This window comes from Thamnophis sirtalis, unplaced genomic scaffold (genome assembly GCF_051295495.1).
Source record: "Thamnophis sirtalis isolate CommonGarterSnake01/CBP01778 unplaced genomic scaffold, rThaSir2_p1.2 scaffold_2, whole genome shotgun sequence".
In the NCBI taxonomy this organism is placed as follows: Eukaryota; Metazoa; Chordata; class Lepidosauria; order Squamata; family Natricidae; genus Thamnophis; species Thamnophis sirtalis.
In genome coordinates this window covers 99,887,855-99,957,312 of record NW_028261382.1, presented here as the reverse complement: position 1 = coordinate 99,957,312, position 69,458 = coordinate 99,887,855, and the positions used below count along the sequence as shown (strand labels likewise).

At 46.9% G+C, this 69,458-nt stretch overlaps 3 protein-coding genes across 4 annotated transcripts in view; 2 read left to right on the top strand and 1 right to left on the bottom strand.

The window, feature by feature from the left end:
- BTG4 (BTG anti-proliferation factor 4) overlaps nt 1–2,897 on the bottom strand; it is a 4,170-nt gene extending 1,273 nt beyond the window's left edge. The window contains exons 1-3 of the mRNA XM_087703798.1: nt 2,645–2,897; nt 1,722–1,859; nt 443–650 (exon numbers count right to left, since the gene is read on the bottom strand). Of these exons, the coding sequence (XP_087559924.1) occupies nt 443–650; nt 1,722–1,859; nt 2,645–2,817 (519 nt within the window). The 5' untranslated portion in view covers nt 2,818–2,897. The remainder of the gene's footprint in view (nt 1–442; nt 651–1,721; nt 1,860–2,644) is intronic.
- A 19,308-nt stretch (nt 2,898–22,205) lies between these two features.
- Nucleotides 22,206–34,345, top strand: HOATZ (HOATZ cilia and flagella associated protein). The gene is made up of 6 exons (XM_087703797.1): nt 22,206–22,441; nt 23,774–23,815; nt 24,940–25,004; nt 29,961–30,020; nt 32,427–32,476; nt 34,147–34,345. The coding sequence occupies exons 1-6, from the start codon at nt 22,219–22,221 to the stop codon at nt 34,205–34,207; spliced, it is 501 nt and encodes a 166-aa protein (XP_087559923.1). The 5' UTR covers nt 22,206–22,218; the 3' UTR covers nt 34,208–34,345.
- A 7,382-nt stretch (nt 34,346–41,727) lies between these two features.
- On the top strand, nt 41,728–53,250 carry LAYN (layilin). 2 transcript variants are annotated; one of them, XM_087706530.1, is made up of 7 exons: nt 41,728–41,909; nt 45,066–45,360; nt 45,900–46,057; nt 46,451–46,492; nt 47,818–47,904; nt 49,179–49,278; nt 52,306–53,250. In XM_087706530.1, exons 1-7 carry the CDS (start codon nt 41,789–41,791, stop codon nt 52,655–52,657), a joined length of 1,155 nt encoding a protein of 384 aa, XP_087562656.1. In that variant the 5' UTR covers nt 41,728–41,788; the 3' UTR covers nt 52,658–53,250. The 2 variants fall into 2 exon arrangements, with proteins under 2 accessions (XP_087562656.1, XP_087562655.1); XM_087706529.1 differs by lacking the exons at nt 41,728–41,909; nt 47,818–47,904 and having other exon boundaries at nt 45,098–45,360.
- The last annotated feature ends 16,208 nt before the right edge of the window (nt 53,251–69,458 follow it).

Genomic DNA, 69,458 nt, shown 5'->3' with positions numbered 1-69,458 from the left:
GAATAGAATAGAATAGAATAGAATAGAATAGAATAAAGGAAGAAGGAAGGAAGGAAGGAAGGAATATGAGAATAGAAGGAAGGAAGGAAGGAAGGAAGGAAGGAAGGAAGGAAGGAAGGAAGGAAGGAAAGAAGGAAAGAAGGAAAGAAGGAAAGAAGAAGAAGGAAAGAAGGAATAGGATAATAGAAGGAAGGAAGGAAGGAAGGAAGGAAGGAAGGAAGGAAGGAAGGAAGGAAGGAAGGAAGGAAGGAAGGAAGGAAGGAAGGAAGGAAGGGGAGAGAGGGAGTTGGGTCTATCTCAACCTTGGCAAGTTTGAAGGCACTTCGATGGCTGGGGAATTCTGGGAGTTGACGTCCACCCATCTCTAAAGGGCCAAGGGTGAGAACTCCTGGAGTCAAAGCCCCCCCTCCCCCCCCAGCCTCCGGCAGCTCCTTCCTCTCACCTGATAGATGCTGTTGGGGTTGCTAACCGTAGGGATGCTTTTGGGCTCCCTGGTGCTGCCGTCCTCCTCAGAAGAAGTCCCAGAGTGATAATCGGAGGTGGAGGAGGACGCCTTCTCCACCGCCTGCCAGATGCCCTGAGACACGTTGTGGTCGCTCTCTTGGCCTGTGAAGTGAGCCACGGTGAACGCCGGGTTTTTCTCGCCGTATCTAAAGGGAGGGTTGGGTTAAGCAGGGCAGAAAACAGAGCCTCAAGCAAGGAATTAACTTGGTTCTTCCAGCAAAGTTTTCCAAACGTCTTCCTCCAAACCACTTCTGTTTTTCATTTACTACTTGTTCCTCTTTCCTTCCCTCCTCCCTCCTTTTCCTCCCTCCCTTGCTCTCTTCCTTCTACCACCCTACTTTCCCATTTTCCTTCCTTCCTTCATGCCTTCTCCCCTCAATTCCTCCCTCCTTCTTGCTCCTTCTTCCTTCCCTCCCTCAGCTTTCCCCTTCTTTCCTTCCTTCCTTCATGCCTTCTTCCCTCAATTCCTCCCTCCTTCTTACTACATTCTTCCTTCCTTCTTCCTTCCTTCTTCCTTCCTTCCCTCCCTTAGCTTTCCCCTTCCTTCATGCCTTCTTCCCTCCATTCCTCCCTTCTTCTTACTACATTCTTCCCTCCCTCAGCTTTCCCCTTCTTTCCTTCCTTCCTTCATGCCTTCTTCCCTCAATTCCTCCCTCCTTCTTACTGCCTTCCTTCTTCCTTCTCTCCCTCAGCCTTCCTTCCTTTGTGCCTTCTTGTTTTCATCCCTCTCTCCTTCTTACTGCCTTCCTTCCTTATTCCTTCCCTCAGCTTTCCCCTTCCTTCCTTCCTTCCTTCCTTCCTTCCTTCCTTCCTTCCTTCCTTTCTTTCTTTCTTTCTTTCTTTCTTCCTTCCTTCCTTCCTTCCTTCCTTCCCATCTCTCTGTCACCCATACGACACATACGACTCTGGGAAACACACCATAAAATAAAACACACATCTAGGACATGCTAAGCCCCGGATCAAATGCTTGGCTGGCTCAACACCCGAAGCCGAAACTAGGAGAAAACCCAGCAGAATCTTTGGAGCCGGGCAGAGTCAGCTTCAAGGAGGCCATTGCATCTCCTCTTGGGCTGTGCCCATTTGTCAGGCTAATGTTTGGCTTAATGCCTCACACCACCACAGTTGGTTCAGCAAACCAAGGCTAACCACGCCCTGACTTGGCCCGGGTGCCCAAAGACCAATCCCAGGAGGGCAGAGAAAGGGCACGGCGGACTCACCTGCAGCAGACGTCAAAGGGGTCGACCCAGATGGTCATCTCTCGGGGTAAACCCAGGCTCTGAAAGTCCACGTTGCTCGCGGCGCATGCTTGGTCCAAGAGAGGGTCCTTTGCCTGCAAGGGGTTCAGCCTGATGCACCTGAAAAGAGCTGGGCGGATTAAAACGCTCCCTCCCTCCGCCAGTGGGAACAGGAATGTTTCCTTCTGAGTTAACCCCAGCGGAGAAGGAGAGGCCAGGCAAAGGAGCCAGGGAACTTGTAAAAGGCACCTGGGCCAAGGAAGTCCCGAGCTGAGATCCAGACTGACCCAGTTCCCATCCATATTCTGTTGTGGCCCGCCAGCCGCCAGTGGTTCTGGTGGCAGACTCAGACAGCAAGGCAGTTGAGGAAGAACCTGGGCGAGTCCTGGAGTCTGGGGAAGGCTCTGATGAGGGCTCTGGGTCGGAGGCACAGAGGGGGCCAGAGCACACGGGGAACAGGCTCCAGCTGTTCCTCTGCTTCACTGCTGTCTGACTCCGAAGGCAATTGAGAACTGGCATACGGCCTGGCCCCCTCTCTGCCTCCGACACAGAGCCCTCATCAGAGCCTTCCCCAGACTCCAGGACTGGCCCATCTTCCTCCCCAACCCTCCTCACTGTCCGACTCTGCTGCCAGCTCTGCTGGAGGGCCACAATGGACCCCAAACCATCTTCTAACCGGGGCAATGCTACTGCTGCCACCTCACCAGCAAGTTATCCAACAGTTGGGCCTGGCGTTGACTTCAAACAGCTCCCTTCATATTTTGGGGAGGAAAACTCCAGACTGCGATTGGCTGAGAATTTTGCTGGGCGGGCAGGAGATGCCAGGTGGGGTTGTTTTAGGGAGAGGCAGCCCCCTCCCTTTTTTTGCAAGAGAACTAGACCAAGAGGGTCTCCCCTTCTCTTACCGGAAGCCTTGTCCTTTGGTGGGATTGTCGAGATACCAGTGGTTTTTGTACCTCTCGAAGAGAAGCGTGGTCAGTGTGGACGCAAACTTCTCCATCTGCTGCTTGCTGAGCTTGCTGTGTCTTTTGGCCAGGCGGGTGATGAAGAAGACGGTGGCCGCTATTTCATCCTTCATGCCGTCCCTTCTGTAGGAGGGTCTCCACTGCAGGAGCACGACTGGGAGGGGGGTTGGAGTAGAGGACTCGCTGTCAGCTCTGTTCCTGTAACCAACAAGACTGGTCAGGTCTCACAATTATCTTGGCTTGGTCTGCCAAAGGCTTTGGGGAAGGGGTGTTTGGTGCTCTCTGAGCTGGGCAATTTCCTTGCAGATGTCACATTACCCAACTCGGTAACACAATCAGTGCTGAAAGGAGCTGGTGGCTTTTTTGCAGATGTTTCATTACCCAACTAGGGAATGTCATCAGTACTAGTACTGATAACGCTACCTAGTTTCAGGGGTGAAATCCAGCAGGTTCTGACAGATTCTGGAGAACCGGTAGTGGGAATTTTGAGTAGTCTGGAGAACCGGCAAATGCCACCTCTGGTTAGCCCCCAGAGTGGAGTCAGAATGGAGATTTTGCAGTATCCTTCCCTTGCCCCGCCCACAGAACTGGTAGTAAAAAAAAAATGAATTTCACCACTGCTTAGTTTGAGTAATGAAATGTTTGCAAGAAAACAAGCTTAGAGTGGGTGAAGGGAGAAGATGAGGTGTATAAGGAAGAGTGGTGAGGGGAGAGAGGAGGAGGAGAAAGGAAAGGGAAGCAGAGGAGAAAATGATGGAGCGAAGACAGGATGTAGAAGAGTGGGAAGCAGAGGAGAGAAGAAAGATAGGAAGAGAGGGACAGGAGAGGAGGGTGAAGGGAGAAGATGAGGTGTATAAGGAGGAGTGCTAAGGGGAGAGAGGAGAAGGAGAAAGGGAGGGGAAGTAGAGTAGAAAATGATGGGGGGAAGAAAGGATGTAGAAAGGGGGAGGAGAGAGGAGGAAGAAAGTGTCGGATAAGGTATAAATATGGTGTATGGAGAGCAGAAGAGCCAATAACTGGGTTTTTCTCTCTTTTTCTTCTTTGGTAGTTGATGGTAAGATGAATTGATGTAATTACTTAATAATACAACATGATATTGACTATGTAATAGTAAACATGTGATTATATGTTATGAAAATGGAAAATAAAAACTTTCTATGGATATGGAAGCATAAATACCACCAACATAGAATGGAGTTTGCTCAGAAGCAGAAATACACCAATGAGAGGAAGAGTGGGAAACAGAAGGGAGAAGAAAGATGGGAAGAGAGGGATAGGAGAGAGGGTAAGTGGGGGGAAGATGAGGAGGATAAGGAGGAGTGGAATGTAGAGAGAGGAGAAGGAGAAAGGAAGGGGAAGTAGAGTAGGAAAGGATGATGGAGGGAAGAAAGGAGGTAGGAGAGAGGTAGAAGAAAGAGGTGTAGGGAGAGCAGAGGAGCCAATAATGGGTTTTTATCTTTCTGGGCGTTGATGACAAGAGGAACCGATGTAATTACTACTTAATACAATAGGATATTGGCTATGTAATAGTATACATGTGATTGTATGTTATGAAAATGGAAAATAAAAAAGTGTTTTTGAAAAAAAAAAGAAAACAAGAAAACAAGCTTAGAGAGCACCAAGGAGCCCCCCCCCCCGCCCTCAAGCTATAGTTTGCTTATTCAATTGGAGTCTAAACCAACATTGACTAGACTCAGAGATTAAGCTATAAATGATGGCTGCAGCCATTCAGGAGAAGATTTCAAAGAACCCAAGTCAACGACAACACACACCATCTGAGGGTGAAATGTGAAACTTCTTGGCTACAAGCACACAAACCAAGAAGAGAGTTTTTTTTTTTAAAAAATAGGAAACATCCAGGTCTTCCCATCACTGTCCTTACTTTGTGCTAGCATGTTCAGAATCTTTCAACCTTGTCTCTGCCACGAAGCTTTGGATGGGAACAGTTTTCCTGTTCCCTGCTTTTGGTAGTCAAAGGAAGCCAGCATTATTCCCAACCAGTTGCTCTCCAGTTACCATTATTAAACCTTGCTAGCTAGAATAACAAGCCCCATCCTCCCCAGCCAATACTACCATGGAGTAGACAGACATAGCATGTAAGATACTTCACCTCCGGCCAAAGGAGAATGAAAAATTTATTACCAACTCCATGTTTGGCCTAAACCACAGATTCTCAACTGTAGCAGCTTGGAGACAGGTGGGCTTCAACTCCCAAAATTCCCCAGCTAGGCATCTTCAAGTCGCCGCTAACAGACAAAAGCACTCTCAAATATTCAGTATTGCACGGCAATGCTCTGCAAACCTGGTTTGTACATTCCGTTAAGCCAGCGTTAGTTTTAACCATCATTGGTTGAAACAGTTGGCAAAGAGCTGAGTTTTACTCTGGAAGTTAAATGAAGGTGGATTAGTGGAAGGAGGTTAAAGCAGCCTTACACGAATCCACATTGCAGCTGATACATAAGAGGGAAAAAACAATATTACGCACAGACTGAGATAATTTAGAATTACCTTCAGAAAAAAATAATCTTAGCTGCGCTAATCGAATTTGCACAGATTGGCTGAGAATTCAGGGATCCTGACTGAGAAACAGACAAAACCAGGTTTGGCTTGAGGTTATCCAGCAACCATCTGCACGTGTCTTTCTCTCAAGCTTTGCAAGGCTTCTCCTTGTCCTTAAGCAAACGCTCCTTCTGTTGGCTGAATAGCTTTCTTGCTCGCCTTTGAGGTTTATATCAGGAGAGGTGGAGCCTTTGCAGCCCTAACAGGTGTGTTCCGTAGGGCGAGGGAGGAGCAGCTAAACCAAGGTAGTCCCCAAATTAAATGTTGTCTCTTTTCCCCTGCAGCCCTTGGGCTTGGGTCTGACATCAGTGGGGTTTCCATCACTGGAGGCGTGGAAGAAAAGGCGGCACCAATGTAAACAAGGGAAACCCCTCCAAACTTGATGGCAGGAAATTCGACTTCAGCAACAGAGTGACAACGCCTGGAATGCACTACCTGACTCCGTTGTTACATCCTCAACCCCCCCCCCAGCTTCAACCTTCAACTGTCTAGCGTGGACCTCACCCCGTTCCTAAGGGGTCTGTAAAGGGGGCTTGCATAAGCCCACCAGCGTGCCTTCTGTCCCTGTCCTGCTCTCCCCATTTATATGTATTCATTTTATTTCGTTCATGTCCATGTTTATATTTATACCTGCTGCCTTGTACATGTTTGACAAACTAACTAAATAAAAAAATTAAAATGAATTAATGTCTGTCTGAAATGGCCTCGGGGGTCTCCTGCTTCAGAAGCAGGTTGGACTAGAAGACCTCCAAGGTCCCTTCCAACTCTGACTGTGTTATTCCAGCCCCGTTCCTGAGAAAGATAAGATGAAGAGGCAACTGAACCTTTCCCCCGCCCCCAAGTCTAAGCCTCTTATATTTAGCCAAAGGAAGGGTTCAAAACTGCTTTAAGAAATGTACATTATAGCAGTAGTTCCCCAGCTTTAAGATGTGTGGACTTCAACTCCCAGAATTCCCTATCCACAAAAGGGGAGGGGGGAGCACCCAGACAGCCCAATTTCAGGAATCCAGTAGCATCTTTTCCATATGATACATTTCACAGTTCAAAAAAAAAGTCTTTTGTCTTGAATTAGATATCGGCTACAAGCAGATAACATGAAACTGGGGCCTTTATTTATTTATTAGAAGATTTACAAGTGCTCAGAGGCAAGGGAAGAAGAAAGAGGTAAGGAGAGGAGGGTGGAAAGGAGAGAAAGAGAAGGAGAGTGGGTAGGAAGAGGAAGAGAGAGAGCAGGAGTAGGGAAGAAGAAAGGGAAGAAGGAAGGAGAAGGAGAGGAGGAAGGAAGTAGAGAAGGGAGGGAAGAAGGAAGGGAAAGGAGAGGAGGGTGGAAGGGAGAGAAAGAGAAGGAGAGATAGTAGGAAGGGAAGAGGAAGAGTGGAGGAGACGCGAGGGAAGAAGAAAGAGGTAAAGAGAGGTGGGTGGAAGGGAGAGAAAGAGAAGGAGAGAGGGTAGGAAGGGGAAGAGAGAGGGTAGGAGTAGGGGAGAGGTAAGGGAAGAAAGAAGGGGAAGGAGAGAAGGAAGGAAGTAGAGAAGAAAGGGAGGGAGAAAAGAAAGGGAAAATAAGGTGGTGTTACAACAGGCACTAGGGATGGTAAACAAAGCAACTCAAACTGTATATTATAACCTTTTAAATGGAATAACAAAAATATAAGAATGGCAAAGAAAAAGAATAACTATGTGAATGTATACCTAAAACTGTATGTAAGAGAATAAATGACAGTAAGGATATAAAGCACAATATAGGTAAACAATATTTGGTTATAAATAGCTAAGTATAAATAAATATAGAATTGTACATAAAAATGGATAACGAATAAGGAGACCATGAACGCAAGATAGAAATGTATAGAAAGGGAAAACGCTAACTGCAAAGAAACCGATACGGAACTGCTGTATGATATATGATGGAACTTCTTGTTCCTATGTTGTTTTTAAGTCATGTGTTTGTTTCTGTTGATGTGCTTATGTGTTTAAAATAAAAAATTAAAGAAAAGAAGATTTACAAGTGCTCAACTTACAACCATTCACTCAGTGACTGCTTACAACAGCACTGGAAAAAAATCACCTACAACCCATCCTCTCACTTACAACCGGTGGGAATCATCCCAGATCACGTGATCTCCATCCCAGCCAACTAAGTAAGTAAGGAAGCGAGCCAAGTCAAAAGGGAGGGCAGGATTTGCTTCACAACTATGTGATACACTTAATTGTGGTGATTTGCTTCGTGGCTCCCTTAACAACTGCCATACTTAGCCATGGAAATTGTGGCCCCAGCTGTGGTCGTAATTCAAGGACTGCCTGTAAAAGGCTGCCCAGCCATGGGACTTCTTCTGGCCGAATTGTCCATGTAACCCTCAAGAGTTGGCACCGGAAGGACTTCGCCTTGACCTCTCCAAATGGATCTTCTTGCTTCTCTAAAAGAATTCTCAGCCCTCTCTGCACCCTGGGGGACAGGCCACATTCTTTGAAAATTACAGGGGAAGGGAAGGGAAAGGGAGGAAAAGAAAGGCCTCCAGGAGGGAGGGAGGGAGGGAGGGAGGGAGGAAAGGATGTCCCAAAGGTATTTTTTCAACCATGTCCTGGATGACTGAGAATCTCCATAGACAAGGAAGGAAGGAAGGAAGGAAGGAAGGAAGGAAGGAAGGAAGGAAGGAAGGAAGGAAGGAAGGAAGGAAGGGGAGAAGGAAGGAAGCAAGGAAGGAAAAGGAAAGGAGGAAGGAAGGAAAGGAAAGGAGGAAGGAAGGAAGGAAGGAAGGAAGGAAGGAAGGAAGGGGAGAAGGAAGGGGAGAAGGAAGGGGAGAAGGAAGGAAGCAAGGAAGGAAAAGGAAAGGAGGAAGAAAGGAAAGGAGGAAGGAAGGAAGGAAGGGGAGAAGGAAGGGGAGAAGGAAGGAAGGAAAGGAAAGGAAAGGAAAGGAAGAAGCAAGGAAGAAAGGAAGAAAGGAAGAAAGGAAGAAAGGAAGGAAAAGGAAAGGAGGAAGGAAGGAAAGGAAAGGAAAGGAAAGGAGGAAGGAAGGAAGGAAGGAAGGAAGGAAGGAAGGAAGGAAGGAAGGAAGGAAGGAAGGAAAGGAAAGGAAGAAGCAAGGAAGCAAGCAAGGAAAAGGAAAGGAAAGGAAAGAGGGAAGGAAGGAAGGAAGGAAGGGAGGGAGGGAGGAAGGAAGGAAGGAAGGAAGGAAGGAAGGAAGGAAGGAAGGAAGGAAGGAAGGAAGGAAGGAAGGGCTCCACCTTTTCCAGATTTTGGATGGAGTGCCGATCTCAGTCCCAGCATTCCTTAATGGATTAATTTCTGGGTCTCCCTCTTCTGCAGGGCAAGTCCAGGCAGGACTTTAAGCCAAGCCAGGCATCTGTTCTCTAGCAACCGCAGGCTTGGCTTGGAGCAAACATTGCCCTCCTGAACACAGGAAGATGGTGGCTGGGACTTTCTTTGGACTTCCCTTAGACCAGGAGAAAGTCTAAGCTAAGGTCCTAACCTGGGACTCTCCTTCCTATCGTCTCCACCTTCAGCAACATGGCACGGAGATCGTCTCCAGAGATGGGGAACAAGAGTGGGATGGGCCAGAAGAAGACCTTCTTGGGGTTGGGGTTGGGAAGGAAGATGAGACAAGAGCAGAAGAGAAGATGGTCCTTTTGGGCAGGTAAGATGGGCAGCAGGAGGAGAGGTCATGGCATGGCTTGGCTGGAATCTGAAACACAGTTCAGGTGGGATCTCAGTGGTTTAATATGTAAGTATGTGTCTCTTTTCATCTTCTGCGCAGTTCATAAACAAGACAACTTCTAAATATTTTTTTTTATTTGTACTCTACCCAAAGTCTCTTGGTGAGGAAGGCGGGCAGTTCCTAAATTTCATAAATAAATTGATAAATAAAGAAGAGGGAGTCGAGCTGTTCTCCAAAGCACCTGAGGGTAGAATAAGAAGCAATGGGTGAAAACTAATCAAGGAGGGAAGCAACTTAGAACTAAGGAAAAATTTCCTGACAGTGAGAACAATTAATCAGTGGAACAGAAGTTGCCTCCAGAAGTTGTGAATGCTCCAACATTGAAAGTTTTTAAGAAGATGTTGGATCACCATTTCTCTGAAGTGGTGTAGGGTTAGTGGGTGGGGAAGGGGGTTGGGATAGATGACCTTCAATGTCCCTTCCAACTCTGCTATTCTATTCTACTCAATTCTCTATTCCCTACTCTATTCTACGCTACGCTACTTTACTCTATTCTAAATTGTTCTTTTTGGCTGTGCCATTCAAGGACAACTTTTGATGGTAGCATTGGAGCATTAATGATAAACCATATCCATCTGGGGACCAGGGTTTTATAACTTTACTAGTCTCCTTTTCCCAAGCAATAAATTGTTGGCTCTTAACACAACAATTGCCTGGATTCCAGACATTCAAAGCTTGCTTCCTTTTCGGTGGTTAACCCTAATGGAAACTGCATTTAAAATACTTTCCATATTTAAACCCTAATAAGTTCTGCGTCAGGGATGTGGTGGCTCAGCGGCTAAGACACTGAGCTTGTCGATCAGAAAGGTTGGGAGTTCAGCAGTTCGAATCCCTAGCGCCGCGTAACGGAGTGAGCTCCCGTGACTCGTCCCAGCTTCTGCCAACTGAGCAGTTCGAAAGCACGTCAAAAATGCAAGTAGAAAAATAGGAACCACCTTTGGTGGGAAGGGAACAATGTTCTGTGCCCCTTCGGCATTTAGTCATGCCGACCACATGACCACGGAGACGTCTTCGGACAGCGCTGGCTCTTCGGCTTTGAAATGGAGATCAGCACCACCCCCTAAAGTCGGGAATGACTGGCACATATGTGCAAGGGGAACCTTTACCTTTAAGTTCTGTGTCAAATTTTAAGATGCTTGTTCTTGGCAAATACGGAATCACTTCCTGATCTGCTCTTCACCGTTTTCCTGCCTTAAAAATATTTCATTTGACCTATCAAGGAACGTATGCCACATTTCTACTGTATGCTGTATGCTACTATTCCGATTATATATTTACACACTGATCGGATGGATTATATAGCCAGGTGGATATATATGTTTGCTTGTTTGTTTATATTTTATAGAGCCGACCGTCTCACTTGTGTGACAAGCGAAAGACTTTACCTGGCTGTGAAGTTTTTGCACTTGGATATTCTGTAAAACTGCACAGAATTAGTCAACCTAATTTATTCTGCTTCAGAGTTTCTCAACCTCCACCACTTTAAGATGTGTGGACTTTGACTCCCAGAATCCCCCAGCCAGCATACTTTAAGAGGGAGGGACTTTCAATTCCCAGAATCCCCCAGACAGCAGTAACCGGCTGAGGAATTCTGGGAGTTGAAGTTCATATATCTCAAAATGGCGGAGGCTGAGAAACACTGTTCTAACTTGTCTCCTTGCACTAAATCTCTTCCTGGCATTTTGCCTCTCGCAGTGTGAAATATACATGAGCAGGACTCTTGGAGTTAAGGGAGACTCGCATTTGGTGCCTTCGGTTCTTTGAAAAAAAAAAGGTAACTATAAATGCAATTCCATCCATCAATCTGAATCCCCCAGGTTCAATGTTAAATCCTTTAGCTTTCAGCACTGCCAAGCCATCATTCTTCATTCAATGGTAGTCTAGACAGTTGTCTGAGTGGAAGGCACCTGAGAGATACGGCCAGCCTCTTCTCCGCTGGCATCGTATCTTCACTCTGCTAATACCGGTCCTTGACTTATGAACACAATGGGGACCAGACTTTCCGTTGCTAAGCGAGACAGTGGTTAAGCAAGCCACACCCAATTTCGCAACCTTTTTTGCCAGCGTTGATAAGCAAATCACGGCGTAAATCACGTGGTCATTAAGCAAATCCAACATTCCCCGCCCCCCCCCCCCCCGTGGACTGCTGATTGGAAGCCAGTTGGGAAGATTGCAAATGGCGACCACGTAACACTGGGATGTTACACCCATGGTAAACATATGCTGGTTTCAATATATCAAAAGGAAACAGTAGGCTTCCTCCCATATTTGGGCATACCAGGGGTTGTGACACTAAATGCATACCTATTTCCCTGGCTCAGCTGATAAAAGAGGAGAACCTTGTGGCTTAGTGGTTAACACATCTGCCTAATATGTAATACAGCCCAGGTTCGAATCCCAGTAAGGGTGTGGCTAGCTGATGAGAGCTAAATAGCTTGAAATAGATCTATACTAGTCTGGCAGGGGAAGATACTGCAAAATCCCCATTCCCTCCCCACTCCTGGGGGAAGGGATACTGCAAAATCCTCATTCCCTCCTCACTCTGAGGCCAGACAGAGGTGGCATTTGCTGTTTCTCCGGACTACTCAAAATTTCCACTACCGGTTCTCCAGAATCTGTCAGAACCTGCTGGATTTCACCCCTGATGTGAAGTATTAGGCATGTTGACCCTTTGGTATAGCCTTCAGTAATAATATCTAATAGGAAGCCAAGGATTTGCGTTGTGATCAGGTGGCCACAGGGATTCCACAAAGGTTGTAAGTGGGAGGACTGGTCAGACGCCTCTTTTCTGAGGTCCGTTTTTTAACCAGTCGGTAAACAAATGGTGTCCAGACGAAGCCACCTGTAATAGTTGTCAGGTGGATTTCAAAAGTCCTGAAATCCTTCTTCCTGCTCCTGGTGTGTTTGACAAGTCCATGGAAACGTTGCCTCATTCTGTCGCCGCTGGGAGAAGTCAACCTGCCCCCTTTCAAGAGGGCTGAGCTTCGCTTGATTTGCAAGCCACACCTGAACCATCCATGGTTACAAGAGTGGACACAAATCCTAGGATTGAGGCTTTGGGGCCCACCTCAAGAGCAGAGACGCAAGAGTGGAGATTGCTTGGAGCTGCCTGTAATCTCGAGTCTTTCTCTTAAACCAGGTTTAGAATCCGTGGCTGAAGTGATCAAGAATGCTGGTTTAGGGATCCATCCTAGAGGTCCTCCTTAAAAAGTTCTGGGATCTCTCTGCTGCTTCCAGAAGAAGCCAAGAGGACGCAAAGATTATCCATTGGGGAAGAAAATGGAAAAGCGCCACTGGTTCATTTTATTTTTTTATTCCTTTCCAGCTCAAGTTTTGAGCCAGCCTGTCACATTTCGTTACCCAGCTGGCTGATAAACTACCAGCATTATATCAAGGTAAGCTTCTTATGGGCCAATTCTAAACTTCCATTTATGGTCTTGTTCCAGAAGTTTGTGTTTGAAGGAATCGCGTCAATCTGTACACCAGACGCTTATGAAGAATGCACAATGGGGTGGGGTTTTTTTGAGCTCTGTTCTAAATGCCAGTGCCGTTTTCTGTCGCTTCAGAAGCATTTGACTAAGGAACGAAGTTGGCCTGGCACAGGACACCATGCTTGGGAGAGGGGAGATGGTGAATTCCCCGTGTTGGGAGGTACAAGGTGGGCTTGGAGAATGGAAGCCACCGTCCTTGAGCTCTTGACCTGCTTGGAGGATAAGCTGAGATTAAATTTGGGGTGAAGCTCAGCTGGATGGAAATGGCTGAGTGATAGAGCAATTGCAGATCAGTTTAGCTTCATTGTCTAGTTTAATGAAAATAGCAATAGCAATAGCAGTAGACTTATATACCGCTTCATAGGCCTTTCAGGCCTCTCTAAGCGGTTTACAGAGAGTCAGCATATTGCCCCCAACAATCTGGGTCCTCATTTTACCCACCTCGGAAGGATGGAAGGCTGAGTCAACCCTGAGCCGGTGAGATTTGAACCGCTGACCTGCTGATCTAGCAGTAGCCTGCAGTGCTGCATTTAACCACTGCGCCACCTTGGCTCAAAAGAAGGAGTAGGGGTGACATGATAGCACTGTTCCGTTAGGGGCTGACACAAAGAGGAGGGGGTGTACCTCTTCTCCAAAGCACCTGAAGGCAGGAGAAGAAGAAATGGGTGGAAACAAATCAAGGAGAGAAACATCCTGGAACTAAGGAGAAATTGAGTGATAGTGAGGATAATTAAGAGAGGAAGTGAGGATAATTAATTTGTGGAGCTGGTTTCCTCCAGAAGTTGTAGGTGCTCCAACACGGGAGGTTTTTGAGAAGAGATTGGACAACCCTTTGTCTGAAGTGGTGTAGGGTTTCCTGCCTAAGCAGGGGGTTGGACTAGAAGACCTCCAGGGTCCCCTTCCAACTCTTGTTATTCTATTCTAATCTAATCAGCAAACCCTGCCAGCTTGAAGGGAAAACTTGCTAACTGCAGACGCAACAGATTAGAACAGATAAACAGTAACAAGAGTTGGAAGGTACCTCGGAGGTCATCTAGTCCAGTGTTTTTCAACCACTGTGCCGCGGCACACTAGTGTGCCGTGACATAGTGTAAGGTGTGCCGTGGGAAAAACATTTATATATAGTCAATATAGGCACAGAGTTAAATTTTTTTAACATTTTCTAATGGTGGTGTGCCTCGTGATTTTTTTCATGAAAAAAGTGTGCCTTTGCACAAAAAAGGTTGAAAAACACTGATCTAGTCCAACCCCCTGCTCACACAGGAGACCTGTACAAGGGATTCGAACCGCCAACCTTTCTGATCGACAAGCTCAGTGTCTTAGCCACTGAGCCACATAGTCAGTATAACTAGGTTGTTTTAACTCTCTGTAGAAAAACACTGTAATTTTTAGAGGTGGAGTTGCTTTTCCCTTCCTTAAATCTATACTTAGTCCCTGGCACTGTTCACTTACAGGGGACAAAATTTAAGAAACAGATTGATTCAAGGACAGACTAGACTGGGGTTTAGATTGGTCTTGGGTTTCGGGGTGTCTTAGGAAGAGCAGAGCCTTTGAGAGTGGTTTTACGGATCATGCTTAGCAAAACTAGCATGCTTGATTAAGTGGGCATTTCATATTAAACATATTTATAATGAGTGTTGCAGCCGAGGTGGGTTCCTACCAGTTCGCACCTATTCGGTAGAACCGGTTCGTCAAATCTACCGAACCGGTTAGAAGAGGTTCCACCGGTGGACCCGGAAAGCAGGCCACACCTACAGAAGAGCTTCCAAAAATTTTTGAAACCAATTACTGTGTTGCAGAAATGAGTAAAGAGTTGAGGTATTCAGCTGGTCCCCCACCTTCTGAAGACTCATGAGACAGGGCCTGCAGACTTTCAAGTCTATTTGGGGCACTCATGAGGTCTAGAAACTTCAAAATACAAAGGGGATCAACGTGCCAGGTTGTTATCACAAGACGTTGAAGTCCAGGGATGTGACAATTTTTACTGTCACGAATTGCAAAGGAACAACTGCTGAGCCCTGGGTGTGTGTTTCTGTGGGGGTTTCCCCCCCCCCCCCAGGTTGCCTCCTCCAGATAATCACGCTTGGTTTGTAGGCAGTGTAGTTAGCTGATTGTGTGTCTCACCAGCAATCACTAGCTTCACTGTCAACAAAACAATCCGAAGGATTCTTCAATCTCCAGGAAGCTTCCCAGAAGCCGGTTTCCAGATGGAGCCCAAGAAATTACGCCTTTTATTCAGATCTCCTGGTCCGTGTTGGAGGTCACCAACTCAACAGCGAGGAAGACAACCAGTCAAAAGGAAATGCTGGAGCAGAGAAGTCGTGGAGACACGCCCAACTTCCGCATAGCTTGGTGATGTCCGCGCCGTGAGGACAGCTGGGGAAATTTTCATGGTTCTCTTGCAGCAGATTTCTGGCAGGGCTGGTGGGATCTTCTGGTTGACATTCAAGGCCTAAAAGGAAGGCTGGCATGAAGAGCAGGTGTTGCCCTCAAGGCCCTATCAAAAATGGAGAACAGGTCCCATGCCTACAAGACCTTCCAACAGTTGCCCATGGGAGGGTCTCCTTCCCTGATGGGGAATTGGGTGATGGTCCTGCTTATGGTACCAGATGGTGAAGTTCAGAAAACAGACTCTAGAGCAGAATTGGTTAGTTTAAGTTTAATGAAATTTATATGCCGGCCGATCCCAAAGGACTCCGGGCGGATTTCAAAAAAGAAAAAAAAAGAAAGGAAAAGAAAGTAAGAAAAAGATAGTTTAAAATTCACAAAACACATGCATTCGTTCTAATCGGGGCTGGACCTCAACAATGAGGTCAACAGCCCCAGGCCTGCCGGAACAGCCAGGTTTTAACAGCTTTCCTGAAGGCCATGAGAGTGGGCAAGGTCCGGATCTCTGAGGGTAGCTGATTCCAAAGAGTCGGAGCAGCCACAGAGAAGGCTCTCCTCCGGGGGCCCGCCAGCCGACACTGTCCGGCTGACAGTATCCGAAGGAGGCCCAATCTGTGGGATCTTACCGGCCGTTGGGAGGTATGTGGCAGTAGGCGGTCTCGCAGGTACGCTGGCCCTAAGCCATGTAGGGCTTTAAAGGTGATAACCAACACCTTGAATTGCGTCCGGAGACCAATTGGCAGCCAGTGCAGCTCGTGGAGGACAGGTGTAACGTGGGTGTACCTCGGTGCACCCAATATCGCTCGCGCGGCCACATTCTGGACTAGCTGTAGTCTCCGAACGCTTTTCAAGGGTAGTCTCTTGTCCTCTACGCATTGGACTGCGATTTGATCTGGGTATGCATGAAATGAGTCTATTAAGACAGAAAATCCAGATTTAATCCGTTTGGAAACCGCCGAGGGAGCCTGGATGAACTCTAAAGACAAAGAAGCTAGGCCCAAGCCTGATCCTCCGCCTTGTCACTAGGCAGTGTAGTTAGCTGATTGACCAAGGTAACAGTCGCTAACAACACAGCCAAGTGAAAAGGTGGCCTCTCCCTGCAGTTCTCCTGAATGGACTAGTCGACGTCTACAGGTTGAAGAGTAGAAGCCACCCTGTGTAGAGAAGTGTTCTTCAACCACAGAGGCTTTAAGAGGGATGGACCTCAGCCTAGCTGGCTGGGGAATTCTAGGAATTGAAGTCCAGCAACCTTCAAGTCTCCAAAGTTGAGAAACTTTGTACCACGCAGATCAGCTCATCCCATCTTGAGGTTCTCCAGAGCACGGATCTCCAACATTAAGACTTGTGGACTTCAACTCCCAGAATTCCCCAGCCAGCAGAGTTTTACCTCAGGACAACCCAAGTCCTTCTTAGGCCAAAACTTTGTCCCACTTATTCTTAAATAATTGACTCTGATTTCCATGTGAACAGCTACTTGGACTTTCCTCTGCGTGTGCTAGGAGGATCTGTCCCAAAAGCATCTCATGCAAACTCCTGAAGCTCTAATTCAGTGTTTCTCAACCCTGGCAACTTGAAGATGTCCGGACTTCAACTCCCAGAATTCCCCAGCCAGCATTCGCTGGCTGGGGAATTCTGGGAGTTGAAGTCCAGACATCTTCAAGTTGCATTCGCTGGCTGGGGAATTCTGGGAGTTGAAGTCCAGACATCTTCAAGTTGCATTCGCTGGCTGGGGAATTCTGGGAGTTGAAGTCCAGACATCTTCAAGTTGCATTCGCTGGCTGGGGAATTCTGGGAGTTGAAGTCCGGACATCTTCAAGTTGCCAAGGTTGAGAAACACTGCTCGAATTAGATCCTTCCTGAGCTTGGGAGCTTCGTGCTTGTCCAAGTTTAATTTTTTTGAGAAAACGGAGGCTCGGGCTGTGCTCTGGGGACAGCGTGGCTCTTTTGTATGAAAGCTACCATGTCCACTTTCCTGGTTGGTGGGAATGCAGGAAGTGTGGAAAAAAGATGGAGGAGGGTGGAGGTCAGAATGGATTGCAATAAGCTATGGCCGTCCTTTTAACACAAGGGTCTCCAACCTTGGCAACTTGAAGATGTCTGGACTTCAACTCTGGGAGCTGAAGCCCACAAGTCTTAGTGGCCAAGGTTGCTGGCCGAGGAATTCTGGGAGTTGAAGTCCACAAGTCTTAGTGGCCAAGGTTGCTGGCCGAGGAATTCTGGGAGTTGAAGTCCATAATTCTTAGTGGCCAAGGTTGGAGACCCCTTCTCCAAAGCTTTTGAGGCTGCTCTTCTCAACATTGTCTAACCAACATAGCAACTGGAGGACCCCAGGTTAAGGAAAGCTGGAAAGGCTTGAGGGATACATCCCTAAGGGTAAGTTTTATCTCACTCCTCATCAACAGTCACTTTACTTAATAGGAAATCCCTCTTCTGATTTATTAACTTTTCATTCATTTAGACTGCAGTTCCCTGCCCAGATGGGTGGTAATTAAATTTCTTTTTGATCAATGTGGGTCATTTACCGGCAACGCTACGGTTTGACAAGAAGTGCTGACAGCCCATAATATTCCGCTGACGGTCAGTTCCTAGAGGAACTTGATATGAGCCCAAAAGACAGGAGACTAATGAAAAAAATGACTAATTCTGCTTTCCTTTCCCCATTAGGCAGCGAAAATTAAGGCTATACGGATGGAAAGAAGAAAAGATTTTTTAAAATGTTTAGGAAAAAGGGGTTTGGTTAAAATAAACAGTTTTCTATGCACCTTAAGATGATTTCTCATTGACATTGTCTTTATTGATTAGTCCTTGGGCCATATCAAAATGCAAAGTTCCAGAAATGAATTATTACTAAAATTTGATAAAAGCAACATAAAAGAGAATTTGATGAAACACAATTTAAAATGCGATTGGGATAAAATACGATTTAAAACAGAAGCGGAATAAAATACAGCCTAAAATGAAGTTGGAATAGAATACAGTAATTTAAGATATAGATAACATGTGATAAAGTTATATTTCGGTGTCACCCCTTACAATCTACCCCCCGTCAATCCCATGTATGCAGATCTCAACCGAACCATTTTGCTTAACGTCCTGTGCTGCGTTAAATGTTATTTTCCAGTTCAGGCCGCACATAAGGGAAGTTGTTTTGATATGGGGGGGTCCCAATGGGTCCTTCGTTTGTTATATGGACCCGGATACCTATCTCTCACCCCCTTCTACAAGCAACAATCAAACCAGGATGTGATCCAGGTCTTCTGCCGTTCCGCAAATGCAGAGACGCTCATTGTAAGGTATAGAATGGAATAACAAGTCTTCTCTTCAACACCTCCATCTCTTGTTCCTCTGACATCTCTCTCTAATAAATGCCAACATTAAAAGTCTCCGGTTTGACGTCTTTTCTAAGGAACTATTGTCATCTGGTTTCCTAGAACTTGTGAGGACAGGTGAAAGGGGAACAATATTTTACAGATGGTTGCTAAGTTTATGACTGCTCACTTAGCGACCATTGGATGGACATCCTTCCCCAAAAAAGGAGCATGCGACCTGCGTTTGAGATTCCAAGGACCACCTTCCCCCCAGCCCACAGTCGCACGATTGCATTTTGAGCGAGCAGCAACCAGCCCGCATTCACGGCCACTTGGAGGGTTCCCAAAGTCACGTGACCATCATTTATGACGTGTTGGGTCAAAAAAAAAACCCGATGGTTTCTGGCCAAAAAAAGACCCCAGGGCAGACCTGCAAACAGACTCCGATAGCGAGGGACCCTCTAAGTCGGCTCTGAAAGATGTGGAGGACCCTGGACAGGGTTCAGACTCCAAGCAGAGGCCAGAGAGGCTGGTTGGCCACCAGGAGGCACCTGAGGCATGGAGCAGCGGTGAAAGCCAAAGGGAGTTTGTCCCTGATGTCAGGCCCTGGAGCAGTGGGGAGGGGCTAAGGGAGTTGGTCCCGGACGCCAGGCAAAGATGGGCATTTCACGCCAACAGCAACTATGGAGATACAGAAGATAATTGGGGCCAGGTGGTTGTGATTAGGCTCCTCTCAAGAGAGTATATAAGAGGAGACTTTGGGAGGAGGCTGTTTGCAGGACACAACTATTATACTAAAGCTGGAGAAGCTCTCGTGTGTATTTCTTATCTCTGGAAGTCTGGGTTGCTGCCAAAGTCCTGTCGGTGTGTTAATTTACTGTGAATAAATTGTCTAGCAGTAATCTTGTGTCGGCGTGACTCACCGTACGGAGGGGGGAGGGGTCAGAACAAACAGTGATACCCATTTTCATTGGGGCACTTGGTACCGTGTCCAACAAAACGCGTAAAGAAATTGCAGCTTCCTGCAATAACACCAGCGGAACTGCAAAAAATCTGTGCTACTAGGAACATCATATATTTTAAGAAGCTACCTAGGAGGCTGGCAGCAATCCGTATCAACCACTAGCACCAGTCAGTGGTATTTGCAACACATCTTTAAATGATCACTTGACTGAGTTTCATGTTTATTGAATAAAAGAAATAATAACAACAACAACAAAGCCTGAATACATTCAGCCTCCCACTCTCTATTGCTACAGAGGAAATAGAGTAGGGGTCTCCAAACGTGGCAACTCTAAGCCTGGCGGCTGGGGACTTCTGGGAGTTGAAGTCTAAAGTTGCCGAGGTTGGAGAGCCTTGAACTAGAGCGATGTTGCGCAACCTTAGCCATGTGAAGACAGGTAGCAATAGCAATAGCAGTAGACTTATATACCGCTTCATAGGGCTTTCAGCCCCCTCTAAGCGGTTTACAGAGAGTCAGCATATTGCCCCCAACAATCTGAGTCCTCATTTTACCCACCTCGGAAGGATGGAAGGCTGAGTCAACCCTGAGCCGGTGAGATTTGAACCGCTGACCTGCTGATCTAGCAGTAGCCTGCAGTGCTGCATTTAACCACTGCGCCACCTTGGCTCTTCCATCCCCAGAACTTGACTTCAATCCCCAGAACTCCCCAGCCAGCAAGGTTTCTCCACCTTGGCAGCTTCCATACTTGGCTGGGGAATTCTGGGAGTTGACGTCCACCTGGCTTAGATACCAAGGTTGCAAAAGACTCACCTTGGCTGCTTAGTTGACAGGCGAGAGAAGGCTGCTAACCTGGGATGCAAGAGATCACGGACGAACTCTGCCAAGCAAAATCCCACAATATTAAAAAATAATAATAATAATGTGGAGACTCTAGAAAGAGTGCAGAGAAGAGCAACAAAGAGGATTAGGGGACTGGAGGCTAAAACATAGGAAGAAGAACGGTTGCAGGAACTGGGTAGGTCTAGTTGAATGAAAAGAAGGACTAGGTTTCTACAAAGAAGGTAGGGTCAACCATACCTTCGTACCTCCATAGCACCTGAAAGGCAGGAGAAGAGGCAATGGATGGAAACTAACCAAGGAGAGAAGCAACTTAGAACTAAGGAGAAACTTCCTGACAGTGAGAACAATCAACCAATGGAACAGCTTGCCTTGTGGGTTCTCCATCACGGGAGGCTTTCAAGAAGAGACTAGAGACTAGATCTTCTAGCCCAGTGTTTCTCAACCTTGGCAACTTGAAGATGTCTGGACTTCAAGTCCCAGAATTCCCCAGCCAGCATTCGCTGGCTGGGGAATTCTGGGAGTTGAAGTCCAGACATCTTCAAGTTGCCAAGGTTGAGAAACACTGTTCTAGCCCAATCCCCTGCCTGGGGTCCTCCTGGTAGAAGTACCCCTGCTCAGGCAAGGGGTTGGACTAGAAGATCTCCAAGGTCTTCTAGTTGTTACTATCGACTAACAGTTGGAAGGGACTTTAGAGGTCTTCTAGTCCCAACCCCATGCTGGAGTAGGAAACTCGTTCTCATTTCAGATAAATGGTTGTTTGAGCTCTTCTTAAAAAGCTCTAGTGATGGAGAAGGAAGGAAGGAAGGGAGGGAGGGAGGGAGGGAGGGAGGAAGGAAGGAAGGAAGGAAGGAAGGAAGGTAGGTAGGAAGGATAACAGAGTTGGAAGGTCTTGGAGGTCTTCTAGTCCATCCCTCTGCTCAAGTAGGAGACCCTCTACCATTTCAGACTGTCCAATCTCCTCTTTAAAATCTCCAGTGATGGAGAAGGAAGAAAGGAAGGAAGGAAGGAAGGAAGGAAGGAAGGAAGGAAGGATAACAGAGTTGGAAGGGACCTTGGAGGTCTTCTAGTCCATCCCTCTTCTCAAGTAGGAGACCCTCTACCATTTCAGACAGTCCAATCTCCTCTTTAAAACCTCCAGTGATGGAGAAGGAAGGAAGGAAGGAAGGAAGGAAGGAAGGAAGGAAGGAAGGAAGGAAGGAAGGAAGGAAGGAAGGAAGGAAGGAAGGAAGGATAACAGAGTTGGAAGGGGACCTTGGAGGTCTTCTAGTCCATCCCTCTGCTCAAGTAGGAGACCCTCTACCATTTCAGACTGTCCAATCTCCTCTTTAAAACCTCCAGTGATGAAGGAAGGAAGGAAGGAAGGAAGGAAGGAAGGAAGGAAGGAAGGAAGGAAGGAAGGAAGGAAGGAAGGAAGGAAGGATAACAGAGTTGGAAGGGGACCTTGGAGGTCTTCTAGTCCATCCTTCTGCTCAAGTAGGAGACCCTCTACCATTTCAGACTGTCCAATCTCCTCTTTAAAACCTCCAGTGATGAAGGAAGGAAGGAAGGAAGGAAGGAAGGAAGGAAGGAAGGAAGGAAGGAAGGAAGGATAACAGAGTTGGAAGGGGACCTTGGAGGTCTTCTAGTCCATCCCTCTGCTCAAGTAGGAGACCCCTCTACCATTTCAGACTGTCCAATCTCCTCTTTAAAACCTCCAGTGATGGAGAAGGAAGGAAGGAAGGAAGGAAGGAAGGAAGGAAGGAAGGAAGGAAGGAAGGAAGGAAGGAAGGAAGGAAGGAAGGAAGGAAGGAAGGAAAACAGCATAACAGCCTTTGTAACAGCATAACAAAATAACAGAGTTGGAAGGGACCTTGGAGGTCTTCTAGTCCAACCCCCTGTTCAAGCAGGAGACCCTCTACCGTTTCAAACAGGTGGCTGCCCAATCTCCTCTTAAAAACCTCCAGTTGATGGGGACGAAAGGAAGGAAGGAAGGATAACGGAAGGGACCTTGGAGGTCTTCTAGTCCAACCCCCTGTTCAAGCAGGAGACCCTCTACCCTTTCAGACAGGGGGCTGCCCAATCTCTGTCTGAAACCCTCCAGGGTCTGTGAGTCTGCCTCCCCCAGCAGCTCCCTCCCCTCCCCAGGGCAATCCGGTCGGGGGAGCGGGGGCTGCAGGCGGCGGCGCCCGCGGGCGCCTTCCGAAGCCCGCCCCCGCCCTCTTGGGCCAAGCAACGGCCGGGCCGGCCAGCGGGAGCCGCGGCGCGCGGAGCCATGGAGACGAAGCGGCCGACGGCCATGGCCAGCTCGCCGCCCGCGCCCGCGCCCTCGCCCGCCGCCTCCCCGATGGCCTTCGCCGGCTCCAGCGAGCAGGACGTAGCGCTGGCCAAGTCCTTCTGGAACTCCGTCACCCTCCAGCCGCCGCTCGAGTCCCGGCTGGGCGCCCGCAGCGGCTCGCTTTGCGACGGCGCCTCCGGCCCGCGACGGAGCTCGACCGGTAGCCGGGGCGGAGGGACGGGTGGGCGGGGGCGGAGGGACCCTCCGTCCGGGGCTTCGGGAAAGGCGTGTGTGTAGGGGGGGCTCCCGTCCCTTGGCTTCATCCTCGGCCGAGCGGAGATGCCCAGCTTTGCAGAAGGCAGCGGGCAGCGGGAGACGCAGCGCTGGGCATCGGGGCAGCTCAACGGGAGAACCGAATGACGGAGCTGGAGGGGGGCTTGGAGGTCTTCTAGTCCGATCCCTGCTCCAGCAGGAAGCCCTATGGCGTTGCAGACCAAGGGTTGGCCAATATTAAAAGTCTCCGGTGATGGAGAAGAGAGGGAGGGAGGGAGGGAGAATGAATAACAGGTGGAGGGGACCTTGGTGGTCTTCTAGTCCTGTTCAAGCAGACCAAGGGTTGACCAATCTCTTGTTAAAAGTCTCCAGTGATGGAGAAGAGATGGAGGGAGGGAGGAAGATGGGAGGGAGGGAGGGAGGGAGGAAGAATAACAGGTGGAAGGTCCTTGGAGATCTTCCAGTCCATCCTTCTGCTCAAGTAGGAGACCCTCTACCATTTCAGACCAATGGTCCAATCTCTTCTTAAAAGGCTCTGGTGATGGAGAAGAGAGAGAGGGAGGGAGGGAGGGAGGGAGGGAAGGAGGAAGGAAGGAAGGAAGGAAGGAAGGAAGGAAGGAAGGAAGGAAGGAAGGAAGGAAGGATAACAGGTGGAAGGTCCTTGGAGGTCTTCTAGTCTATTCCTCTGCTCAAGCAGGAAACTCTATGCCATTCCAGACAAATGGTCCTATCTCTTCTTAAAAGCTTCCGGTGGAGGGATGGAGGGAGGGAAGAAGGAAGGAAGGAAGGATAACAGAGGTGGAAGGGACCTTGAAGGTCTTCTGGTGGTCCAATCCTCAGCTCAAGCAGGAAACCCTATGTCATTCCAGGAGGAAGGGAGGGAGGGAGGGAGGAAGAAAGGATAACAGAGGTGGAAGGGGCCTTGGAGATCTTCTAGCCCACCCCCCTGCTCAAGCAGGGAACCCTATATCATTTCAGACAAGTGGCTGTCCAATCTTCCTTTGCCTGGCCTTGGGGTACTTCTTCTGATTGGCCCTCCTGCTCATCCTCGGAGGAGTTTCTTTTCCTTGGTCGCCCCTTCAACACCCACCCACCCACCCAGAATTTCCCCCTAGGAATTAACCTGCATTGCAGGGGGGGGCTAGCACCTGCGGTCAAAATATCTACGGAGGTTGTCAATTAATGTGGGGGGGGGGGGAGATCCCATAAATGTTCAAAGGAGAATCTCAATCGGGGATTTCAATCCGTTGCAATATTATTTTTATTTTTATTTTTTTAGGGAAAGCCAGCCATTCGTCCTTTTCATCCTCCGCGAGTGACAGTAAGTATGCGGTTTTACCCAAATGGAAATTTTGGAGGCCACCCTGATATTTATCGTAATAGAATCTTTCAGCCAAGCCACTCAAAATCCTTGTAAAAGGCGCTCTGTGAATGCCAATCCAGGGGATGCCAATCACGTCGGGTGCCAATCAATTTATTCAGTCCTATGCGTGACCTGGGAGGTTATCTTGCCCCAAGCAGCAGATGGAAAGGACAGCATTTTTAATCGGCATTATTTGAAAAAAAACAAATACACTTATTTTTATTGCAAGAACACGAAGGAGGGAGACATTTCTCTCCGGTATCTTTCCACACCTGAGTTTCCTATATGTTGTAACTTGGGTGAGCAGATACGGCACCTTTAAGGACCTGTGGACTTTAACTTGGGAATTCTGGGAGTTGAAGTCCACAAGTCTTAAAGTTGCCAAGTTTGGGAACCACTGTGATAGACTAACGCTGGAATTATAAAAGCAAAGGAGAGACAGAATACTATGAGATTTGGAATAGATTTTAGAAGTCGGAACAGAAAAGAACAAGGATGTAAAGATCGAAAGAAGTAATATATGTATTATATGATGTAAATGCAACATGTATAAGGGGTTAAGTATATGCATATAATTAGTAATGTATGTGGAATGCATAAGATATTATTGTTTACTTTAGTTTTTGTATGGCGGAGATAACACCAGGATGGTTGCACCATGTCCAACTTTTATTTTTAACAATAAAGTATTTTTGTTTTTGTTTTTAAAAAAAGAGGACCAAAAATGAAAAACCTGACTTTTTGCAGAACCCTGTTCTTCCTTTTAGCTGCCCTCCTTGTTCTTTCGTTGGGCTAAGCTGTGCATCCAAATGTCCTTTGATATCTTTGTTTACTGTAGTAAAAATAAAAACAAGGGTTACTCCAGAAAACCAGGAATCCGGTAGCACCTTTTCGGACTAACCAACAACCCACCAAAAAAAGGGTGCCTTTTTCCAAAGCCCTTCTCATTTTGGGCTGCCATAAACACTCCCTGGCTACAAATCTCACATCCAGGGTTGGAGTCATTCTGCCTGAAAAAATGATGAAAGATGATTTATTTTTAAAATGAATTTTAAGCGATGTCTTTGAAAATGATTGTTTAGAACGAGAAGAAGATAGGCAACCGGAGACGGAGAAAGATGAGTGGAAAGAACACTACCTGGAGAAGGTGAGCGAATTCTACTGCTTCAGTTTAGTTTAGTTTGGTTTAGTTTTAGTTTTAGTTTTAGTTTTAGTTTTAGTTTTAGTTTTAGTTTTAGTTTTAGTTTTAGTTTTAGTTTTAGTTTTAGTTTTAGTTTTAGTTTTAGTTTTAGTTTGTTTTAGTTTTAGTTTTAGTTTTAGTTTTAGTTTTAGTTTGTTTTAGTTTTAGTTTTAGTTTTAGTTTTAGTTTAGTTTAGTTTAGTTTAGTTTAGTTTAGTTTAGTTTAGATTGTCATTGCACATCGTACAATGGAATTAATAGGGCTGGTATTGCTGTAGCCTGTGGCTACCAGCCCCTCCAACAGCCGAATCAGAGGAGGAGGAAGCATCGGAGTTAGGGTAACCTGGGAGTTCCAACGGGGAAAAGGGAATGGAGGGGAGAGAGAGAGAGACAGAGAGACAGAGACAGACAGAGAGAGACAGAGAGAGACAGAGAGACAGAGAGACAGAGACAAAGAGAGACAGAGACAGAGAAAGACAGAGACAGAGAGAGACAGAGAGAGAGAGACAGAGACAGAGAGAGACAGAGAGAGAGACAGAGAGAGACAGAGAGAGACAGAGAGACAGAGAGAGACAGAGAGAGACAGAGAGAGAGAGACAAAGAGAGACAGAGACAGAGAAAGACAGAGACAGAGAGAGAAAGACAGAGACAGAGAGAGACAGAGAGAGAGAGACAGAGACAGAGAGAGACAGAGAGAGAGAGAGAGAGAGACAGAGAGAGAAAGACAGAGAGAGAGAGAGAGACAGAGAGAGAGACAGAGAAAGACAGAGACAGAGAGAGACAGAGACAGAGAGAGACAGAGAGAGACAGAGACAGAGAGACAAAGAGAGACAGAGAGAGAGAGACAGAGAGAGAGAGAGAGAGAGAGAGAGACAGAGAGAGAGAGAGAGCCTGGGCCATCCGTCAGCCCTCAGATGGAGAGTCAACAGCTCCCAGGTCTGGAGGTGCCTGATGAGGAACAGGAGGAACAGCTGGGCCCAGTGTCTTAGGTACAGATGTGCGAAAGGAAGAGGAGAGGAGAGCAGTGGAAATCTATGGGCTGATCCTCGGGACAGAAGAGCCACCCCTGCTAGCGAAGCCCCTCCTAGCTCTGGGTATAAAAGACAGGGGGCGGAGATGAATGGATGAATGGAAGAGCCGAGGTGGCTCAGTGGTTAGGGTGCAGTACTGCAGGCCACTTCAGCTGACTGTTATCTGCAGTTCACCGGTTCTAATCTCACCGGATCAAAGGTTGACTCAGCCTTCCATCCTTCCGAGGTGGGTGAAATGAGGACCCGGATTGTTGTTGGGGGCCGATATGCTGACTCTGTAAACCGCTTAGAGAGGGCTGAAAGCCCTATGAAGCGGTATATAAGTCTAACTGCTATTGCTATTGCTATTGCTAACTATCCATCTCCCTGACGGACAGACATGTTAGTCTGCGATGAGAGAGAAACTTTAATTAGGCGCTCCTAATTAAAGGAATCACTGATTCAACTACAAAGGGCTTGGGGAGCTGGGTCGGAACAGGAGGCAAGTCGATATTTTGAAACAGGGGAGAAAGCTGCCGGGGCCATTCTGTGCTCTGAAAAACAGCAGAAGCTTTCCCATCTTCTAAGGAGCTCTCCGCTTGATTATCCCCTTCAGAAAGGAGCTGAGATGATTAGATTGCGAATCCGAGAGAAAGGAAAAAAATTGTCAGCCATTCAGGCCAGAAACATAAAAGGACAATAGAATTCTCATGGCTTCCACAGGGCCGGTGCCAGCAATACCCTGCGAGAAAAAGGGAGGAAAAATGTTTTTACAGTGCTGGATCATAGACTGGTGGAGCACCACGTGTGTGCACATTTGCACTAAAAAAAAAGGTCTGTGCATGGGCACAACATTTAAAAAGGGGGGAAATTACATTTTTTTTCAACAAAGATTGTTCTGCGCGTGTGCAGAGCAGAAAATCAAAATGGCGTATCCGAGGATACAATACAATACAATAGCAGAGTTGGAAGGGACCTTGGAGGTCTTCTAGTCCAACACCCTGCCTAGGCAGGAAACCCTATACCGATAGAACCAGTACATTCACATGTCCGGCCGAGTTACTACCTATTTGGTCCAATCGGACCGAGGCCACCTCTGCTCTGGCCCCCTCCCTGCCTCCGACACTGAGCCCTCCTCAGAGCCTTCCCCAGACTCCAGGACTGGCCCATCTTCCTCCCCAACCTCCTCACTGTCCGAATCTGCTGTCGGCTCCGCTGACCACAAGAGTGAGCATCTCTTCCGGAAACAGCGTTTGGGTCATTTCTGGTCTTGTTGGACCGTCATCCTAGATCAAGAATGCTGCAGACTATGACGGGAAACCAACCCCAGGTCTACGGACTCTTGTGGACAAACCCATTAGCTCTCGGTTAATTAACTCCTGAGGTCCAGTGTGGAACCCAACATCTTTGGCCTCTTGGCTGACCGCCGCATAAATAAATCATTACGGCCGATCGATAGGAATAAATAGCGCGGTTCTCCGGCTAATCCACATCGTGTTACCGCAGTTTGCAAAAGTTAAGAGCTACGTTAATACTGTCTTAAAGGACTTTCTTTACACACACAGACACACACACACACACTTGTTAAAAGAGGGGAAGCTTTGCCGAGTAAGCGTGGGAATGGAGCCAGAGGCAGCCGGTCCCTAGCCAAAGCCGAAATGTGCTGAGCTTTGCAGTGGCTGCCGGCAAACTGGCATTCGTATTCATGGCAATTAATAACCCCCTAATGGATTCGATCCATTAGACCTGGCTCAGGGAAATGGGATTATCTGGAGAAGGGAGACTGGTCCCTCAAACCCTGCCGCAGTTTCTCTTCAATAATTCTGCTCAAAGAAATAGGATTGCATATTTCATCCACTAGTTTGAAAGCAAAGTTTGCAATCCAGGGCCGGATTTCCCTATAGGCTAACTAGGCTTCAGCCTAGGGCCTCGAGATCAAGAGGGGCCTACATTCAAACTGTTAGCAAAATTAAAATTACACTATTCTAAAAACAGTGAACACTAAAACACTGAACCGAAAACAAGGAGAAATTCTACGCACGTGACTAATAAACAAACATAAAAAGGTATTGGTTAAGATCGTTCCAGCGCCGTGGCAGTTGGGGAGCCCGCCCACGTTCCCGGCACCAGCGGTCGGGCGAGAGGCGCGGCTGCTCCCAGTAGCCGCCCCGTCGACGCGGAGCCCACCAGCGGCCAGGCAGGTGAGGGCGAGGGGGCCGAGCCGGGCAGCTGAGCGCAGCAGGGGTTGGCGGCTGGCCTCGCTGCCTTTGCCGCAGAGCAGAGCCGCCCTCCGTCGGGAGGCCAGCTATATATATTGATATATATTGATACAGATCACAGTAATGATGTATTTTATTGTCTCTCATGTAACTTAAAAATGGGAGGTGAAAGGGCCTCATAAGTGGAATAGCCTAGGGCCTCTTTTCATCTAAATCCGGCCTTACTTGCGGTGGTGGCCAAGTATCCAAGTATCCTTCTTTCCTAGGACTGAAGCCCTAGTCAGCTTCCACGCAGCTCACTTCCCCTCCCCTCAGTTGAGTTTAATATGAATCCAGATTCATAACCAGATTTATACATTTGGAATCTGTAGGAGATTACTCAGCTGATTATTCTCCAAAGCACCTGCAGGCAGGACGAGAAGCAATGGGTGGAAACTAATCAAGAAGAGAAGCAACTTAGAACTAAGGAGAAACTTCCTGACAGGGAGAACAATTGGTTAGTGGAACCATTTGCCACCAGAAGTAGATGCTCCAACGCTGGAAGTTTTTGGATCACCCTTTGTCTGAAGTGGTGTAGGGTTTCCTGCCTAAGCAGAGTGTTGGACTAGAAGACCTCCAAGGTCCCTTCCAACTCTGCTATTCTATTCTATTCTATTCTAACCTTTGAAGGACGTTGATCCTCTTTGGAGTCTGATGAAGTAAGCCTCACGTGTTGGTTATACTAGGGTGCAGGAGTGGTTACATTCAACTGTTGGTTGTGCAAATCTCAGCTCTGCTTCTCAGCCTTGGCCCCCTGAAGATAAGTGGACTTCAATTCCCAGAATACCCCAGACAGCCACTCTCTAGGGGCTCCAGATCGTATGTCAAAACTGCCATCCTGAGCTTCAGCCTTGCTTTGCTAGAGGCCAGAGGGAGTTGCTGGGAAAGGGAAACCGAAACTACTCACCGTGCCTTCCTGGGACGTCGCCTCATCGTCCCAAGGCCAGAGACCTGGGAGGGGAATGCAACGGTTTACCATCTAACCTGCCGATGCAGGGAACATTACCAAAACAATTCCTTCGAATGTGACTGGACAATAGGAAGATAAGAGGAAGAACGGGAAAGGACAGTTAACTGGGGAAACTTTGTGCGTGAACTTCTAGTTCTGGCTTTGCTGTACTGTCGCCACTTGGCTTCTATTGAAAGTATACCTTTTACACACATGGAATCAAGGGTTTCTCTTTCCTAAGGACCCAAGTCAGGGCAGGTGTGACACGGTATTTCCCAAACTTGTTCGCTTGAAGATGTGTGCACTTCAACTCCCAGAATTCCCCAGCCAGTATGTCTACACCAGGGGTGGTTTCCTGCCGGCATTACTACCAGTTCGGCGTGCAAACATTTTTTTATTCACTCTGCGCATGTGCTCATTTGCACCTTAAAAAGTATGCGTATGCGCACAACATTGGAAAAGAAAAAAAATTACATTTTTCACATGAAGATTGTTCTGCGCGTGTGCAGAACAGAAAATCGAGATGGCAGCCCCAAGCATAGAACTGGTTCGGGCGCGTGTCCGGCCGAGTTACTATCTGCTCAGCCGAACCGGGGCAAACTGGTAGGAACCCACCTCTCGTCCACACCTCTTCAAGCAGCCAGTCTCTGGAATTAACCAGTCCACTTCCTTCCTTCTCACCGTTGCAAAAAAATCTCTCTTCACAGGCTAAAAAGAGAGAAGACATCATTGCATTACTGAAAAAACAAAGGGAAGAGAGAATATCGGTAAGATGGCTTTTTAAATTGTCCGAACCTCCTGTTGCGGCCCGCCAGCGGTCAGTGGAGCTGGCAGCAGATTCGGACAGTGAGGAGGTTGGGGAGGAACCTGGGCCAGTCCTGGAGTCTGGGGAAGGCTCTGAGGAGGGCTCTGTGTCAGAGGCAGAGAGGGGGCCAGGGCCGTCTGACAGCTATCAGCTGCCTTCAGAGTCAGACATCAGTGGGGCAGAAGAACAGCTGGAGCCTGTTCCCAGTGTGCGCATGTGCAGAGTTGCCAGACGAAGGGAACGGCTAAAGAACTGGGGTGGACTTGGGAGTAAGGCCACAGGTGGATGGTGAATGGCCCCTCCCATAGGAAACAAAAGGGGAGCGAAAGGGGAGGGGGCTTTTGCAGGAAACAATTTGTTTGTTCGGCTAGATTCATTTCAGGAGTGTGAAGATCTGTCTGTGAATCTCAGAGACTCTGTGCCAAGTCTTTCCTTGCACAGCACCACATTTGGAAAACATTTACATGGCAGCTTTCCAAGACAGATAAGCTCTGTGGTCAAAAATTCACCTTTGAGAGACTGTTTATGAGGCCTGTGCTGAAGGTGAATGGTTTTGTCAGGTCCAGGACTTGCTTTTTGGAGAAGCAAGACATACCCTCCTCTCCCGAAAACCAAGCATTGCTTCCATGCTCAGCTTTCCTTTCTCGTTTCTTCCCTCCTGCCAGCTGCAGCACGCAACACCAAAGAAGGAACTGCGCCAATAACCCTATTGAAATTTACCCGGTTTACTAGCCAGGCTGTAATTCAGTCCTCCATAAAACTGGAAAAGATGCCAGAAGCCTGGCATGAGTTGAGATGGTTCTGCTTTCTGCGGAAAGCTTTGCGAAGAGGGAGGGCTGGGGAGAGTTATTTAAAGGAGATGATTGGTGGGGAGAAGCTGCCTTAATTATATGGAGCTGGAAAGAAGATCCTTAGTGCACGTTTAGCTCAATTGGCTGGAATCTGTCAAGGACCTTTCTGTCCCGTTTTCTCCTCCTTCCAGTTTTGAATCGGTTTCACCCGGGTTCTTCCTGCATTTCTGACTTTTATTTTGTTTTTTTTCAACTCGCGGGACAATTCCTTGGCATTTTTTGTGAGTGTTTTGCTTTGTGTGTTCTTCTTGTCCAGCCTGCCAATGGTGTCGTGTATTTAAAGCTGTCGATCCTATTGCAAAATTCAAACCCATGGGAGTAATCCACGAGAGAATATCTGTAGCTCGAGGCTGAATCGTGGGATCCTTGGTGCTCTCTGAATGTGGTGGTTTTCTTGGAGATGTTTCATGACCCAACTGGGTAACAGCATCAGTGCTAGAAGGGAGGGGGGCTGAAGGGCAGGAGGAGGAGGGGGAAGAGGGGGAAGAGGAGGATGATGACAACAACAACAACTTTGGGGTCCTTGGTGCTCTCTGAGCTTGGTGGTTTTCTTGCAGACGTTTCATGACCCAACTAGGTAACATCATCAGTGCTAGAAGGGAGGGGGGGTTGAAGGGGAGGGGGAGGGGGAAGAGGAAGAGGAAGAGGAGGGGGAAGAGGAGCGGGAGGACTGTGGGGTCCTTGGTGCTCTCTGAGCTTGGTGGTTTTCTTGGAGATGTTTCATTACCCAACTAGGTAACATCATCAGTGCTAGAAAGGATTGGGGTTGAGGAGGAAGAGGGGGAAGAGGAGGGGGAGAACTGTGGGGTCCTTGATGCTCTCTGAGCTTGGTGGTTTTCTTGGAGATGTTTCATTACCCAACTAGGTAACATCATCAGTGCTAGAAGGGAGGGAGGTTGAAGGAGAGGAGGAAGAGGGGAGGAGGAGGAGGAGGAGGAGGAGGAAGAAGAAGAAGAAGAAGAAGAAGAAGAAGAAGAAGAAGAAGAAGAAGAAGAAGAAGAAGAAGAAGAAGAAGAAGAAGAAGAAGAAGAAGAAGAAGAACTACTCTGTGGGATCCTTGGTGCTCTCTGAGCTTGGTGTTTTTCTTGCAGACATTTCATTACCCCATTAGGTAACATCATCAGTGCTAGAAAGGATTGGGGTTGAGGAGGAAGAGGGGGAAGAGGAAGAGGAGGAAGAGGAGGAGGACTGTGGGGTCCTTGGTGCTCTCTGAGCTTGGTGGTTTTCCTGCAGACGTTTCATTACCCCATTAGGCAACATCATCAGTGCTACAAGGGAGTGGGGTTGAGGAGGGGGAAGAGGAGGAGGAGGACTGTGGGGTCCTTGGTGCTCTCTGAGCTTGGTGGTTTTCCTGCAGACGTTTCATTACCCAACAAAAACAGTGCTAAAAGGAGTGGGGTTCGCATCAGGGACCTCCCAGAACCCCCGTAAATTTTGCACTGCCCCCCCCCTTGCAAAAGGACAGTTTAAAACTGGGGAAGTTTTTAACAGCAATTTTTTTTTCTCTCCTTTCTCAGAAAGAGTCCTTATCTAGTCCACACAAGCCGAAGGCCAAATCATCACAGAGGTAATATATCAAGAAGACAAGTTTCTCCCTCCCTGTTTGTTTTCGTTGATCCTCGTTGTAGATAAACGCCTGCCCCATTTTGAAAGGTGTAACTTCCCCCCCCCTCCTCTCTTCTTTCCATCTTTTTTTTAAAAATTTCAGGGACCAGGAAGATGAGGGGTAGTAAACCTCCTGTCCAGTTTAGAATTATTTCACGCAAACCAGAGGGGGGAAAAAATGTGTGCTAAAAATTCCTGGGATTTAGACGAGCCAAATTGTTCAGGGGTATTTTTATTGTTTATTTGGGGGGTTTTTTGGCCAAGAAATCAACCTGGCCTCTCCATATATTCTCCAAAAGTTCAAAGGAGACATTGCCCTTTTTTTTTACATTTAAAATGACCTCTCTGAAAAAGCTAATTTGGCCCCTTCTGTTTGGCCCCCTCTCAGCAGTTTCTGCCTTTAATTCAGTGTTTCTCAACCTTGGCCACTTGAAGATGTCTGGGCTTCAACTCCCAGAATTCCCCAGCCAGCATTCCCCAGTCAGTAGAATAGAAAATAGAATAGAATAGAATAGAATAGAAAATACAATAGAAAATATAATAGAAAATAGAATAGAATAGAATAGAAAATATAATAGAAAATAGAATAGAAAATATAATAGAAAATAGAATAGAAAATATAATAGAAAATAGAATAGAAAATATAATAGAAAATAGAATAGAAAATAGAATAGAAAATAGAATAGAAAATAGAATAGAATAGAATAGAAAATAGAATAGAATAGAATAGAAAATAGAATAGAAAATAGAATAGAAAATAGAATAGAATAGAATAGAATAGAATAGCAATGCCAGAAGGGAATGGGGTTAGCAGAGAGGAAGAGGAGGAGGGGGAGGAAGAGGAGGAGGAGGACTGTGGGGTCCTTGGTGGTCTCTGAGCTTGGTAGTTTTCTTGCAGACGTTTCATGATCCAACTTGGTAACATCATCAGTACTAGAAGGGAGAGGGGTTTGTGGAGAGGAGGAGGAGGAGGAGGAAGAAGAAGAGGACGGAGTGGGGTTGAGGAGGGGGAGGAGGAAGACTGTGGGGTCCTTGGTGCTCTCTGAGCTTGGTTGCTTTCTTGCAGATGTTTCATTATTCAAACTAGGTAATATAATCGGTGGTAGAAGGGAAAGGGGTTTGAGAGGAGGAGGAGGAGGAAATGATGAGTATGGGCTCCTCGGTGCTCTCTGAGCTTGGTAGTTTTCTTGTAGACATTTCATGACCCAACTGGGTAACATCATCAGTGCTAGAAGGGAGTGGGGGGTTGCTTCCTGTTTATATGCAGCAGCTTGCCCGGCAGTGTTGGTGGGGGGTGGTCAGCCCCCAAATAAGCAGAGATTACCAAGATTAACTAGACCAACAGCCTAACCAAGGAACCACCAAGAAACATTCCCCCCCCCCCCTACTGACAGGGCAAGCCACCAGCATATACGAATGAGAGCACACTCCACTCTCATCTAACACTGTTGACGTTACCTAGTTGGGTCATGAAATGTCTTCAAGAATAACAACCAAGCTCGGGGAACACCAAGCGCTCCCAAGCTGAAAAGACGCTTTGAGATTGGGAGATTTTCCCGCTGGTGTTGGGGAGAAGGAGACGGGGAGCGTTCCCAATGACTCCATTAATGTCCTTAATTCCTTTCTCTTCAGTTCCAAAAAGGAGAAGGAAGAACAGTCGGAGGACGAAGAGAGCGTAAAGACGTTACCTTGAGGATCCCGACCAGGGGACACCAACGTAGAAGGCCTGTTGGTATTTTCAGCCAGACTGTCCTTGGTGTCCGACGGTGGCTGTGGCTCATTGTTGTTGTTGTTTTTAATAAAAAGTTTTTAATTAAACATTAAAAACATTGGACATAGTGCGACATTTCTGGCATAAACATTTCCATACGGTGATTAGATCGTACAACAATTACATTTTATATACATTACATAGGTAGGTGTAGTCGGTCAGATTACCTGTCCATTAATCCCTTCCTTTAAAGAATTACTAACCGTCCAAATACATATCCAATTCCTACCTATCACACAATCTTAATACCATGTTTTCCCATTCTTGTTTTTCCCATTCTCGTTTTTCTATCCCGACCTTTTTCCCTCCTTTCTATTTGTCCCAGATTTCGTGGTATTCCATCTCCTCCTTGTCTTTAAGCTCCAAGAGTCAGTCTGTCCATTTCTGCGCACATCAGTATCCTATTTATTATTTCTTGTTCCGAGAGAGTCTCTTTGTTTTTCCATTTTTGTGCGAAGACCAGTCTTGCCGCTGTTAAAATATGCAGCATTAGATGTAATCCACCTTTGCCATGTTTTTCTTTTGTGATCCCTAGTAGAAATAATTCTGGCCTCCTTTGATTTAGCATCTCTTCCAAATACTTTCTTATCTGGTGTCAAAAAGCCCTAGCTTTCGGGCACTCCCACCACATATGGTGGAAGGTCCCAGTTTATGTTCTATTGCTAAGTGGGGAGGGAGGGAGGGAGGTGATGGCACAGTGGTTAGAATGCAGAATTACAGGCTAACCCTGCAGACTGCTAGCAGTTCGATCCTGACCAGCTCAAGGTTGACTCAGCCTTCCATCCTTCCGAGGTGGGTAAAATGAGGACCCAGATGGTTGGGGGGGGACAAGAGGCTGACTCTGTAAACCGCTTAGAGAGGGCTGTAAAAGCACCGTGTGAAGCGGTAGATAAGTCTAAGGGCTACTGCTATTTCCCGCCCTCCCTCCCTCTCCATCCTTCCTTCCTTTCGTGTTGGCACAGTGCTAGAATGCAGTATTGCAGGCTAATTCTGCAACAGTTCGATCCTGACCGGCTCAAGGTTGACGCAGCCTTCCCTCCTTCCGAGGTGGGTAAAACGAGGACCCAGATTGTTGTGGACAAGAGGCTGACTCTGTAAACCGCTTAGAGAGGGCTGTAAAAGCACCGTGAAGCGGTAGATAAGTCTAAGGGCTATTGCTATTATTCGTTTTTTTTTTTTTTTTTAGCCCCATCTTGGGATTTGGATTTCCAAAATACCCAGCCAGCGGGAGGCATTCCAGAGCTCCCAAAACCCCTGGTGGGCACCAGGCGGGGAAAAGCCGGTTTCCATCTTAAGTACAGCAACTCACGTTTTCACTCTCTTCTGAGTAAACGGAACAGCGTGCTAAAAACAGCTGGCTCTTTCCCAACGCCCGAGACGGCCCGGTTGAATTTCTGCCTTGTGTTTTCTGTTTTTGCCTCCCAGTTTCCCTTCTGGCCTTTCGACATAAATGTGCTGAGATGAAATTGCTGGGGCTGAATCCCTCCCCTTCTTTCCCCCGGCATGCAGGAAATGGTACCGTCCTTTGCCAGAAAATGGATTTTGTGTTGTTGTTGGTGGTGGTGGTGGTTTTTTTTTCTCTCTCCTCCTCTTCCAACTTTCAAAAATTGGCCTTCAAGAGGTTTTTGCACTTCGAGTTGTGGGAAGACGGCAGGGGCGAGAAATGCCACTCAACCCCTCACTGGGTCAATAAAAGGAATGGCTCCTGTAATTTAGCTTGTTTTGACTGGGGTGTTCAACCCAAGTTCAGCGCTCTCGGTTAACCAAATGCCTTGCCCGTAAGCCAGGATTTTTCTGGCTGGTGGCGGATTGTCCTGGGATGGCCAGTAGATGCCACTGAACAAGTTTCTGTGTTCTGACCGAGGCTTCCTAAGAGCATGAAGCCAACTCCTGTCCCGACAAAACTCCCTTTTATTAATTGAATGTGGATTCTGCTCATTCACATCCAGAAAAGTCTTTTCAAAGGAGGATTTACAGTCACAGACCTTATCCGGCTTGGAGAGCTGCCAGGCCCATATCTGCAGAACTTGGCAAGGAGTCTCAGAGAGTAAGGAACCAATTAAGCGAACTAATTGTCTCCTGCAAACTCCACTCCCCTTTCGCTCCTCTTTTATTTCCTCTGGGAGGGGGCTTTCATCATCCACCTGTGGCTTTACTCCCAAGTCGACCCCTGTTCTTTAGCTGTTTCCTTTGTCTGGCCATTCTGTGCATGCGCACATTGGAAACAGGCTCCAGCTGTTCTTCTGCCCCACTGCTGTCTGACTCCGAAGGCAGCTGTTAACTGGCATACGGCTCTAGCCCCACTCTCTGCCTCCAACACAGAGCCCTTATCAGAGCCTTCCCCAGACTCCAGAACTGGCCCAGGTTCCTCCCCAACCCTCCTCACTGTCTGAATCTGCTGCCAGCTCTGCTGGCTGCTAGCGGGCCACAACAATGGAGGATAATGGCGGAGAAGCTCATTCCAACAGGCTAAAGAGACACAATTCATCCCAGGATCCCTACTGATGGCTGCAAAACCTGGACTCTGGAAAAGGCAGGTAGGAAAAGGGAGCTTTGAACTGTGGTCCTGGAGGCGACTGTTATGCATCCCACAATAACCCCAAAAATAACAGAAGAAGTCCTCGCCAAAAATACCAACTCAAAGCCAAGCTCGCCGCAGGGAGTTGGGAGTTCTGGGAGTTGAAGTCCGGACATCTTCAAGTTGCCAAGGTTGAGAAACACTGGCTGGGGAATTCTGGGAGTTGAAGTCCAGACATCTTCAAGTTGCCAAGGTTGAGAAACACTGGCTGGGGAATTCTGGGAGTTGAAGTCCAGACATCTTCAAGTTGCCAAGGTTGAGAAACACTGCTATAAAGGATGACACCGGGATGACCATGCCGGAGCTGAAGGAGGTGGTCAGATCTGAGAGACGGAGAGGGGCATGGAGAGGGTCAATCCATAGAGTGGCTGAGCGTGGGACATGACTGACTGGCTGACGACAACTTCTCAGCTCAAATTATGTGTTTTTCTCTCTGACCTTGAAGACCCACTGAAAAATGTTCACGTTGGGGTGGGTGGGTGGTATGATTAATAAAAGAGGCTTAATATTTTTGATAGCAGGTTTAACATATTAACAGAGTTGGAAGGGACCTTGTAGGTCATCTAGTCCAACCCCACCCACCCAAGCAGGAGACCCTACACCATTTCTGACCAATGGCAGTCCAGTCTCTTCTTGAAAGCCTCCAGTGATGGAGCATTCACAACTTCTGGAGGCAAGTTGTTCCACTGATTAATTGTTCTCCCTGTCAGGAAATTCCTCCTTATTTCCAGGTTGAATCTCTCCTGGATCAGTTTCCATCCATTGTTCCTTGTCTGGCCTTCAGGTGCTTTGGAGAATAGCTTGACCCCTTTCTCCTCTCTGGGGCAGCCCCTCAAATATTGGAAGACTGTTATCCTGTCTCCCCTGGTTCCTTCTCTTCCCTAGACTAGCCAGGCCCAGTTCCTGCAACCGTTCATCGTATGTTTTAGCCTCCAGTCCCCTAAAATCATCCTGGTTGCTCTTCTCTGAACTTTTTCTAGAGTCTCAACATCTTTTTTATGGATTTGCAACTGGCTGACAAATCACACAATTAATGGAACTACATCTACAGATCCCATAACTTCCAAAGGCAACTTCTGTTCCATGGGTTGATTGTTCTCACTGTCAGAAAATTCCTCCTTATTTCTACGTTGAATCTCTCCTTGGTCAGTTTCCATCCATTATTCCTTGTCTGACCTTCAGGGGCTTTGGAGAATAGCTTGACCCCCTCTTCTCTGTGGCAGCCCCTCAAGTATTGGAAGACTGCTATCCTGTCTCCCCTGGTCCTTCTCTTCCCTAGACTAGCCATGCCCAGTTCCTGCAACCATTCATCGTATGTTTTAGTCTCCAGTCCCCCCCTAATCATCTTGGTTGCTCTTCTCTGCACTCTTTCCAGAGTCTCCACATCTTTTTTATAGTGTGGTGACCAAAACTGGATGCAGTACTCCAAGCGTGGCCTTACTAAGGCTTTACAGAGTGGTATTACTACCTCCCTTGATCTTGATTGTATCCCTCTGTTAATGCAACTTAGGATTGTGTTGGGGTTTTTTTTTTGGCCACTGCCGCCGGCACTGCCGTAGCCTCTTGGCTCATATTTCATTGTTTGATGTGCCATGGCATCCAGCTCCTCTTTTCGTGACAGTGGACGTAACTTGAAGGGCCGTTTCTGCTTGTCAGCATGAACTGGAGGCAGATTGGGGGGGGGTAGGGTCGGGAAGGAATGAGTGTGCAGGCATGAATGCGCACATGCACTCAGAGATAACACACACACACACACACACACACACACACACACACACACACACGCTTCATAAATCAAAAAGCCACTTAGGAAATTGCTGACGCGGCTTCCAACGGCAGGCCAGATTTCAATAGGAGTTGGAATCGTTCAAGTCCAGCCTTCCAAGAAATTCCTCCGACGTTAATAAGGAGACGGGATGAAGCAAATACTGTGTTCCCCACGGCGTCCCTCCCCAGCCATCGGAAGATTACAACGCCACACAGCCAGAGTTTTGACAGTGTGGGATAGCAGTTTAGTCCCCGTGTTTTTTTGAGCGGCTGGGGTCACGCATTGTTCTAAGCTGCTGTTCATTGGGAGCACGGCTTGTTGAATCCATCCACGAAAGAAACGTTGGGGTTGGACTAGAACGTGGCACGACATAACCGCGAACGTCAAAAGCGCGCCCACAACACCGCGGTGCTAAAACCGCGATGTCAAAAGCGCGCCCACAACAGCACACCGACAACAGCGCGCTGACAGAAGCGCGATTTAACTTAAGCTAAGGTTTAGGGTTAGGGTTAGGGTTAGGGTTAGGGTTAGGTTTAGGGTTAAGTTTAGGGTTATTTTTAGGGTTATGTTACAGCGCGCTTCTGTCGGCACGCTGTTGTCGGCGCGCTGTTGTCACACGGTTTTGACGGTGCGGTTTTGTCACCGCACTTTAGTCACACGCGCTTTTGTCTACCGCAGTTTTGTGGTGGAACCGGACTAGAAGACCTCCAGCACCCCTTCTAACTCTGTTATTCTGTTAACCGAGGTGGCGCAGTGGTTAGCGTGCAGTACTGCAGGCTACTTCTGCTGATCACCGACTGACAGCAGTTGGGGAGTTCGAATTTCACCAGCCTCAAGGTTGACTCAGCCTTCCGTCCTTCCGAGGTCGGTAAAATGGGGACCCAGGGGCAAGATGCTGACTCTGGTTATAGAGGACTGGAAAACACTGTGAAGCAGTAGATAAGTCTAAGGGCTATTGCTATCTTCCTAGGGGCTATTTCTCTCCTTCCTTCCTTCCTTCCTTCCTTCCTTCCTTCCTTCCTTCCTTCCTTTCCTCCTTCCTTCCTTCCTTCCTTCCTTCCTTCCTTCCTGCTAGAATGCAGTATTGCAAGGCTAATTCTGCTGACTGCCAGGAGTTCGATCCTGACTGGCTCAAGGTTGACTCAGCCTTCCATCCTTCTGAGGTGGGTAAAATGAGGAGCCAGATTGTTGGGGGGGAAATGCTAACTCTGGTTAGAGAGGGCTGGAAAGCAACACACACACACACAGAGGGGGGCATGGAAGGGAAAACTTCCACGCTCTTGGCTGCTTCCTCCCAACCCCAAAGCCAAAATAGCATGTTTGCAGCTGGCCTCCTTTCCTTCCTCACCCCGGCTGGGCATCTGGAAGCTGTTTCCAAACCAGGATGAGTGGAAAGTTGGCTCGGGATCCCGGAAGCTCAGCCCGGTCCAGCTTCCCAGCGCTCAGGAAACCAGCAGACAAATGTGTCCCGTCAGCATCTGGGCAGGAGCTGATCCTGCGATGGGAGCATTCCGTGTGCATTTCCCCCTCTGTTCCCGAGCAGAATCTGGCCCAGGCCTGTTGCAAGATCCCTTGCAAAGATGTAGACTTAAGCTTGCTGGGAAGGTGGTTTTTCTCATCCAGGTTTTCTGGATTCAGACAAGACGGCGAACCGCGATTCAGTCAGACCGATTCTTTTCAGAGCAAAGCAAAAACGTGATTTGATGGTATTGTGGCAGCACCACTATAACAGCCTGTAAGAAGAAAGGGTAGAGGAGTGGAAGTAAGGGAGGGGGTAGTAAGAGTGGGGAAGAGAGTAAGCAGGAGAAGAAGAGGAGTAGGGGAGAGGGAGGGGAATAAGAAGAGAGGAAGGAGAGGAGGAAAGAAGAAGGTAGAGAAGGGAGGTTCGGGAAGAAAGAAGGAAGGAGTAGGGTTATCGCAAGATGAGATGGATGTATGGGTTGGCAAGAGAGCAACCCCTATTGTGCTTTTTGTATCCTTAGGCTGGTTGTGACAAATGCTAGAAGTCAACATATAAATGTTGATAGTACCTATGAGAATGTATATTTGTGAGTGTATATGGAAAGAAAAAATAAAACTTTTTATAAAATAAAATAGACTATACATGGCTTTGTTGGATACACACAGCACTCTTTAGACACACACACACTCAGAGAGAGAGAGAGAGAGAGACAGAGACAGACAGACAGACAGACAGACAGACAGACAGACAGACAGACAGACAAGCTCCCTGCTCAGTGGGAGATGGGGAGAGCCAGTTCACGCCTGTCCATAACACGTTTTGGGAATCAGTTCTTTGCACCAATCACCAATTTGAAGAAATGGCCTCACTTCCCAGCCCCCCCCCCCCCCCCCGTTTGACCCAGGTTAGTTCAGCCAACTGGATCCCCTTAACTTTGGAAAGATGATGGTGCTCAGAGACATTTTGTGGGTCACTTTTGACTTCCCACTTACCCCACTGCAGCTCACACACCCGGCGTTCTCAGCTAAAGAATTGCAGGAACTGGGTATGTCTAGTTTAATGAAAAGAAGGACCAGGGGAGACATGATAGCAGTGTTCCAATATCTCAGGGGTTGCCACAAAGAAGAGGGAGTCAAACTATTCTCCAAGCCACCTGAGGGTAGGACAACAGGCAATGGGTGGAAACTAATTAAGGAGAGAAGCAACCTAGAACTAAGGAGGAAATTTCCTGACACTTAGAATAATTAACCAATGGAACAACTTGCCTCCAGAAGTTGTGAATGCTCCAACACTGGAAGTTTTTAAGAAGCAGTTGGATAACCCTTTGCCAGAAGTGGTGTAGGGTTTCCTGTCTAGGCAGGGGGTTGGACTAGAAGACCTCCAAGGTCCTTTCCAACTCTTTCATGCCCCGCGACTCCTCTGAATCCATCCTAGGTTCACTCCTCGGCGTTGCGGGGGTCCAATGGACACGCGTGGACGCTGCTACACACATACACACACACACGCATACACACGTCCCTCAGCCTCGCCGGCTGGAAGCCAAGGCTCGCCCTCCGCCCCCGGGAGCCCCTCCAGCGGCCTCCCCCCTTCCCTCCCTCCCTCCTCCCCCCGGCCCAGAGGCGGAGCCGCTTCGCCTCGCCCGGGCCAGACGTTCGGCCGCTCCCGGCGACTGCACTGGCTCCGGCGGCTGCGGCCATGTGGCTCCCGGGCTGCGACGGGAGAGCGGGCGGTGGGCTCTGGCAGCTGCCGCTGCTGCTGCTACGGCTGGGCGCCTTCTGCGAGCCGGCGGGCGGCCAGGAGGCCAGGCTGCCCAGCGGTGAGTCCGGCCCCCCGGCGGGCGGGCGGGCAGAGGCTGGACGGGGCTGGCAGAGCGAAGCGCAAAGGACGGGGATGGGCGGGCGGCGGGGCTGCCCGGCTGGAGCGCGGAGGAAACTTTGCAAAAGTCGGGGAGTCTAGAATCACGTCCCCACTTAGGGCCGCGCGTGGGGACGGCGGGGGGGGGATGCAAAGCGGGAGCCCCCTTCCGTCCAGCCGGGAAAATGGGGGCAGAGGGGCGGAGGGGGGGGTTCAGCTGCAAGACACAGCCCCTCCCTCAAGCTTGCCCTCTGCCAGCCTCCTCCTTGGAGGCTCTTTGCCACAGAACTCCCCCGTGGTCCTTTTTCCCAGGGTGGTAGCGGGCATCCTCTCAAAGCTCTGGCCTCAGCCCTCCGCCCTCTTTACTTGTGGGGGGGGGGCTCTATCTGCAGTCCAAAAGGGCAACCAAGCAGCCAGCTTGTCAGTTGCCCTGGGTTCGTTGCAAGCCTTCAAGCCAAGATATGCCAACTGGTGCCTACTGAGGCTTTACTGCCCACCCACCCACCTATCCCAGCCCGGAGCCGCCCGCAGAGGAGGAGGTTAAGATGAAGCAGCTAAAGAGGCCGGGGGTGGGTGGGGTGGCTGCGGGAATCGAGGTGCAGCCGTCGGCCCAACACCCCCCCCTTTCCCGCATCAACCGGGCAATCGTGCCCATCCAAAACCACGATTCGTAAATCGCTAGTGGAGTGTTTGAGCGCTCCCGCGTATAAAGGCGGCCGGACAAGGAGGGGAGGGCAGTCCCGAGTGGGCTGAGGAGAGGGAACAGCCAAAGGGGGGGGAGAGAGAAACTCCCCTACTTAGTCTGCCAAAGCTGCGGCGGGACCGGACCCCCCCTTCCGCAGCTTCTTTGAAGGCGTGGGGAGGGGTCGTGTCTACTGTCGGGCGGTGGGCGCGTTTCCAAGTCTGGGGAGGGGGGGTGTCTCAGCTGCCGGAGTCCGGCCCTGAGCCAGCGACGGCCCCTTTAGCCTCCCGTCGGGCCGCTGGGATGTTTGGGGGCGGCCAAGTTGGGGGCGCAGAAGCCCCCGTGCCTTGTGGAATCCCGACGTGCTGCGGATCGCCTAGGGCATCCCTGGATTCGAGCTCCACAGCCGTCGGAACCTGAACCCGCTTCCTTTCAGGGTGTCAGCCAAAGGACTAAGCCTGAGAGCATCGTAGCTGGGATTCCCGCAGCTCCCTAAACGTCTTGCGGAGGGGAGGGGGGGGTACAATCCTGGCACTGGAACTGGACCGTAGCAGGCTCTGTTTCCACTCTGAGCTCCATCCTAGATCAGAAAGGTCCCTTTAGCTGCTTTATCTTAACCTCCTCCTCCTCTGCGATCTGCTCAGAGCTGGGGTAAGTAGCAATAGCAGTTAGACTTATATACCGCTTCATGGAGCTTTCAGCCCTCTCTAAGTGGTTTACAGAGTCAGCATATCGCCCCCAACAACAATCCAGGTCCTCATTTCACCCACCTCGGAAGGATGGAAGGCTGAGTCAACCTTGAGCCGGTGAGATTTGAACCCAGATAACAGTCAGCCGAAGTGGCCTGCAGTACTGCACCCTAACCACTGCACCACCTCGGCCCTTGGGTGGGTGGGCAGCAAAGCCCCATTAAGACAGCAGCTACACCCCCTCCCCATGCCTTTAAAGAAGCTGTGGGGGTTGGCAGGTAAAGTAGTGGAATCCTCCCACCCCCTTTCTGGCTGATCCCCTTCCCAGCCCACTCGGGACTTTCCTCCCCTCGTTGCCCACCTACCTTCAATGGGTGAATGGATTCCCAAGGCTGGGATAGTTTTAGCAATGCCCGTCCAAAGGAGACGGAACAATGGGGCAGGCAGCGTCTTGGCAATTACGCAGAGGATCCAGTCACTTAAGGCTATCTCATGAAGCACAAACTCTGGCGATTGTGTTCTTATTTTAAGTTTTGAATCAGTTCTTCCCAACATCGGGCACTTGTTTACTATTTTGGATTGTTCTAATTTGTTGGGTTTCCATTCGCATGCTGCCCAGTCACTGCCCGACAGTGGGGGGGCCATATAAATCATGGGAATAAATCAAGCATTGAGATAAATGATTGCCAACCTGTGGAGGACTGCTGTGAATGGAAAAGAAAAAAAGAGAAGAGAAGAGAAGAAGGAAGGATAGAGAAGAGAAAAAGGAAAGAAGAGAATAGAGAAAAGAACAGAACAGAAAAAGGAAGGATGGAGAAGAGAAAAAGGAAAGAAAATGTAGAGTAGAGTAGAGTAGAGTAGAGTAGAGTAGAGTAGAGTAGAGTAGAGTAGAGTAGAGTAGAGTAGAGTAGAGTAGAGCAGAGCAGAGCAGAGCAGAGTAGAGTAGAGCTGGGCTGGAAGGGACCTTGGAGGTCTTCTAGTCCAACCCCCTGCTCAAGCAGGAGAGTAAATCTGAGGATCCTCACTTGACTCTCAATTCAGATTTGAAATGAACCCAAAGGTGCTTTTTCATGTGCCAATTGGACTTTCTTGTTTTTCTTTGGAGATGTTTCCGCTTCTCATCCAAGAAGCTTCTTCAGCTCTAAACTGGACAGAAGGGAAGGGAAGGATTGATAACTCCTTGCAGACAGCTGGTCATTTGCATCCTTTTAGAGAGTCGTTGAGGCCACTTGGAGGTTTATCTGTGTTCTCACGGTCACCTGAGTAGGGCAAAATGGGTGTGGAGCCTTGAGAAGCGAAACGTCTTTTTAAAAAATCCCCCAAGAAAGTCTAGTTGCCCCTTGAAAAAACCCCATTGGGACAACCAGGACCTGGACGACGGAGAATCTCCATAGACATTTAAAATAAACATTTTTATCCCATGGCCAAAGTATTATAGGCCACCGGTTTCTTCCCATAATATTCGACAACAAGAAAAGAAGGCAGAATTTAGAATATTGCTGTTCCTTTTGTGATGCTGGGAAAAATTCTACATCGTGCAGTTGTGGAAGTCAAGAATTCTTTCTCTGTCTAACCCAGGGATGTCCAATATGGCGACTTTAAAATGTGTGGACTTCAATTTCCAGAATCCCCTAGCCAACCATACTGGCTGGGGAATTCTGGGAGTTGAAGTCCACAAGTCCTAAAGTTGACAAAGTTGGACCACCCAGCTCTCCTCCTTCTAACCGAGGCTGTTTCTGCTCCACAGGGCAGGCTGTCTGCCTGAGAGGCACGCAACGGCCTTGCTACAAAATCGTCTACTTCCACGAAGTCGCGCGTAGGGTCGGCTTCCGGGAAGCGCTTCAAACCTGCCGGAGTGACGGCGCAGACCTGGTCAGCATCGAATCCCAGTCGGAACAGGTGATGGTTGAGAATATGATCCAGCGTTTTTCAGCCTCCGATGGCGATTTCTGGATCGGGCTCCGGAGAGAAGACGAACCCGAGAACAGCACCGAATGTCCATCTTTGTACACCTGGACCGACGGGAGTTCGTCCACCTTTCGGTAAGCCAGAATGAAGTTTCCATCAAGAATTTAGGACAGGGAGGGCGAACATTTTAGACAGCTCCACCACATATGGTAATAAAATCCCTGTGCCTTTTGAAAAAGCACCTTTTCACATGTCAATATACCTCTAAAAATACCCCTATAGTAAATGTAATACTACGATTATTTAATTAATTGCTTAATTGATAGCGAGTCATTCATAGTTAATAATTAATAGGTCAATTGTTTCCTTATCTATCTGAAAAATATTCTGTACAACTATTACCTTTGTATTATCACTTTTTTCATTCAGTTCAATTGCATTCAATGCCTTAAACAATAGCATTCCTAATATTATTTTCTAAACGCTGATATTAAATGCAATAATAATCCTAAATAAAGAAAAGAGCATCAAGCAAGATGTTGACTTTGTTAATCTATAATTTCTTCCCCACAATTTTTGCCGGTTATCTAAATTCTGTAGTGTACCCATTTTTTATTTTTTATTTGGTGGAGGCCAGGCAAACTCTCTCATGATTTGCTTGTCCTCCTTACAGAAACTGGTACGCGGATGAGCCCTCCTGTGGAAGTGAGTGGTGCGTGGTGATGTATCACCAGCCCTCGGCACCTGCCGGCGACGGGGGACGTTACCTGTTCCAGTGGAACGATGACCGATGCAACATGAAAAACAACTTTATTTGTAAATATTCAGAAGGTAACATTCCCCCTCCAGGCCCCAATGGAGTGAGCTCCCCGTTCCTTGTCCCAGCTTCTGCCAACCTAGCAGTTTGAAAGCACGTAAAAAATGCAAGTAGAAAAATAGGGACCACCTTTGGTGGGAAGGGAACAGCGTTCCGTGCGCCTTTGGCGTTGAGTCATGCCAGCCACATGACCACGGAGACATCTTTGGACAGCACTAACTCCTTGGCTTTGAAACGGAGATGAGCACCGCCCCCTAGAGTCGGGAACGGCTAACACGTATGTGCGAGGGGAACCTTTACCTTTGCTTCTCGCACGGTGGCTTTAAAGTTCCTGTAATCAAATGTAGGATTTGGGGCTTGGTTTTTCAGCATGCGTGCCGTCTTGATTGTTTTCCTTCTCTTTGCAGAAAAGCCAACAGTTGTCCCTGAATTGGCTGCTTCTCAAACAGGTAACATTTGGTGTTAGGGAAAGGAGGGGGAGGTTGCGACTTTTGCTGGGAGGAATGCCAAATCTAGCACAAATAACAAACAATGCCCAAAAAAATGCAAAAGAAATGGTTAGAGGCGTGAGAAAGACAATGAGGCGTATCAGGGAGATGTAGATTGGAGTCCACGTTTAACCATGGAGCCTAGGAGCGCTCTCGTGACTTCAGAAAGTCTCTGCATTCCAGCCAGCCTTCCTCACAAGGTTGTTGTTATTGTTTATGGGAAAAGGAGGAGAGATTTGTCCCCATTCTGGAGTTTTCCTCCACTCCAGAGGTGAAATCTAGCAGGTTCTGACAGGTTCTAGAGAACCGGTAGCAGAAATTTTGAGTAGTTCGGAGAATCGGCAAATGCCACATCTGGCTAGCCCTAAAATGGGTGGGAATAGAGATTTTGCAGTATCCTTCCCCTGCCACACCCACAGAACTGGTCGTAAAAAAAAATTGAATTTCACCACTGCTCCACTCCCAAAGGAAAGACACAGTTATCCATTAAATTGGTGTTTCCCAACCTTGTCAACTTTTTAAGATGTGTGGACTTCAACTCCCAGAATTCCCCCACGCCAGCTTGGCTGTGGGGATTCTGGGAGCTGAAGTCCACACATCGTAAAGTTTGCAAAGTTGAGAAATGTTGTTTTAAACAATAAATAAGCAAAGATCTGGGTACTTGAGAGACCGCCTGCTGCCAATTACCTCCCACAGACCCATTAGATCACACAGGGTTGGCCTCCTCCGGGTTCCATCTACTAGCCAATGCCATCTGGCTACTACCCGGGGGAGGGTCTTCTCTGTGGCAGCTCCGGCCCTCTGGAACGAACTCCCCGCAGGGATTCGAACCCTCGCCTCTCTCCAGGCCTTCCGGAAAGCCGTCAAAACCTGGCTTTGCCAGCAGGCCTGGGGTTGATGAGTTCCCCTCCCCTCTCGACTTGTGTGGTTGTATGATTCTTGCTTATTTTAATTATCTGTATTCTGTTCTATGTTTCCCCTTTTGAGTTGTTCGCCGCCCTGAGTCCCTCCCGGAGAAGGGCGACATACAAATAATAAAATTCACTTCAATTCAATTTTTGAACTGATTACTCTCAATTGCTTTTCCAAATGTTGGATGCTAATTGATCCTTTTCTAACTGATTGACCCCCAAAATGTGGATGCTTCGCCCAAATTTGAGTCTTATCCTAGTCCTAAATCCTCTTCCATCATTCTTAGGGCCTCATTAACCTTGAATTATCCAAATCAACTACTTACATTATCGAGACAACATCCTTAAGTCGTAACACTCGGATTTTTTCCCTAGGGTATATAACAGGGTCTTCAGCATTCACATCCCCAGAACCCCCCATGCAGGAGGCTGTCGCTAACAAAACCCTCCCAGAGGCCAAAGGTACCAAACCCCCCCTGCAATTTCTTGTAATTTTAAACAAAGTTTTTTTTTAATTTTTTGTTAACATAGTTAAAAAAAATTATAATCAAAGTGTTGTCCAGGTTCCCCCCCCTCTTTACATCTTCTATTTATGCATAGTACATTTTACATCTTATTTCCATTTTACATTTCAGTCATCTTATTTTCATTCCATAATCTCCCGCTTAATTTTAATTTCTTCTTAATGTATTGACAATATCCTTATTTGCCTCTCCAAGTTAATCACATTTAACATATTATTCCATCTGTTATTCTGTTTTACTGTTAACAAACATATATTCTCAAATTTAGTTTTATATATTACACATTTCATTTGATTAGTTATCCACAAGTAATAGTTTTAATCTATTTCCCACACATTATATTAAACATATACCTTTGGCTATATTTACTAAATTTCATTCTACTCTACAAACAAATCCTTCTCTTTCTTTTCTCCTTCCAACCATTTTCTCTTAGTATCTTCATTTCTTGTAATTTTAATGGGTTCCACCACAAAACCGTGGTAGACTAAAGCGCGTGTGACTAAAGCGCGGTGACAAAACCGCACCGTCAAAACCGCGCGACAACAGCGCACCGACAGAAGCGTGCTGTAACATAACCCTAAAAATAACCCTAAACCTAACCCTAAACCTAACCCTAAACCTAACCCTAAACCTTACCTTAAGTTAAATCGCGCTTCTGTCGGCGCGCTGTTGTCGGCACGCTTTTGACATTGCGGTTTTAGCGCTGCGGTGTTGTCGGCGCGCTTTTGACGTTCGCGGTTATGTCGTGCCACGATTTTAATGAGGATGGAAAAAGAATAAGTTTGTTATCGTTGTGGCAAAGAAAGTTGGAAGTCTTTTCTTTATGTATCTTTTCTTATTCATATGTCTTAATCACGTTTCTTGAGTTCTGAATTCACACTTTTCCTTTTATTTAATCTTACTTTATATGATGTCATGTTTACTGTTGTGAAACCTTCTAGTAAAAAAAAAAAAAATACTTTAAAAATACAGTTGCAGTTTCCTTTCTCCAAAGCTGTTTTAACAATACCCTGAATTTCTCGGAGAAGAAATGTCTTTGCCGCACCCGAAGAGAATTTAATATACATTGTTCTTGTTGCTTTATTCCCTACACAGAGAGTATCTCCCCACAACTCATATATAAATGGGGGTTTGAAAGTCACAATTCCACTGTGATCAAACTTTGTTCTCGGTAACGCATTAAAACTCTTGCGTTTCTTTCCTCTTCAGAGCCTGCTTGGAGCCTTCTGTACATCTTAATTTCAAGCATTCCTGCTTTGCTTCTGTTGATCACCATCGCCGTTTTTATCTTTTGGGTTTACGCAAAAAGGCAAGTGGCATTATTATACAAGCTGGGAACAATTTTGAGGGCAATGGCTCAAGGCCAAGGAAGAGAGAGAGGAGAAGAAATAGAGATGATACTGTTGTCTGTGCACAGCTGAGATGCTTTTATTGTTGGAACAGGTGTTGGCTAAGAAAAGCACCCTGCCCCAAGGAAAAAAAAAACAGATTTTTGAGATCCTTCAGGAAATAATAGGAGTCTTGCAAACTAAGCATAGGGAAGGCCAACACATTTTGCTCAAGGAATTTCATTCCTTAAATTTAGATTCATACAATCCCTAAGCTTTACAGCAGGGGTCGGCAACCTTAAACAATCAAAGAGCCACAAAGATCCTAACCGGAAGTCCCCCTTTCAATTCTGGAGCCGACCGGAAGTCCGGTTCCCCCACACACACACCATAGAATCTCCTCCTTGCACGGCGTTTTTTTTCCTCTGCCAACCAGAAGTCTAGTTCCCCCTACCATAGAGTCTCCTCCTAGTCTGGCGAAGAGCCGAGGTGACGCAGTGGTTAAATGCAGCACTGCAGGCTACTTCAGCTGACTGCTAACTGCAGTTCGGCGGTTCGAATCTCACCGGCTCAAGGTTGACTCAGCCTTCCATCCTTCCGAGGTGGGTGAAATGAGGACCCAGACTGTGGGGGCGATATGCTGACTCTGTAAACCGCTTAGAGAGGGCTGAAAGCCCTATGAAGCAGTTTATAAGTCTAACTGCTATTGCTATTGCTATTTTCCTCTACCTGTCCTAACCGAAAGCCCTATCAATTGTGCAGCCAACTGGCGACAGGGAGCCGCAGCAGAGGGATGAAAGAGCCACATGCGGCTCCAGAGCCACGGGTTTCCGATCTCTGCTTTAGAGCAGGGATCTCCAACCTGGTATCTTTACGACTTGTGGGACTTCAACTCCCAGAATTCCTCAGCCAGCCACTTGATGGATTGTGGATTTCAACTCCCAGAATTCCTCAGTGAGGAATACTACAATACTACGACAAGTCGTAAAGTTCTCCAGGTTGGGGACCCCTGCTTTAGCGGACATGGGGGGGGGGAAGGCCTTAAAAGACAGGAAGAAAAGTTGAGAAGTAGAGCCAAGGTAGCGCAGTGGTTAAATGCAGCACTGCAGGCTACTGCTAGATCAGCAGTTCAGCGGTTCAAATCTCACCGGCTCAGGGTTGACTCAGCCTTCCATCCTTCCGAGGTGGGTGAAATGAGGACCCAGATTGTTGGGGGCAATATGCTGACTCTCTGTAAACCGCTTAGAGAGGCCTGAAAGCCCTATGAAGCGGTATATAAGTCTACTGCTATTGCTATTGCTCCCATGGCCAGGATTAGATAAGCGTGGCTTGAGCCCAGGCCAAGATAAGAACGTGAGAAAACAAGTCCCGCCCCGATTCACACAAACTTAAAGCGAAGAAGAGAGACACACATTTGGGTTTGCAAGATCCTTCCACTACGGCTATTACAATCAAAGTCACCCTGAACTACATGCCATTGGTTTCTTGATCTGGTCTATAGGACTAACACATACTTTGTTTGGACTCGAGAGAGCTTGCCCTTAATTTACACCCAGTTGCAAGTAAAGTCTTTCCCTTCCCCAGAATCACTCTTTTCTCCATGAGTTGAAGAGGGGAAGGATTGCATTGGCGTGGTTTCCAGATTTAGCCTCCCCACCCACTCACAGGAAGGAGACGCTTGCGAGCCGGAGTCAAAAAAGGAGGAACTTAAGCCTTCCTCTGGACAAGTCAGCTTTTGTTGAGACATCTGAGTTGTTCTAAACTAAAACTCTTGTCTCCTGGCATCTCTGCTGTTAAATTTTGGGTGCGTTTTGATCTCACAACATAGCAATAGCAATAGCAGTTAGACTTATATACCGCTTCATAGGGCTTTCAGCCCTCTCTAAGCGGTTTACAGAGTCAGCATATTGCCCCCAACAACAATCCGGGTCCTCATTTCACCCACCTCGGAAGGATGGAAGGCTGAGTCAACCTTGAGCCGGTGAGATTTGAACCGCCGAACTGCAGAACTGCAGTCAGCTGAAGTAGCCTGCAGTGCTGCATTTAACCACTGCGCCACCTTGGCTCCTAAGGGTGGATTCCTACTGGAGTTCGGCCCGGTTCAGCCAAGTAGGTATTAACTTGGCGGCGTGGGTCACTGGAACCAGCAGTAACCCAGGACTGCCACGCCCCTGAACCAGTTCTTTCGGGGGGGGGATGTCTGTGTGTCTATGTGTCTGTGTGTCTGTGTTCCACCATAACTCTGGAATGCCTCAAGCAATTTCAACCAAACTTGGTACACAGATGACTTACTCTCTAGAAACAAATACTGTAGGGGGTAAGACACCCCTAACACTCCTCGGGGTGGTGGTGTTAAGATATAGCCTGTTGTCCCTTAAAATGGCTTCTACTGTACTACCGTAAAATGGCTTTATTAGTCTACAGCACAGTGGAATTGCCATGGTAACGGCTTCACAGTATTCCACAAGGGAGCTCCCCCTGGTAAGGGGGAAAATCCAACATTAAAAATTATGTTTGGTCCAGGCATTTTACCTCTATAAATAAATACCCGGGCAACACCGGGCTATCAACTAGCATTTTAATTTAACAACTATCGAAAAGCAAGGCTACCCCTTCTTATCTGTCTAGATCACCCAAGCATCCAAGTTCATTCATGACTAACCCAAGTTAGAAAGTAGAAGAAAACTCAGTCAGAAAATCAGAAGGAAGTTAATATATTTTTTCCTTCCTTCCTTCCTTCCTTCCTTCCTTCCTTCCTTCCTTCCTTCCTTCCTTTCTTTCCCTTCCTTCCTTTCTCTTCCTTCCTTCCTTCCTTCCTTTCTTTCCCTTCCTTCCTTTCTCTTCCTTCCTTCCTGCTTTTATTTCTCTTCCTTCCTTCATTTCTTTCTTTCTCTTCCTCCCTTCCTTCCTTTCTCTTCCTTCCTTCCTTCCTTCCTTCATTTCTTTCTTTCTCTTCCTCCCTTCCTTCCTTTCTCTTCCTTCCTTCCTTCCTTTCTTTCCTGGCCAAGGAAACGGGAGCAGAGAGAGGAGAACACGAAGGAGAAAGACGGTTGGCCGTCTACCAAGACGCGAAACAGCCCCAGCTTAGAGATATATAACGTGATTAAAACCCAGGGGGAAGCCGATCTTGGTGGAACGAGACCACAAACCCAGAACTCCTCTTTCTGTGTCCGTCTCGGAGGAGAAGACCTCTGTGGAGACTATGACAATATGGTGGTCAACAACTCCGAGAGTGGCTTCGTGACCTTGGCGAGCACCGAAAGCGGGTTTGTCACCAACGACATCTATGAACTCTGCCATGACCGAGTGGGGCCAAGCAAAGAATCCGCTTGGGTAGAAAACGAAATTTACGGATATTGAAGAGCCGGTGGTGAGAGACGGATTCAAGACGGGGAATGTTCCCATCGATACAAACTTTAGCACACAAAAACATGGCTGTTGCATTGAAGTGGGGGGGGTTCATTTCCTCCCTGAAAGGGGCACATGGATATAAACAAATTGATAGATTGATTGATTGGTTGATTGGATGTCATCAAGTTGTTTTTAATTTCTAGCAACCACGTTTTCTCCATGAAGATCTGTCCCTGGTCTGGTCATTTATATCTTCCGCTGGTAAACCCATCATCTCTGTCATTGAGTCCATCCAGTTGGTGCTGGTCATCTTCTTTTTCCATCCATCTTTAACCATGAAAGCCGAGATCTTATTGACCAGGAAATGGTCTTGGGAGAACTTGATTCCCTTCCTTGTTACAGCTGCGTGATCTGTTCTGACCGAGGCTTCCCAAGAGCCTGAAGCAAATTCCTTGTCCCGACAAAAACCTCTTTTATTAATTTGCTGTGAATTCCGCTCATTCACATCCAGCAAAGTCTTTCGAGGGAGGATTTTCCGGTCACAGACCTTATCTGGCTTGGAGAGCTGCCAGGCCAATCTCTGCAGAACTTGACAAGGAGTCTCAGAGAATCACAAACCAATGAAACGAACTAATTGCCTCCTGCAAACTCCACTCCCCTTTCGCTCCTCTTTTATTTCCTCTGGGAGTGGCCATTCATCGTCCACCTGTGGCCTTACTCGTCGACCCCTGTTCTTTAGCTGTTCCCTTCATCTGGCAACTCTGTGCATGCGCACATCGGGAACAAGCTCAAGTTGTTCTTCTGCCTCCCTCATGTCCGACTCTGAAGGCAGCTGATAAATTTCAGACGGCCTTGGTCCCCTCTCTGCCTCCGACACAGAGCCCTCCTCAGAGCCTTCCCCAGACTCCAGGACTGGCCCATCTTCCTCCCCAACCTCCTCACTGTCCGACTCTGCTGCCAGCTCCGCTGACCACTGGCGGGCCCCAACAGTTACAGCCGCCTGATCATCTAGAACCTGGCAACATCTTTCGCATTATAATAAGCACATCAACTAATTTGCTGATACCCAGATGGAATATTTGTGAGGTATGGCTAAATATAACACAGGTTTCGTTTCTCGCCACCTGGCTTTGATCAGCTGCCGAGTTTCCATCTTTACCTGTTTGGCAATCCAAAACATTTTTTCCCAGAAAAGAGGGAGTTTGTTTCTGCTCTTCTGTTCTTCACGTGGTATTTTTGCAGGACGATCCAAGGACAAAGGAAAGGACATGCTCTAACTGCAGTATCTTCCGTATTGATAAAGACATTTTTGTTTTGATTCAGAAATGAGGCAAGCGATAAGAACTCCTCGGCCGTTGTGGGCAGGCCTGTTTCTTGGAAGCAGGGTTAAAAAAATGGGGTGAAGTTGGTCAGGGGTGGGTGGCTGCCAGCGTTACTGGCAGTCCGTGGCGCATGTGCTTTGCATGCGCAGTTTCATGTAAATAGGTCTGCGCATGCGCAGAACATTTAAAAATGCCAAAAAAAAACACCATGCTGCAGTGACGGGAACCAGTTTGCGGGCGTGGCCAGCCTGCCATCCCAATCGGTTCGGTGACTCCGTCACAATTTTCACTACCGCTTCACCTGAACTGGTGCGAATCAGTAGCAACCCTCCCTTGAAATTGGTGCTAGTTTCAAAAATAAAGCTTCATATATCAGGTGCTTTCTGTCCCAGGTGAGATTGGCAAATTTGAGAAACGAGCAACGTCCTTGTGGTTCTAAGCAACATACAGTTTCTAATTCTGAAACCATATCCAGCTTTGCCTAAGTAAAACATTCCTACTGTTCTTAGGAAAAAACACTAAGAGCAAATAAGCAATGCATTCTTTGAGATCCTTCGCAAATTTTGATACCCTTATAATTGCGCATTTCAACTCAAAATATCAGCTCTTCGTGTGGCTGTCCCCACAGAGAAGCAGCAAGATAAGACGTAGAAATATTTTCTGGTGTCTTCCTTTGTTATTTGATGTGTGACAGATGAAAGAAGGCGGGGGGGGGGACTTTAAAAAAAATCAACAGGCCGGTGTGATGTTCTGTGCATGTGTTACTCTACCAGGTTTCAAAAGCTTTTGATATGTGCATGTGATGTCATCTTACAATGTCGTGGACTGAGAGGTTTCATCCTGGTGTTGAAGCCTGTGGCAACAGTGGTTGAGTTGCTATGATCTTGTGCAATGTTGGTGGGAATCTCTGAAGGACCAAAAGTCTAGCTCAGTGATGGCGAACCTATGGCACGCCTGGCACAGGTGGCATGCGGAGTCATTTCTGAGGGCACGCGAGGCGTTGCCCTGTCAGCTCCAGCGCGCATGCGTGCACTGGACAGCTGATTTCAGCTTTCATTTTCAGCTGTTTTTCGCCCTCTGAAGCCTCCGGAGGGTGAAAAACGGCGCAACGCACAAACTGGAAGTCGGATATCGGGCCGTTTCTGGCCTCGAAGGGCCTCTGGGGCAGTGGTGGGTTTCAAAAATTGTTCGAACCTACTCTGTGGGTGTGGCCTCCTTTGGGGGAGTGGCTTGCCGCCCATGTGACCGGATGGGAGTGGCTTGCTGCCCATGTGACCGGATATGAAGATGCCGACGACACTTGTCAGAACCACCTTAAATTACTTCACACACAGCACTGGCCTGCATAAGAATAGGATGTCAACTTGTATTTTAAAAGACATCTTTGGTTTGCGTTAAAACAACTTCAACACACGCAATGTTCTGATTGCACCACAAACGCAGTAGTCATCCTTACCTTTCACAGAGGCACTGAGTTTTACAAATAGGAGCCTGATAGTGTAGAATAATCATATCCAAGGACCAGTGGTGGGTTTCAAAAAAATTTGGAACCTCTTCTGTAGGTGTGGCCTGCTTTCCGGGTCCACTGGTGGAACCTCTTCTAACCGGTTCGGTAGATTTGACGAACCGGTTCTACCGAATAGGTGCGAATTGGTGGGAACCCACCTCTGCTCTGGGGGGTGGGGGCGTTTTCACCATCCCCAGGCTCTAGAAAGCTTCTGGAGCCTTGGGAAGGTGAAAAACAGACCTGCCAGTAGTTGGGAAACAAGCCATTTCCAGGTTCCAGGGGGTGAAGGAAGCCGCTTTTGCCCTCCCCAGGGTCCAAGAAAGCCGTACATGCATGCCCAGGGCAGCAGGGAGAGAGTCACGCACGCATGAGCAGGGAACACGGCGCAGGGGGACATTAAATGATGGGGGTAGGCACGCTTTTGGCATCCAATGCGAAAAAGGTCCTCCATCACTGGTCTAGCTTTAGAAGTTTTCCTTGTGCTTTCCCTTCTAAGTGGAAACAGCAAAGCTAAACTTTTGGCAAGAACGTCTGCAAAGATTGGAGAGGAGAGGAGAAACCCCCCTCCCCCAAGAAACCCCCCCAACAATGGCCAGGGGAAACTCCTGATGGAACATTGATGCTCGGTGCAATTCTCATCACTCAAGGATTATGCAACGTTGTGGGATGAAAAATACACACCGAGGAAAAAGATGGGGGAGGTGGTTTTGAAGCGCCGTGCTTGGACATGATCTCCTGACACCACATGGCTGGCAAATGTGTCATTGTTCTTGGCTTCCTCGGCTGCACAAGCCACGCGGTGTCCCACATTATGTCTCTCAGTCCTAGGAGCTGCCGAAGAATGAACTACATGGGGCCGAATGAGGTGAGGCACAGCTTGTGGTTGCTTAATGCCTGGGGCGAGTCGGGGTGGGTCTGAAGAGCCTTACTCATGGTCTCATGTCATGACTGACAGACACCCGAGCATCTGTGGGTAGAAGAAGCCGCCGGCGTTTGCACTGTTTTCATTTCAATCCGGGGGTTTTTCCTGCACTTCGGTATTGCCTTACGGCCGTGTTTCTCTTGTGCATGTCTGAATGAAATGTTGGAATCTCTTGAGCTAAGAAATAAACGTGTTTGGTTGCAGAGCAACAACAGATTAATATTATAGGCCTCTTTTTTTGTGCTGGGTCTTTCTCAGTGGTGTTCTGACCTGACAGTAAAAAGCACACGCTTAGTCCCAAAAACCCTCTCTTTATTTCAAAGGCTGTGAATTATATTCATTCACAGCCTGTAATGAGTCCCAAATAGTTGTAGAGAGTCTTACAGTAGGCTGCCAAAGTCTTTCGGGATAAAGCTGATAAGCACCCGCCTTTATCTTCCTTGAAACGCTGCCAAAGACTTAACTGGCAACTAGCTTTGCTAGGCCACACCGTAGCAAAGAGTCAAAACAGAGCTGCAGAAGTTAAACCGACCAGCACGAACCAAGTTGCTTCCTGCGAAGGCTCACGTGCCTTTGCTCTTCCTTTATGTCCTATGGGAGGGGCCAATCATCTCCAAGCCTTACTCCCAAGTCGTTCCTTAACTGTTCTTGCCTTCTGGCAGCTTTGTGCATGCGCGCACTGGGAACAGGGGGAGCCTGTTCCTCTGCCTCGCTGCTGTCTGGCTATGGAGGCTCTGAAGGCAGCACATAACTCCCAGATGGCCCTGGTTCCCCTCTCTGCCTCCGACGCAAAGCCCTTGTCCGAGTCTTCCCCAGACTCCATGTCTGGCCCATGTTCCTCCCCAACCTCCTCACTGCCAGCTCCACAGGCCGCCAGCAGACCACAACAAGTGGCCTCTCTCGATCTTGCCTTAGGGGTATCTTCAGCAGAATTTATGTACACTGAGGAACATAAATGGTGATAACTCATAATCTTAATTTTGGAGTCAGCAATGTGCCTGTTAATCCTAGCTAAAAGCAAAGGTATTCAGGATTCCTGTTAGCAGTAGCTGGAGTGGTAAGGAACAATAGAAGGTTAATTGTAGTAGAGAGATAGTAACTAATCCAGAGTTGCTTCCTGGTGTTATCAGTCTTCCTGATGTCTTATTGTGACACATCCTTCATTCAGCAGTTAAATGCACTTCAATTCTTTTCTTGCTTGGTAAAGCAATTTTTTTTGTAAAGCAATTCCTTTTCACCAATAGTAGTTGCTCAAGGGGAAATAATTTCCTTATTTGTGGAATTTGGGCTTGAAAGAAGTTTCTTGTATTATTGTAAGATAGCAATAGCAGTAGACTTATATACCGCTTCATAGGGCTTTCAGCCCTCTCTAAGCGGTTTACAGAGAGTCAGCATATTGCCCCCAACAATCTGGGTCCTCATTTTACCCACCTCGGAAGGATGGAAGGCTGAGTCAACCCTGAGCCGGTGGGATTTGAACCGCTGAACTGCTGATCTAGCAGTAGCCTGCAGTGCTGCATTTAACCACTGCGCCACCTCGGATGTTCCCTCACCAATCAGAGAGGGCTAGGTAGCTAGAGAGAGACTATGGAAAATGTACAGTAGGGAATTATGGCAATATACAGATTTCTCTTTTGATATTGGCAGGATTCATAGCCTAACTTTTCTTACTTACTTACCTTACTTTCATTTTGTGAGAAAAAGAGCTAAACCACAGGATGAAAGTAAATAAAATTATATCCTAAGCACCCGGAAGCCAAGATTTGCACCAAAATCTCTGGGGGGGGGGGAAATGAAGTATATGGATGGATTTCCAAAACTGACTTTCAGTTTCAAAGCATCTGGTTCAACAATTCAATATTTGGCACCATTTGGAAGTCAATTCAGTGCAAAGATCCAAAATAAATCGTGCCTCTGTCTGGAATCTTTGCACCACCCAAGAAACAATCATATGTTATGGGTGTACCACTGATTAATTTACAGCTCCTGCGGTCTTTATCAAATGCCACTTTTCAATGCATCTTTTCACATCATCTGCGACGGGTGGTCCTAGGAAATAGCGTCAGAGTTTGTTGCAAAAATCCAGAAAGCACACACAGATAACTGATTCAGCAGGATTCATTAACTTCTTTATATACATAATAACGCATGGATAAATGTACAATACCAACAGCAGATCCTTCCAACGTAGTAGAGAGGAGAGATTGGTTTCCGGTTCCAATTCAGAGAGCAGACTAGATTAGTTCTCTTGCACAGACTCAGAGCTACATAGGTAAGCCACGCCCAGGCTCCAAGCCATCATCACCAAATAATTCCCATTGGCTGACCCAGTTGCCATGCCTATACATTGGCTGACCTTGTCATCATGTCCTATTCCAGCCAGTCCCCAATAGCTGACCTGTTGCTATGTCCTATTCCAGTTCATGAATATTCTGACAAGTAGCTACCTTGGGAAACGTGTATTGAACCTCCTAAGTGCCAGGTTTTCTGGAAAGGGGTGATAATATGTGAGGGAGACAGGATTAGGAGACGGAGAAATGTTTGCAAAGCAAACTTGGCTCTGGCTGCCAAACTACAGTGGATTAAGCCATAATAGCCAGCCTGAACGATTCTACAGTTTCCCCATCTTTATTGGTTATATTTTCTGCAAAGCTGTTGCAGCTTTGCTGGTGTTGTCATAGCTGCCCATTCTCAGTTGCTTTGCTTTCCTGGCCGGTCCAGAATCATCTGTTGTTGATTTAGAAGAAAGAGGAAATGAGCTGTGTTGGAAGAACGCCTGGCTTCAACCTTTTCACATCTTATCAATCTCTGTCACGATGGGATGACCACATTTTTTGGATGCCACTGGTGATGGGGCGGCCCATGCAAATAGCAATAGCAATAGCAATAGCAGTAGACTTATATACCGCTTCATAGGCCTTTCAGGCCTCTCTAAGCGGTTTACAGAGAGTCAGCATATTGCCCCCAACAATCTGGGTCCTCATTTTACCCACCTCGGAAGGATGGAAGGCTGAGTCAACCCTGAGCCAGTGAGATTTGAACCGCTGACCTGCTGATCTAGCAGTAGCCTGCAGTGCTGCATTTAACCACTGCGCCACCTTGGCTCTTGAATATCAAGCCCGCTGTTTCGCACAGATGTTTTTTAAGTAGCGAACGGGGTTTCCAAGTTTGGAACAAGACAAAAGGATGGAGGTGCACAAGCCAGGATCAGTGCATACTTGCAAATTCGGCATTAATTTTATCTGTGGTGTATATTTGTTAGAGGGACGCAGTGGCTCAGTGGCTAAGACGCTGAGCTTGTCGATCAGAAAGGTTGGCAGTTCGGTGGTTCGAATCCCTAGCGCCGCGTAACAGAGTGAGCTCCTGTTACTTGTCCCAGCTTCTGCCAACCTAGCAGTTCGAAAGCACGTAAAAATACAAGTAGAAAAATAGGGACCACCTTTGGTGGGAAGGGAACAGCGTTCCGTGAGTCTTCGGCATTGAGTCATGCCGGCCACATGACCACGGAGACGTCTTCGGACATCGCTGGCTCTTCGGCTTTGAAACGGAGATCAGCATCGTCCCCTAAAGTCGGAAATGACTAGCACATATGTGCGAGGGGAACCTTTACCTTTATATATTTGTTCTATATATTTGTGATAACCAAAGCACTGCGTTAGTCTGGTAAAAGAGGGGGTTGGTGGGTTGTTTTTTTGGGGGGGGAGTTGGGTAGGAGTACAATTTGGGTGAAATTTCTCATAAAATAAGGATGTTCATGCCGTCTCCAAGACTTTCCCTTTGTCGAAATCACTCTGAACTGTTGAAAAATGAAGAATTCAAGGAGGTTAAAAATAGGACATTTTTGAGACTTTTTTTTTTTGCAAAACCCTAAAATGTCCTGAGAAAAAAACCATGTATCGCTAGAGGGCGCTTTTTATTTTGTACTTAAAATAGCTGCAACCTGCATTTCCTAAATAGATGGCAGACTTTTGACTGGATAAGGGTTTTATTAAAATCCAATTGGAAAAGCAGCTGTAGCCTTTTATATATATTCTATCAAAGGCTGTTTATTAAAGGCTGTTTATTCGGTGGAGTGCCCTTTCTCCCCATGGAGGGTAGCAAATGTGGTGTCTTAAGTCACTTGATGATTGGTGTGACGTTTTGATCCCCAATCTTGAGTGACAGTTAAAAATTTTAAAAAGCCATTGACTTAAATGAGATGTTTCTTTAAAAAGGTATGCGTGCATGACAGCTCCAGAACAAACTTAAATTGGAGCTTTTCAGAAGAATTTGGTTGCATGAAAGAATAATAACAGATTATCCAGTTTTGGTCACCACACTCTAAAAAAGATGCTGAGACTCTAGAAAGAGTGCAGAGAAGAGCAACCAGGATGAATTTAGGAGACTGGAGGCTAAAACATATGATGAACGGTTGCAGGAACTGGGCCTGGCTATTCTAGTGAAAAGAAGGACCAGGGGAGACAGGATAGCAGTCTTCCAATATTTATGGGGCTGCCAAAGAGGGGAGGGGATCAAGCTATTCTCCAAAGCACCTGAAGGCCAGACAAGATATAATCGATGGAAACTAATCAAGGAGAGATTCAACCTGGAAATAAGGAGAAATTTTGTGATAGTAAGAACAATCAATTTGTGGGAAGTTATCATCCAGCCCTCTCCCAGAAAAATGAAATATCCTAGGAAATATCGAAAAGGCAGAATATTTCTCTGGATGTGAAAAGAAACATGTTTTAAAAGACAGAATAGTTGCCTATAGCTTTCTGCCCATCCCCAGCTAATGGGCCATTAAGATGGCCAGGCTAGCCCACTTTACATAATAAAGACTTCTTCACTGCAGTTGTAGGGGGAAGGGATATTACTCAACTCTCCACATGGCATCTGAGAACTCATCTATACCTGGACTCATCACAGCCTAGAGAGTAGCCCTCTGCATAGCCCCATGGGAGTCTGACAACCAGTCAGAATACATTTCTTACACAGGAACAGGAAACAGAGAGGTGGGACTAAACAGGGTATAAAAAGCCTAGCAAGCCCCTTCCTCAGCCCTTCTCTTTTTCTTCTCCATCAACATTGAAACATGTGATCCCCTTTTCTGTTCAGGGCTCAAGCCATGTGGCCCTGTCCAACAATAAACCATCTTTCCAAGCAGCCTCCATGTCTCCAGTGTCTTCTTCCCCACTTGGAGCTGAACCCAGAAGGACATTTCTTTCAACAAATCGATGGAACAAAAGTTGCCTTCAGAAGTTGTGGGAGCTTCATCACTGGAGGCTTTCAAGGAGACTGGACTGTCATCTGTCAGAAATGGTGTAAGGTCTCCTGCTTGGGCGGGGGAGTGGGTTGGACTAGATGACCTACAAGGTCCCTTCCAACTCTGTTAATCTGTATCTGTATGTACATTCATGCTAATTATACAGCGCAGATCAGGACCTTGAATGCGTGAAATACCCTGCCCTTTTTTTTTCCAGCAGAAGGAATAATGAATGGGTTTATGAATAGACTGGTAGGATATCATTGTCTGGTGGAACTATTCTTAGCTGCCTCTCGGTTGTCTCCAGCATCTCTGGGGGGGAGAATGCTGACTAATCCTACTCTGCAGTTGCTCATTCACCGGAACTTTCTAAAATAGCTAAATCAGGAAGGCAATAAAACAACCAAGTAAGCACAACGGAATAAGTCATCATTGACAGAAATGCAAACAGCATCTCACCAGCTCCGCATGGCCTGGAAAACTGTGGGCGGAGAAGAATGCAGAACTTTTATTTCCATTGTAACATGGGAACGTTCAGTTATGTATTTCGTTCCTCTTTTTTTTGTCACTTTAATTCCCATCCATAAAGGCTGCTTGGTGGTGAAAGAAAAGCCAGATAATACCTACACATATCCAAAATAGGAAAATAGGAGTCTACCTTATCTTTAGTCAGGGCATTGATCTGTCAGCGTCATAACTTTTGGGCTAAAGACCTCCAGGATTCAGATTGGAGTTCTTCCAAGCCTTATTTGAAGTTGTTGATAATTGAATATTTATTTATTTATTAAATTTGTACGCCGCCCAATCCCAAAGGACTCCGGGAATATGGGAGGCAAAACAGGTGCTAAGGAGTTGAACGAGAACAAACTTGATTCCCATTGCTAAGTAGCTTCCTTTGGAGTTCAGAGTATTAATATAATATTTTGGGGGGAATTGGGCTGGTAGGGAACCATAGCTGTGATTTGCTCAGGAACTAATCAATTAACTATAATTAATAAAAACACAGTAAGTATTGTATGGAGCATCACATAAGAAATTCATATATATGTCTGAAAACAATCCATGACCTTCGAAAAGAAATGTATGGTTGACTACCCATACACATTATTTGACAAACAAAATGCACAGGTGCGGTATATGTTGTACCTTGCTCAATCGTAGTAACTGTGAGACGGATCTTGGAGTCCTAGTGGACAACCATTTAAATAGGAGCCAGCCATGTGCAGCAGCTGCCAAAAAACCAACAGTTCTAGGCTGCATAAACAGAGGGATAGAATCAAGATCATGTGAAGTGTTAATACCACTTTATAATGCCTTGGTAAGGCCACACTTGAAATTCTGCATCCAGTTTTGATTGCCACGATGTAAAAAATATGTTGAGACTCTAGAAAGAGTGCAGAGAAGAGCAAGAAAGAGGATTAGGGGACTGGAGGTTAAAACATGAAGAACAGTTGCAGGAACTGGGTGTGTCTAGTTTAATGAAAAGAAGGACCAAGGGAGACATAGTAATAGTCTTCCAATATCTCAGGGGTTGCCACAAAGAAGAGGGAGTCAAACTATTCTCCAAGGCACCTGAGGGTAGAACAAGAAGCAATGGGTGGAAACTAATCAAGGAGAGAAGCAACTTAGAACTAAGGAGAAACTTCCTGACAGTTACAACAATTAATCAGTGGAACAGAATTTGCCTCCAGAAGTTGTGAATGCTCCAACACTGGAAGTATTTAAGAAGATGTTGGATAACCATTGGTCTGAAGTGGTGTAGGGTTTCCTGCCTAAGCAGGGGGTTGGACTAGAAGACCTTCAAGGTCCCTTCCAACTCTGATATCCTATTCTATTCATGTTTGTTTCCGGTCTCAGTCTGTTTCTGCTGTTCTTGCTTCTGCTTTAAGGATTTATTCTGCTTCTCTGTTGCTGGATCTGCTGCAGCAGATCAATCTGTTTTGCAAGTGCTTCGATCTCCTTGGTTATCTCTTGAAAGTCATTTTTTAGGTGTTCTATCTCTTCTGCATAGATGAGAAAACCCAAGAATGATGTCCAGAGCCTGAAGGAAGGAAGATTGAGCTTATCAGATTGAGGTCCCTTTTATGCAGCACCAGGGGAATTATGAAGTTAACAGGGGGAAAAAACATGCAAAAAACATACAACATGTACAGGAACATGCTGTGCTTCCAGATGTTGCTGGATTACAACCCCTAGCAGACTCTGCCAGCATATCAATTGGCAGGAAGTACTAAAGTCTAGAGTGGTACAACAACATCCAAAAGATGAGTTTCTCCATTGCAACTTTATTCTAACACACAACATAGAAAGCAGCTGATTTTATCAATCAATCAGTAGCTGGGCATGTCCAGCACATCGGTCACCACCTCTGTGAAAGTAGGTCATGTTGATAACTTACAGTTCATTGTCATTCAAGGACAAAAAATGTGGCTAGTTCCATAAACCACATTTAAACCATGAATAAAGACACACAACCAAGACAGCCATTTATTATTTTGCACTTGTTGGAAGAAATGTCCCTCTGGGTTCAGTTCCAAGTGGGGAATAAGACGCTGGAAATATGGAGGTTGCTTGGAAAGATGGTTTAATGGTGGACAGGACCACATGGCTTGAGCTCCTGAACTGAAAAGGGGGATCACATGTTTCCAGATGTTGGGTGAAGAAGAAAAGAGCCAGAGATACTGAAAGCCCTTGGTTTTATGCCTTCTCTGGGCTTCGAACCTGAAGCCTGGAGGAGAAGGCATTTCACACCCGCACACACACACACACGTGTGCACAGACCGCGTGCCTGCCTCTAATCGCCCTCACCTGTGCGGCCGTGGCACACCTGGCCATGATGAGCCGCTTCCCAACGTCCCCATGGCAAGTACAGCCGCGGCTCAGCTGCGCCGCTTTTCCCGGCCAGAGCTACTCCACACCCACCTCAGCTGGGATTGGCTGTTTTTGGAAACCCAGCCCTCGGATTGGCTGAGCGGCCTCTCTCTCTCGCTCCAACCTCCCTCGAGGGGCGGGGTCGATTTAAAAACACGGCGGGCTCCTCAAGCTGAGGGAAAGCACGCGAGCGCGCTGCTGAGGCAGCCGACGCCGCGGTTGCTGCGCCTCTTGTTCCTCGCAAGAGGCGATGCTGCGGGGCGCGGGAGAGCCTCCCAAAAAAGCCTCTCTCCCCATTGCGCCTCCGCAGCCCAAGACCTCGCGCTTGAAGCCGGGACGTGGCTTTTTGCGCTCTGAGGTAATTCTAGCTGAAACTCTTCGGCGTTGCGGGGTATGGAGGGGAGGCTAATTCATGGCTATGGAACCTTAGCTTAGGTCAGACTTGCATGCAGATGCGTCGGGGTAAACTTCGCTTATATTTTAAAACAATGCATAATTGCAGGGGGGTTGGACTAGAAGACCCTCCGAGGTCTCAACTCTTACTCTGTTAAAAGCTATTCTGGCACCTGTGGTAATTTTAACCACGGCGAATATATTCTTAAGGAGTCAAAACGCCAGTGGTGGCTGAGGTAAAAGTCTCGATTTAGGCGTCTTATTTTAAAGGACTCCCAATACCTCAGCTTCACCCAATGGTGAGTTGCCTCAGTTTCCCTCAGGGAATAAGGCAAACTTCTGGGTCCTGTTTAATTTTAGTCAAGGCTCAAGTATTTCCCGGAGTAAAATATTGGTGGAAATTGAGGTAATCTCAAACGTGTCCTGTTTAAAAAAAAAAAAAAAAAAAGGAGCAAGCCACCACAGGTGAGTTAAAATTAGCTTAAGAGGAATTATGCTGAGCCAGTTTTAAGTCAGGTGCATGCAGTTAAAATGGGCTAAACCACCACAGGTGGAAAGAGTTAAAATCAGCTTAAAGGCAAAATTGCCTCAGTCTCTTCAGTTGGCTTTCTTGAATAAAGCCAACTTTTGGGACCTGAGGCAATGTTTAGCCAGAGGTTCAAATTCATGAAGTAAAACTTGTAGAGGACTTAGCTACTTCAGGTAAAGGCAAAAGTTAACTAAAATTACTTCAGGTTCTGGAATTGACCTTACTTTCTTGAAATAAAGTCAACTGTTGAGGGCTGAGGAAAATTTAGCCAAAGCTTAAGTTCTTAAGAGTAAAATACTGGTGGAACTTGAGGTAATCTCAGCCACATCCTGTTAAAAGGACCAAACTACCAAAGCAAGTCAGATTTAAAAGTAGGTTTAAAGCTAAAATGACCTAGCCAAAAATCTTAAAATCTTGACTGAGGTAATCTCAGCCATGTCCTGTTAAAAGGACCAAACTACCAGAGCAAGTCAGATTTAAAGGTAGTTTTAGAGATAAAATGGCTTAAATTCTAGTTCTTAAGAGTAAAATACTAGTGGAGCCTGAGTTCATCTCAGCCATGTCTTGTTGAAAGGACCAAACCACCACAGGAGAGTCAGACTTAAAATCAGTTTTAAAGGTAAAATTATCTCAGGAGCTGATCTTCTCGGGAATAAAGTGAATTCTTGGGAACTGAGGTAATCCTAGCCAAGGCTCAAGTTCTTCGGTTCTTGGCAAAATAAAGTATTGGCCAAATAAAGAAGCAAAGCATGTAGAGGACTAGCTACTTAAAGACAAAAGTTAATTAAAATTACTTCAGGTCCAGGAGTTGACCTGCCTTACTTGAAATAAAGGCAACTCTTGAGGCCTGGGGAAATTTTAGCCAAAGCTTAAATTCTTAGAGTAAAATATTAGTGGAATCTGAGGTTAATCTCAGCCATGTCCTGTTGAAAGGACCAACCCATCATAGGTGAGTGGGACTTAACTCAGGAGCTGACTTGTTCTCAGGAATAAAGTGAATTCTTGGGATCTGAGGGAATTCTAGCCAAGGCTCAAATTCTTAAAGTCCTTGTGTGTCTAATCACACTTGGCCAATAAAATCTATTCTATATTCTGTTCTGTTCCACTCTACTCCACTCTCCTTCCATTCTCTACTCCTACTCTACTACGCTAAGCAAAACATGTGGAAGGCTAGCTACTTCAGCTAAGACAACAGTTAACTAAAATTACTTCAGATCCAGGAACTGACCTTGCTCTTAGGAATAAAGTTAATTCTTGTGACCTGAGATAATTCTAGCCAAGACTCAAATCCTTAAAAGCAAAACATGTAGAGGACTAGCTACTTCAAGGCACTAGAGGCAAAAGTTAAAAGTGTCTTCAGGCCCAGAACCTGACCTGATTTTGTTGCAGGAAGATAAACTCTCAGGACCTGAGACAATTTTAAGGATGCCTTTCTACTCCTGCAGTGTAAGAGAAACTTATATGGAGGCCACCTCTTTGGGAACAGTAAATTTCACTTGTAGGATAAAACCCCATTATAAAATTGTTGAATTGGTTTTCTACTCTCTGAACATCAGATGGTCATCTGGTAACGTTGATTTGTTTTCCCCCAAAAGGCAATCTACATGATTGACAACAGACAAGCAGCCGAAGACATCAAAGGTAGGACCAGTTTCATTAACTAAACAGTATTGCATTTAACCAAGAAGCTTGACAGGTACTATTGGCAACATGTGTTTTATTACTGCAAAAACTTTTGGGACTTGCTAAAGCTTACCCTAAGGCATGCTTTAGATAACTTTTCTATCTATAAAAAAAAGCAATGATGGTAAAAACAGTAAGCATAAATGTGACAAAAGTATCTAAAATGTGTAAACAATTTCTGATCTGAGATAATTTTAATCATTGGCTGTGGTTTTTAGAACCAGAGAGAGCCCCACAAGAAATCCCCCATATTAAGAAAGTGTGGAGAATGGGGGTGATGCCCCTACTTGTGGAGGTTGTTCAGTCCCTGAGTTTCCATTCTGTGACGCAATGAATGAGCCTAGCAGTTTGGCCAGCTGCCTGTCTCATTCTGCCTCTCTGGAGTTCCACTGGGTGAACCTTTCAGTCCATGAGTGAGCAGTGAGGGTGAATCACTCTGGAGGAGTCACTCACCTGCAAGCCTCCTCCAGTCCCTGAGGACACCCTCAGTACTCCGACTGCAAGGGGATCCTTTTGGATCACCTCCCTCCCACATTTACTTCCTAAAAAAGAATGCCAGTACCAGCCAGACTTCTTAGAACTGAAAGTAAAACTGATGATGTGCTTTAATATGATGCTTGTATACAAATAACGTCGAAGATTTGTGGCTTGTGATTGTAATTAAGGGTCCTTGGTGCTGTCTGACATTGACATCAAGGAAGTGAACAAATAGACAAACCAACGAACCAAAAAGACCACTTCTACCGACCCTGAAACCACAATCCACTAGAACATGAGCTCAGAGCAAACTCATTCTTTCCTACCCATTGGCATTCCCTACTTTGGCCAATGAATCGTCAAGATTCCTTAACCAGACTGGGGGATGTCAGTGCTAGGAAAGAGTGAGGTTTGCTCTCAGCTTATGTTCTACTGGATTTGTGGTTTCAGACTCTGTAAAAGTGGTCTTTGAGGTTCTTTGGTTGGGTTATTTGTTGTTCACTTTTTTGACACTTCCTTGATTCAGGGATTGTTCATGACTGTTGATCTTACGTTGAATTTGTAGTTAGTTGATGCTCATATTGGTGTTGATTGCTGGTGAGAAGTTTTGGTCCTTTTTGATTCCTTTGGGCTTGTTGATGGCGCCGCCTTGTTCATAGATGTACAGATTGTTTATGGAACTATTGATGGCTAATTTTTCATACTGCCGGGCTTTTTGAAATTTCCAAACATGATTGATTGGTCTATTATGGTCAGTTTCCCAATTGGCATTATACTTAAGTGTATCAAAACATTGTGAAATTAAGTATTTTTCATCATGTATTATGATTCCTAGTTGGGGCTATGATTGATAAGAGATTTAATAGATTTCTAGCCTGGTGTAAATTGGCCATGGTGAAGGTTCTTAGAACCAGAGAGAAAACCACAATGGCCATTTTAATGCTAGGTGTGGCTGTTGATGGGTCAAAGATAGTATAGATTTCTTGCCTGGCATAATTTGGCAATGGCAAAGGTTCTTAGAACCAGAGAGAAAACCACAATGGCCCATTTTAATGCTAGGTGTGGCTGTTGATGGGTCAAAGATTTTATAGATTTCTTGCCTGGCATAAATTGGCCATGGCAAAGGTTCTTAGAACCAGAGAGAAAACCACAATGGCCATTTTAATGCTAGGTGTGGCTGTTGATGGTTCAAAGATTTTATAGATTTCTTGCCTGGCATAATTTGGCCATGGCAAAGGTTCTTAGAACCAGAAAGAAGACCTCAATGGCCCATTTTAATGCTAGGTGTGGCTGTTGATGGGTCAAAGATTTTATAGATTTCTTGCCTGGTGTAATCTGGCCATGGCGAAGGTTCTTAGAACCAGAGAGAAAACCACAATGGCCCATTTTAATGCTAGGTGTGGCTGTTGATGGGTCAAAGATTTTATAGATTTCTTGCCTGGCATAAATTGGCCATGGCAAAGGTTCTTAGAACCAGAGAGAAAACCACAATAGCCCATTTTAATGCTAGGTGTGGCTGTTGATGGGTCAAAGATTTTATAGATTTCTTGCCTGGTGTAATCTGGCCATGGCGAAGGTTCTTAGAACCAGAAAGAAGACCTCAATGGCCCATTTTAATGCTAGGTGTGGCTGTTGATGGGTCAAAGATTTTATAGATTTCTTGCCTGGTGTAAATTGGCCATGGCAAAAGTTCTTAGAACCAGAGAGAAAACCACAATAGCCCATTTTAATGCTAGGTGTGGCTGTTGATGGGTCAAAGATTTTATAGATTTCTTGCCTGGCATAAATTGGCCATGGCGAAGGTTCTTAGAACCAGAGAGAAAACCACAATAGCCCATTTTAATGCTAGGTGTGGCTGTTG

Excerpts from the sequence above, each read along its gene's own strand:
- HOATZ (XM_087703797.1), top strand. The coding sequence starts at position 22,219 with ATGGAGACGAAGCGGCCGACGGCCATGGCCAGCTCGCCGCCCGCGCCC. Across the intron at positions 25,005-29,960 it reads AAGAACACTACCTGGAGAAG|GCTAAAAAGAGAGAAGACAT; the intron begins GTGAGCGAATTC and ends CTCTCTTCACAG. Across the intron at positions 32,477-34,146 it reads AAGGCCAAATCATCACAGAG|TTCCAAAAAGGAGAAGGAAG; the intron begins GTAATATATCAA and ends CTTTCTCTTCAG.
- LAYN (XM_087706530.1), top strand. The coding sequence starts at position 41,789 with ATGTGGCTCCCGGGCTGCGACGGGAGAGCGGGCGGTGGGCTCTGGCAG. Across the intron at positions 47,905-49,178 it reads AACCCTCCCAGAGGCCAAAG|AGCCTGCTTGGAGCCTTCTG; the intron begins GTACCAAACCCC and ends TTTCCTCTTCAG. Across the intron at positions 49,279-52,305 it reads TTTTGGGTTTACGCAAAAAG|GAAACGGGAGCAGAGAGAGG; the intron begins GCAAGTGGCATT and ends TTCCTGGCCAAG.